Source organism: Bidens hawaiensis, unplaced genomic scaffold (genome assembly GCF_021521415.1).
Source record: "Bidens hawaiensis isolate Kalapana, Puna unplaced genomic scaffold, B.hawaiensis_p1.1 tig00023644_1, whole genome shotgun sequence".
Classification (NCBI taxonomy): domain Eukaryota; kingdom Viridiplantae; phylum Streptophyta; class Magnoliopsida; order Asterales; family Asteraceae; genus Bidens; species Bidens hawaiensis.
Genome location: NW_027493714.1, coordinates 204505 through 265452, shown reverse-complemented (window position 1 = coordinate 265452; position 60948 = coordinate 204505). Strand labels below are relative to the sequence as shown.

The 60948-nt window shown below is 35.0% G+C and overlaps 5 protein-coding genes, 1 non-coding gene and 1 pseudogene across 6 annotated transcripts; 4 read left to right on the top strand and 3 right to left on the bottom strand.

Moving 5' to 3' along the window:
- Window positions 1-4684: 4684 nt before the first annotated feature.
- Window positions 4685-6757, bottom strand: LOC143567829 (heterogeneous nuclear ribonucleoprotein Q-like). The gene is made up of 8 exons (XM_077054137.1): window positions 6492-6757; window positions 6304-6420; window positions 6046-6186; window positions 5755-5928; window positions 5463-5670; window positions 5210-5388; window positions 5034-5119; window positions 4685-4949 (listed from the first exon to the last, which is right to left on the bottom strand). The coding sequence occupies exons 1-8, from the start codon at window positions 6648-6650 to the stop codon at window positions 4778-4780; spliced, it is 1236 nt and encodes a 411-aa protein (XP_076910252.1). The 5' UTR covers window positions 6651-6757; the 3' UTR covers window positions 4685-4777.
- A 7715-nt stretch (window positions 6758-14472) lies between these two features.
- On the top strand, window positions 14473-17754 carry LOC143567838 (very-long-chain enoyl-CoA reductase-like). Its single transcript, XM_077054146.1, has 4 exons — window positions 14473-14544; window positions 14642-14681; window positions 16608-17362; window positions 17500-17754. Exons 1-4 carry the CDS (start codon window positions 14473-14475, stop codon window positions 17566-17568), a joined length of 936 nt encoding a protein of 311 aa, XP_076910261.1. The 3' UTR covers window positions 17569-17754.
- Window positions 17755-21984: 4230 nt separating this feature from the next.
- On the top strand, window positions 21985-23141 carry LOC143567833 (actin-like). Its single transcript, XM_077054142.1, has 2 exons — window positions 21985-22987; window positions 23076-23141. Exons 1-2 carry the CDS (start codon window positions 22055-22057, stop codon window positions 23139-23141), a joined length of 999 nt encoding a protein of 332 aa, XP_076910257.1. The 5' UTR covers window positions 21985-22054.
- Window positions 23142-25864: 2723 nt separating this feature from the next.
- LOC143567832 (uncharacterized) lies at window positions 25865-28887 on the bottom strand. The gene is made up of 10 exons (XM_077054140.1): window positions 28767-28887; window positions 28630-28678; window positions 27444-27550; window positions 27273-27318; window positions 27058-27192; window positions 26855-26944; window positions 26639-26758; window positions 26479-26562; window positions 26302-26366; window positions 25865-26100 (listed from the first exon to the last, which is right to left on the bottom strand). Exons 1-10 carry the CDS (start codon window positions 28883-28885, stop codon window positions 25905-25907), a joined length of 1011 nt encoding a protein of 336 aa, XP_076910255.1. The 5' UTR covers window positions 28886-28887; the 3' UTR covers window positions 25865-25904.
- A 141-nt stretch (window positions 28888-29028) lies between these two features.
- TRNAK-CUU (transfer RNA lysine (anticodon CUU)) lies at window positions 29029-29101 on the top strand. Its single transcript has one exon. It is a non-coding gene; the product is annotated as a tRNA-Lys (tRNA).
- A 13547-nt stretch (window positions 29102-42648) lies between these two features.
- On the top strand, window positions 42649-43422 carry LOC143567837 (putative receptor-like protein kinase At5g39000 pseudogene; annotated as a pseudogene).
- A 10961-nt stretch (window positions 43423-54383) lies between these two features.
- Window positions 54384-56226, bottom strand: LOC143567834 (uncharacterized). Its single transcript, XM_077054143.1, has 3 exons — window positions 55830-56226; window positions 55003-55219; window positions 54384-54889 (listed from the first exon to the last, which is right to left on the bottom strand). Exons 1-3 carry the CDS (start codon window positions 56073-56075, stop codon window positions 54417-54419), a joined length of 936 nt encoding a protein of 311 aa, XP_076910258.1. The 5' UTR covers window positions 56076-56226; the 3' UTR covers window positions 54384-54416.
- Between the last annotated feature and the right edge of the window lie 4722 nt (window positions 56227-60948).

The following is a 60948-nucleotide window of genomic DNA, read 5'->3' as shown; positions in this document are numbered from 1 at the left end:
GAAATGGGTGAAGGAGAAAAAAGAAACTTGGAGAGCAAGGAAAGGGCCAAATTGCTTAAGGGAAGGGCAGTTTAATCTTTATGGTTGCTTTAGTTTGTTTGATTAATGATTATGTTAATTATTTAGAATTTTATTTGGGGTTTATTTATTTGTCCTTCACTTGTGACCTAGTGGAAGGAAGCTTAGGTTTTGGAGACCCAAGTTCGATCCACACTTGTGACATTTTGGGTGGATATTGACAATGAATGATTTGAGTTAGGCCTTGCGAGATTGTTAGTTCAAAACTTCGAATCCCGAGCCCACCCGGGTTTTAGTCCCACTATGTGTTACGCCAGAGAGTTTTGCTCTTGTGGTGGCACAACGTCTGTCAAGTGACAACAAAAGTATGTTTTCCCAGGAGAACGCCTGATGTGTGGGTAAAATAATGTGTTTTTAGTGTTTAATTTCGTGTGTGTTAATTGTATTTTTATATCAAACACGATTACTTTGAGTGGTTTTATGTTTACAGGTGTTCGAGCTTAAAGGAGCTAATTCATAATATTTAGGATGGCAAGGAATCAAGTCACGGCTAAGGGAATGCAAACCAGGGCACGAAAAGGCGAACAAATGTCAAGAAAACGAGAAAATGAAGTTTTGGTACTGTAACCACCATATGCTACGGTAACTCCACCATAGCTTACGGTGAAGTTGGGAATCGTAAAGAAGAGATCAGAAGCCATAGCCTACGGCCAGGTGGCCAGGCCGTAGCTTACTGTTTAGCCTGGCGGGAAAATCATTTTTTTTTGTTTTTCTTTCATATTTAAGTGGGGTTAAACCCTATAACGACTGTCCTTCATACTCTAACATCCTTGGGCCATTTTGGGGCCATTCTCCACCATCCTAACACCCTTGAATCACCATAATCATCCATGCTTTCATCCTTCCACTCCATAATCAAGCTAATCAAGATGAACATGCAAGGCTAAACCATTTGTAACCATCTCTAGGAGTAGGGTTGTGATCGTGGCTAGACTTTTGATGTTTTAAACCTTGGTATTGGATTTGGATTTGGATTTGATTAACCATTCGGTTAGTTAACTTTTGATGTTTGTTTGAGCAATTAAACAGTTTTTCATAATTGAATGCTTTGAAGTTTTATCAGTTAAATGATTTGTGGTCATCAACTTTAAGGATTAGGTTCTTAGAGTCACTGACCCGTTTATCTTTAACCATTAAGCTGATTGCATTTATCAAACCTTAAAACTGGTAATCAATTAGGTTATTATTCATCCAAACCAATTGTTCGGATTCAGTTCTGACAATCAATAAGGTCAAATATCTAATCTTTTGATTATAAGCATGATCAAGCGGGTTTTCCAAACAAGTTTAATCAATTGGTCTAGTTTGCTTCACAGCCTGAAACCTGGACTTTTCTCTAATTGCTTTAAAATCAAATCAATATTTAATATGCTTAACATTGTTTGCCCACTTAGCATAATTAGTTATTTAGTATTGAACTTGATTAGCACTTTCCACTGATTCATGTGGATTCGACGCTTGCCTTTGCTAGTAAAGATATTTTATAAATGTTTTTAATTGACCTTTTGGCATCGATCAATGCCTAAACCAAACTCTAAAGCCAGCGTGAGCCCGGTTAAGAATGAGACAAAAGACTCTCCAAATTGAAGAATGTAGTGACCTAACACACAAAAAACTCGTTTTTAAAAAATATAATGGGTCAAGACTCAAGAACTCAAGATAATCAAAGGTTTCTGCCTTTGTGGATCTATTTAATAGGTCGATGTTTAGTATTTGGAAGAACTCAATTTCGGTATGTCAATAATAGGGTCAATCAATTTGCCGGTTAACTTAATGTTTTATTTTATTATTTTCTTTTCTTTTCTGTGATTAACTTATCCAACATATGCCATTAAGGCCATGTGCAGCTGATAGCTATAAAACATGGGGGAGTTTTAACATGCGGGGTTACGTCGACAAAGAGAATTTTTATTTTATGGGTGTAATGGTCTTGTAGCACACCCCCCCCCCCCCGAAGGCTTGCCAATGGTCCGGTTAATAAAATAATAATATTGTTCTAACCTTCACCGACGACAAGTTCTTGCCCCCCCCCCCCAATCACCGGGTGAGGGTGGAGGTGTTGCCGCCTAATATCACCACAAATGTAGAGATTTAACGCCCCACTACCGGTTGTCTAACTGCTATCCCTCTGGACTAGGGATATAGCGACGACAAGTTCATAGACTTTCTTCTATTTTTAGGTTAGAAAACCCTATGGCGACAAAATGTCGTTGTGAGCTTAGGTGGGAAATGGTGGAAAATAAGACGTCATTCTGAAACCCTACGACGACAACTCGTCACTAGAGGTTAATTACATTTTGTTATATTTTATTACAAAAATAGCTTAGGCGGGATTATCAGGTTAACTAGTCAAGATTTTGGGGACCTGTATTCACGACATGCCGTCGTTGTAGGCTATTTTTTTTATTTTTCATATATTATCTCTTGTATTCTTATACAAATAGTTATAGCTATATTAATAATAAAACACATACGTACATAGACGTATATGTTATAATCTAATAATAATAAATATACTTGTATAAATAATAAAACACATGCATACACATAAATATTATATCTATAATAATATATATAAACGAAAACCCAAAAATCCTATGTGTCGCGATGTGGTCGCTCCCTCCTTTTATAGAAACCACCAGATTTCTTGATTTTTAAATGGAGGCCTCTCATTGATTTAACCCAAATTTATGGGTATGAGTTTTACCAAAACCAGATAGCTCTTAAACGGGTTATAACATCTCATTAAATTAAAAATTAATCTTACCAATTATTTGATATGAAAATCCTACAAAATAGAAATATACTAAAATTTAATATCCAATTTAAAAAGAAAAAGATATTATTTATAATTAATAAACAATTTTATAGTAAAAAACATAAGCGGGTCATGGGTCACAAAATCCATATAGCTTTTAAACGGGTTATAACATATCATTTATAATGAAAGCCTTTCATCATCAAACCCTAAGTATATTATTAACTTTTTTACAATAAAGAAAATTAAAATCCAAAAAATAAATATTAAAAAACGAAAAATGTAAAACAACCATTCTCACAAGTCATCAGATTACTTTATTTGTAAATGAATGTTTCTCACGCATTTGACCCGAATTCACAGGTAAATGTCTCACCAAACCCAGATAGCTCTTAAACGGGTTATAACATCTCATTATATTAAAAAATAATCTCATCAAATATTTGATATGAAAATCCTATAAAATAGGATTATACTAAAAATTAATATCCTATTTTATTTTAAAAAAAATATATTATTTATAATTAAGAAACAATTTTATAATAAAGAAAATAAATGGGTAATGGGTATCACCAAACCCAGTTAGTTTTTAAACCGGATTATAATATATCATTTATTTGTGAAATCATTTCATCATCAAATCTCAAATATATTAATTATTAACTTTCTTACAATAAATAAAATTAAAATTCAAATATACATATATAAATATAAAATGAATAATGTAAAACAACTCTCGTAATATAATAAAATCTAGTATACATTTAAATATGCATCGTTTGGTGTCCCAAAGAATATTTTGAATGTTTTATTAGTATTTTTATATGTTTATATTCTGTCAACGGAACAAAACGTAACTAGGGGAGCAAACGAGCTCAACTGGTCGCGAGCTAGTGAGCCACTCGAGATTGACTTGTAAAAAAGCTTGGTTGAGCCGAGCTAAAACGAGCCTGAGCCTAAAAGTAAGCTCATTTAACAAACGAGCCAAAGTCAAGTTGAACTTGATCGTCGGGAGCTTAGGCAGGTGCTAGAGCAACCGGTGAGGTTGTTGCCTTGTGAGGTCACTTGTTGAAGCCGTAGAAACAACCTCCTGCACAAAAAGTGCAGGGTAAGGCTGCATACATCATGAAGCGATTCGACCCCTCCCCAAACCCCATGCAAACACGGGAACCTAGTGCAGTAGGTACACCCTATATGCCATTTATTCACTTTTTATACATCTCTCTCTCTCTCTCTGAATATACGCATCAGCCAGTGTTAACACATTCTTGTTACATATGTGTACACCATTTTGACTTGACCATTGGAAGGTAGTCCCAAGGCTACAGCCTTTGCCACGTCTACCAGGTTTCTCTTTGTTGCATATCCATCTAAAGCTCATAAAATGCTAGAACCTCTCTATACAAATCCGAAGCGCAAACCGAAGATGATCAACCCCTCAATAGGTGGCTGATCAGAAGGGTATTTGATTCATTTTGTAGAAACTTGACATAACTCTTGTCGATAATCAACCATGTTTACATCCGAGTTGTAGCTAGATCTTCACCCTCTTAACCATGACAGATTTAAGAGCCATAGCAATCCTTGAGTTCTTGGTATTTAGCGATCATGAGTCCACAACAAAATGTAAGAAGCTTTTATTGCATCAACTACCTTATAAATACATATACTTTTGATGCTTGTAACAGTTTGATTGTATCTTTCACATAACAAACGAACTTGTATCATTCAAGCCAATTATGTAAAACGGATGCCTACCTGGTTCTTCCCGACCCTCTGGCTCGCAGAAAATGTAGTGGGTAGCAGTTTCACGAGTACACAAGGAGAGATGTTAAAGCAAACTTAAATTACTCAAACCGTTCCATGTTTAAAATAAGTGATTGTCGTGTTATAGAAGTTAAAATCGAAACACCAATTAACATTTAGACTTTTACTACAAAGCTAATAAGGGTTGTAGCGGCTACGTCCCCGACCTCCACTGTCATGACCCCCACCCCCACGTCTACGGCCACCACTTGAACTGCCTCCGCCACCTCCACGACCACCACTGCCACCTCCTCTTTGCTGTTGTGGTGCTGGTGGTGGAGTGTGTGGCGGTACACCTGGCTGTTGCCTGTCACAAACAAAAACCCACATTGGCTTAAAACATAAATTATAACCATATGATAAAACTCGCTTTAAATAAATTTACACTTACAGAACATATCCAATCCTTCCATCAGGCAAAAGCATTGGCATCATAGCCATGCCAACCGCCCCGGGTGCCCTTCCATACATAAGAGGCTGTGAAACAATAGTATATTAAGCATAAAATAAACTCAAAATCATCAATTTCATAACAATAAATATAACATAATAGAATAGAAAGCGCACCTGTGAATATCCTGGAGCACCATAACCTGCACCCAAAGCACCATAGCCTGCAGCACCAACCAAACCATAACCGATGCGAGGCTGGGTTGGAAGTATAGCAGCCTTCTGTGAGCCTGAAGATCCTCCGGTTGATTTCTGGTCTGCTTGCGGTTTAGCAAGAGAACACTCCAGTTTTTGCCCTATACAAATATGTCATATTATTTATTTGAAAAGCATCATAAGCCTTGAGTAACTATTGTCAATTTATCATTACCATTAAGCTCATACTTCTCGGTGTTCTTAAGAGCCTTCAAGACACTAGATCGGTCTGCAAAATGAACAAAACCGAACCTACTCTTCTCATGACCTGCTTTTGCAGGAGGAAGAACAACTTTTGTAATCTTCCCATGGTGCTCAAATATCTTTTCTAACTGCTCCTGGGTCACATTTTTTGGCAAGTTTTTGACATACACTGCCTTAACCTGCATAACAAAGAAAATGAAATGATGATGTGCGTAAATGTTAACAGAAAGAAAAGGGGGAAATATTCATCAAGTTGTAAGCACCTGAGAAGAAGCTGATGCCTCAGTATTTTTCGGGTCAGCCCAGCTAACAGTTGGAGCATTATCATCAAGCTTAAACTCAGGCTTTGACATCTTTTGTCGTGAATATTCTGCACACGCATGATTATAATAGTCGATAAAAGCAAAACCACGGTTCCGTCTGGAGTTTTGTGGGTCCTATAATAAAATAGGCGAAAAAATATTAGATGCTCAACCATCTGCATGTCTTTTGATGCTCAATAATAGCAGATATACATATACAATGACTATAATAGAATGAATCAGTGTTTAAACCTTTAATAGCTCTACAGAATTAATGCCCGGCCCAACCCTTTTGACAACCTTCTCCATGTCTTCCAGTGTCAAGTTTTTAGGAACATTACCAATAAATAATTTATGTTTCGCTTGGGATGTTGAGCACTTAATTTTTCTACCCTGAGAAAACATAAAACAATGTGAAGTCAAAAACCTGAGAAAATTATAACTTTTAATAGGATGCAGCATCATTAAATGTAACGGTATCAATTTCAAAACTATTGCAAATTGCAGTACCTTCAACTGACTATTATTAAGCTCCTTGATGGCAGTAGAAGCCAAATCTTTAGTCCTGAAGGTCACAAAAGCATAGCCTTTATTCTCACTTGAGTCTTTGCCTCTCATTATTCGAACCTGTTATATGTTAATTAACATCAAAAATATGAATGTATATATATAAGAGAGAGAGAGAGAGAGAGAGAGACCTCTGTGACTTCTCCTACAGATTCACAGAACTCTTTCAAGTCATCTTCAGATGCATCAAGAGGTATTCCACCAAGATATACCTCTGAACCATAAGGAGGAAGCGCAAGAAGTTCTTCATGTTTTTTCTTTACATCTTCGTCGTCTTCAACATTATCCATTTCTTCATCTTTCACTCGTGTTTTATCTTCTTCTTCTTCATCATCATCATCGTCCTCTTCTTCTTCCTCCTCTTCTTCATCTTCATCTTCCTCAACTTCTTCCTCTTCTTCTTCTTCAACTTCTTCCTCTACTTCTTCATATTCAACTTCCTCCTCAACATCCCCATCAAAGTCCACCTGTTCTTCTGGTTCTATCTTGGGGGCCTTTGGAGGTTCTTCAATCTTGACAGACGTCGAATGTGCACTAGCCTTTGCCCGTGTCCTTGGCAACTGGGATTGATACACAGAAGCCAGATGCATTTACAGAAGGAAGAAGACAACAATGGGAAGATTGAAACAAATTCAAAGAAGAAAGGGAGTGACAAAGTGATAGAATGTGTGCCATTAGTTGGATAGTATGGCTCAAAGAGTTCAAAAGGCAAATTCAAGGGGAAAATCAGTAATTCAATGACTTCCCAATATTTAGATTCAAAATGATACGTGGAAAATTGTATCTAGCCTCTAGAGTTACAGTGTACCATCAACAATGCAATTAACAGCAAAGAAACGAGGTTGAAGAGCAATTACTAAGGTTGGGAAATCAAAATTAAAGAAATTATGTTCATGCATCAGTCAAGAGCAATAACAATTAAAAAAGCTGGAAACTATGTCCAGACATGGTCAAAGGGGAAGTTAAATGGGTGTCGTAGAATAATTTATAACAATATTATCAGGATCGAGATTAATTTTCCTGTTCCTTTATGCCTGCAGCAAGTTAATGCACAGGAATTGAGAATATACTCAACCAATGAGCAATTCAAAAATGCACAAAGACAGTGCTTAAGATCAACTGATTTGTGATAGAAACAGATATACACCTAAAAGTTGGCCAGTCACTATTATAGTTTTAGGGATCTGAGCATAACACGTAAAACTGTAAGAGCAAAAGCAAACCACAGAAAGTCGGAAACTACCGACCTTAAATTACACAACAATAGCATAGCCATCCCTGTGCTAATTTAATATCCTTCAGACCTTAAATAAACTTAGTTTAAAAACTAGGTAAAATTCTGGTGTTTCTATCACGAATGAGAAAGCTTCCATACTCACTTCAGATTGATAAGTTTAAGCCTACGGTTCTCTACCAAGACAAGTGGCACGTGTTTATTTGCTCACAAACTTCTGGTAAAGAGCATGGTTTTAGATTCTAGAAAAAGAAAAATTTACTGGGGCTCAATCAATGTAGTTGTTGTCAAAAACCCAATCACCCAAAAGGATAACTTAACAGTTAATAAAAGTAGCACACGTATCAAGAGGCTTCTATTAGCACACCACACACTACTTCCATCACTTAATAGATTTAGCCCGATGAAACAAAACTAAAAGGACCGTGCACCTTCTGCTCTTCACTGGTTATTAGCCTACTTACCTTGTGCATTCATAAGAGACCGTCAAAACCTCTAGACAAAGTAGTCAATCGTTTTATTATGGTTTGAGGTACGAGTCCTACTTGAGGTAACCTCTACACGAATCGTGATCATGACGGTACAAAGATGGGAATGTACCCAAAGAGAATCACTAGATCTTTTTCCCTGTTCTGCCTTACATGAAGACTCAGAAATCATGATTTCTACTTGTTATTGTAACTTCCTTCGCACACCTTACACAACACTAGCAAAGACAAATACAACAGCATATGGCACTTTCAATAAATGAGATTACAACTTCAACCGGTCCTTAGGATGCAGCATTAAACAACTTGAAGCATCTCAGACACTTATCTTTTGTTCGCGCAAGATGCATGTATATAACATTGTGTAGATATCTCTATTGCTTGTCAATATTGTTCCCGTATAACAAACTAGAGGCTAGACACCTTGTATCAATGTATCATACTCATTAACAGCCACCAAAGAAGTATATTATGTTTATGGTGTGATAATAATTTAGTAGATATCTCCGTTACTTTTCAATATGTTTGAAAACTTACTACAATTTTCAAGGATCCAATAATGTGATCACTACAACTAATTATAAATTCTACAGAGACAACTTAAAGTCTTAAACTATGTGTGAAAGAAAAAAAACCGACAATTTCAAAAGCTTTCTAACTTGCATAAAATTCAGATGACTTATGTAGTTATTCCAAATTAGCTGGTTAGGCTAGGAGTAATACTAGCAAGACAGAGAGCCCTAAAAGGTGCATTATGCTCTTAGGTGTTTAAAGCAGCCAAGCCCTTCCACAAGGGCTTTGGTTTTTGTTACTTTTTGCAGATGAGGTGGGCCCAATTAAGTAAAAAAAAGGTTTTATTTAAATATAATGTGTGTGTGGTATGTAGATGATAAGGTGAAGCTAAGAATGGTAAGGATATTTGTAGGATTGGAGATAAAATGAGGGATTTTAAGAATTCGTAAGGATATGACATGGCAGATGATGTGGCACCTAAGAGCGCTTAAGGGCACCCATAGCATTGTGGATAGTCTAAGTAGGGATGAGCAAATGGTATCCAGTACCGGTACCTAACATGTACCGAACCAGGTACTTTTGGTATCGGTACAGACATGGTAGAGCACCGATATTTTACTTCTTTTTTGCCTTCAGTACCGGCACCCATTTTTGGCGATTTTCGGAATCGGTAATTTCGGTACAAGTACCGAGCCCATCCCTAGTACTTCTAGCTGCCTTATCTTACCAGTGGATTATCCAAAACCCTAACTGTTGAGATTCACATTGACCTCACACTATGATTGCATAAATTAACAATTAACCAAAATAACTAAACTCTGCACATAATATTAACATATATGAGTATATTACACTACGAAACACCTAAATGCAAATTACATCGTTGATTTCAATTAATTTAAACAAATAGACAATAATTCATAGCTTCTATATTCTCTAAGTACACAATTAGTATCAATTTCATCACTAATCAATAGATCAAGCACACGTCATCTTCGTTTGAATAATGTATATTTTCCGTGAAGAATTAAAGGTGCAGGTTGGGGAAATAAAAACATAAAATAAAATAAAATAAAAAGCGAGTGATACCTGAGCTTGACGGCGGATGACGGATCTCTAACAACGGCGAACGGAGGAGTTTGACGGTGGTGGTGGAGGAGACGATAATAATAATATAGAGGTTAGGTTAAAGTTTAATATTATTTATTTCACGGTTGTGAAGATATTTTCTTTGTTTTAACTTTTTTTGGTTTCCTGTTAATTGTTTATTGGATTACATCGAAACAGAAGACAAGCAGGCAACAAGTTACGCCGCTACCCCATATATAAATGGAAATTCACTGGCACGTTTCCTCTCTATTTTTATATTTTTTATTATATTCCGACTTAAATAAACAAAAAGGTACTGAAATGCCATTTCAATAACGGTAATACCGGTACTTGTACCAAATTTTTAAAAAAATCAAAGTTGGAAAATTCGAGATTGGTATCGTAGGCAAAAAAATCATTACTGGTGCTGAGTTTTTAAGAAATCCGGGATAGGAAAATTCTAGGTCGGTACAGGTATGGTACCGAGATAATTCCTATAAGTAATGTTGTTATCATGTGACCTAAAGGTTATGAGTTTGGGTTATGGAAACAGCCTCGTGCATAAATGTAAGGTATGGATTAGTACGACAAGTCTGGTCACCCTGAGATCCCTAGACTCCATGTACGTGGAAGTGTTAGTACGTCAACTTTGCAATATTGTTGGTGGTGTGATAGTAATGTTTTTATATGATATCACTTAAAATGAAATAAATAAGAATCTAAGAATCATATAAGCACATGCAATAATCATTTATAGCATTAACAAAAAACTATAAGAAGGTTATTTGACCACGTATTTTCCCCTCTCTTGATATATTTTCTTTTAACATAAATTGCAATTGTATAATAAAAACGTCTTGTTTGCAGTGCGTATGTAATGTATATATATGTGGACTCTTGGGTGGGTGAAGGTGAAATTGTACTAATTTGACGTTATTTTACTAATTTTATGAAAATAGCGTTAAAAGTGACGGATGGTTAATCAGGCATCAAGTAGTGGCGTTGATAGCCTAAAGACAATAGTACATGCACCAATTGGCCAGGGACCCGATGGTTAAGTGTTATGCGTCTTATGTCTAAGGCTTGATGCAAAACCACTATCGAGCTGGGGGGGAGGGTCTCACTGGAAGCAGTCTCTCTATTCATATATGGTAGAGGTAAGACTTTCTACATTTTACCCTCCTCAGACCCTATTATAACTTTGCTATTGATGTGATTTTACTGAGTACGATATGATGATGTTTATAAGATTAAACAGGTTTTGTAATAACTGGTATTTCATATAGAAAATATCGTTTTATACTTTTTTATACATTAAACTGGGTTTAAAGTGTGATGTATCTTCTAAAAGATACGTATATCTTTTTAACATTAGTCTCTTTTATAAGACTATAGAACTGCTAGATTAGTGGTCATGAAAACATCATGATGTGTTGGTTTCATTTTGATCTCTTCATCTCATATTTTTCTTTTTCTCGTAACTCCAATGTTTTAATATAAACCATCCCATGTGATATATTGACTATAGCAAAGCCTCTTCAACACCATTGCGTTAAATGCATTATTGTTGTTATTATTATTATAATGAGGTGACGAAAATAAATGTAAAGTCAATTAGATAGCATATAAAGCGATAGCTCCAATACGTTCGGAAGAGCATGGTGTAGGGGCCTCCATAAATTCAACATTGCACTCCTATTAAAACGAAGATGGCAATATAAAGCAGATAGCTTCTACTTGTGAGACAAGGTGATTTAATCCATTTATGATAGTAACAAAGCGTGGAAGTACATCCCTAAAAATGCTTTATTACCAGCACCTAGAAAATATAGTTAGAATTGATTAAGAACTTTGATTTTAGTCTGATGATATTGAGAAGCTGAAAACCTCCCTTTTTCTGGATAAATAGTTGGATTGTGACGGACTAAATAACTTACTTCCTTCACTTTTTACTCTTGAACATCTAAGAAATTGCACGATGATGGAAAGGATACTCACGATGGGTGATTCGGTTACTCCAAGAGTCCAAGATGGAAGTGGGAAAAAGAGATGTCAAACGAACATGAGATATTGAAGGTGTGACAATGCTTGGGCAAACCTAGACTGTAGATGTCGGGGTCACATTGCCTAATGAATTTTGAAATTTTAGTAGAGTGGAGGTAACATGGTGGGGAGACGACGAGTTTTGAGCTAACATGACGAGGAGACAACGAGTTTTGAGCTAACATGACGGTGAGACGACGAGTTTTGAGTTAGCATGGCGGAGAGACGGCAAGTTTTGAGCTAACATGGAGGGTAGATGGTGAGTTAATAAACATGTCATCTCGAACTCCTAACGTACGAGTTTGTAAGGAGAGAAATAAGGAATTTGAATTTTGAAGGGATACATTTGGAATCTCTCTCTTAAAATGGAACATTTTATGAATTTTCCCAATATTAAAGGTAACCATTGTTAATTTTGTTTAGTCTAGTGGTAACTAGCAAGGCATAGGGCCGGTTTTTGGGTTCCAATAAAAGTGAAGTGGTTCATATGAGAATTGGTGTTAAACATTTCTACTATACAATAATTAGCAAAAAAGGCTTAACTAGCATTTCTAATACGTGTGCATCATGAAGAACACCAAACAAACTTCTATTTATGTAAAAAAAATAGCGTTAAAAACCCTCAAATTGAGTGGTCAAATTATTCATTGTAAGTATTCATGTTTGTACTTTACTCTTGATATCACTCTCCATATTATGAAAACATCCACTCACAAAATATATGAGAAGGGATATTAAAGCTCTTATTACGAATCTTCACCACTGTACATTTAAATGTTTATATCAAATATTTTTCTATAGAATACTAGACTCAGATCAATCATGAGAAGTTGGTCTAGTGGTAAAAGAGACATGCACCTCCCTTAGTGGAGTCACAATTTCGTGTCCACTTGAATCAGTTCAAAGAACATACGAGTGAATGGTTGAAACAAGGCTTTAATCCCTGATTCAAACCCGACAAGGGGCAAGAGTTTATGGACTCCATCCGGTTCTTGTTCATCAAGGGGCACGGCCTCACGGCGGTCAAAGAGTTAACCCTCAACATAGCCTAAAAAGATAAGTTTACACCCAAGATTGTTGCCGTTTAAAAAAAAATAAAACTTGACCTAGACCAAATCGATAATAAAACACAAAAAGCCAGTTGAATTTTGGCATAGGATATTGTTGTATGGGTACCGGTAGAGCTGAGCATGGTTCGGTTCGGTTATTAGACGAAACCCAAACCGGAACTGAAATAATCGGTTATTTGAATATGCAAACCGTTCGGTTTTCCAGTTAATTTTCGGTTTCGATTCGGTTATTTTTCAATTATGTGTTGACATGACAAAAAAATAAAAATAAAAAAATTGAAAATGCATATCTTAAACTTGTATAAGAACATGTTAGAGTACCACAATCCACATATATATTAGGCTAAGGGTAATGGGGTTTGGTTGAGCCCCAAGTGAACCAACATCTTCATGACACGTGGCGCTGACTAGGCATGCCAACCAAGCCCCCAGACCAAGCCTGTAATGGTCCAGGTGAGCCGGGGCTTGGTTGAGTTTTTTTTTCAATACTATATCCTAAATAAATATTAATAATACTAAATTAAAACATTTCATTAAAACATAAATAAAAAGGAAAACAAAATATAAAATTTATAAAAAAAAATACAATCTTGATTATCTGGATGAACAAAAGATAGCTGCTTTCTTTATCTTTTGGCATCAAGAAACCTTCAAGATGCAATAAAACCCTATAAGTCAATTAATATAAAAAACCCAACTCAAGATGATTAAACAAAATATATATTAACAAAATATAAAATATATATGAAAATACAATCTTGATTTACCTGGTTGAACAAAAGGTAGCTGCTTTCTTTGTCTTTTTGCTTCAAGAACCTGCAAGATGTAATAAAACCCTATAAAATCAATTAATATAACAAACCCATCTGCAGAACATTAAACAAAACAAGAAATATAAATAAAAATACAATCTTGATTTACCACCTAGCCCACGCGGACTGCCCCGCGCCCCCCATCCGCGCCAACATGGTAGCGGTGTTCGCGAGCCAGGTGGCCGCCCCCCCCCCTCCCCCCCATATCCGCGCCCCACTACCCTTAACCTTAACTTCAACAACAAAAATAAGTGCGTGTTACATGAACTATATGAATACAAAGTTGCTAAATAGAGTTTAAAAATTAAAAAGCATTAAAAGTTTAGTCCCGATCTTCGTTCATCATCTTATCTATTTATCTAAAAAGTTTAGTCCATTCCTCATCATCTTGATAATCTTTATCATTAATAGGTTCGATTTTTTAAAACTGGATAACCGAATTGAAACCGAAATTTCGGTTTTAAGAAATACAAAAAACTAACCTTCAGTTAATGCTTCGGTTCGGTTTTTTCAATGTGATTTTTTCGGTTAATTCGGTTTTCTACCCACCCCTGAATGTCAATGTCGGGCGTGGTTGATGAATGTGGGTAGACGCAGTTAGACTACCCTATCAGCAGCTTCTTCATTAAATCAGACTAGCTAGTGGTTGCCTCTGCTCATCTACCCAACCATACCCTCTTTATTATAATCCCATCCCATCTCATCTCATCTAAATCTTTGCCGATACAACACCATTATATTTATTTCATAACAACGCCATACATACATCTCATTCTCATAATAATAATAATAATAATAATAATAATAATAATTTCACACCTGTCGTTCATTGTTTTCTCCGTTTCCGATCCATTAAGATTAAGATGAAGGTGACGGTTACTACACGGAGCGGCAGAGAGCTGATCAACGGTGGCCTTGTGCTTCATGACGAATCTGTAAGCAACCACATCTCTCAATTTTCACTTCATTTATTTATTATGCTATTTTAGGGTTTGAGGCCGTGACTATATATATTTGGGGGTTGGTTTGTAGGCTACTGTTGCTGATCTGCAGCAAGCAATTCATCAGAGAAGTAAGTTCACTCATTATTAAATAATAATTACTAATTTCATTACTTATTGAGCCTTTAAGTTTTACCTTTTTAGACACTGCATAGCTGAACGATTCTAAATTAGTTAATAAATAATAAACGAGTCGAGTCGACTCGACTCAAGTCAGAGCTTGCTAAAATGACTAACGAGTTGGACTCTAACTTTAGAAAAGAGCTCAAAACGAGCCGAGCTCGAGCCTAGTCAACTCCGGGGTTGGCTCGGCTTGTTTACACCCCTGATACCTACTTAGTCAAAAGCCCTAGCTATATACTAAAGGTAAAAGTGGACAACAGCAAAAAAATGTTGTTCCATGACTGTGATTTATTAAAACCCTGTTTTGAACATATCTATCAGTGTTGACTGCTCTTGTCCAAAAATAAAGAGGCAAGCCTGAATCGTTGGTGGTCGCTGGCCACTAATCGCACGGTTCTTGGGAATGACCACTGTAAAACTATCTTAATTGTAAGCTATGTAATAACCATTTTAGTTGTATTAAAAATTGTAAACCTGGTAAAAAATAGCGTCCTCTACGTGACTAGTCCCGCCTGCATTTTCAATCATTCAATAATTTAATACTATTATATACCTGTATAATAGAAAACCTAATACACTTAGAAAAGCAATACCATGATCATAGATGATAGTGTACTATAACTTATTAGTGTAAAAATTCGAAGTAATGATAAATACTTAAGGTCTTTTCTTTATAATTCAAATATTTAATATATAACTAAATACAAACTTGCTATTATTTCGTTTCAAATCGAAGTCAAAAAACATTATTGCTTTATGTAAAGAATTGTAAAAGCCGGTGTTGAACGCATGCCTATTCTTATTATACATATTACAAAAGACAAGGTAGGTGTTGTCTCACAAAGTTACTACTCAAAGGTTCATCAATGTGTACAAGTGGCATTTGCATTTTGTATTATTCATTTATTCAATGTTTATGGACTCATTCGTTTGAAACAAATAAGTTGCAATAGAGTTTCTGAACCTCAATTGAAGTTACAATTTACACTCTTAAGACTTTTTGCTTTTTTTGGAGCAGGGTTACAGCGCGTGACCCACTCACAAGTGTTTTTTTTTTCCTTTTGTTTTTGGACCAACTAGGTTAAAGTATGATCGTTGCAACAACGCATTCAAAGTTTTCTTAAAACATCATATTTTAAAAGTTATAAGTGAAAAACATAACAAAAACAAACAATTGTGAGCAGGCCACGTGCTGTAACATTGTTGGTCTCAAAAAAGAAAGCAAAAAGTCTAGGGCGTAAATGGTAACTTTACTTAAAGTTCTAGAGACTCTATGGTAAGTTGTTTGCTTCAGCCGAATTAGCACATAAATGAGTTGTACAAAGTGACTCGCTCATGTGAACACATTGTTGTGACTTTATGAACAATAATTTTGTGGGAGGGCACTGGCTTTGGCTTTTGTGATGTATATAATATGTGAAGCGTAATGCAGATGAAATGATGGTTTGAAAGTAAAATCACCAGCTATTTAACTTCAATGCTAATAAGTTTGGATAGAAATGCTCACAGTTGACTTTGTTTGTGGATGATAATTGTTTTAACTTTCATACCATTTAATCATTTATCATCAAATTCAAATGGCTTGTGCTTTCACTTCCAAATCTTCATTCTAACTCCCTTATCTTACGGTTTATGTATAATGGATGGTTTTAGCTTGATTTTGTATAAATCCTACCACTAAAACAAAGTACATTAAGGCTTATCATATTGATATAAAAAAGAGGCGCATTTGCATCAGTAACTTAGTGTTTAATATATACCTAAAGTGCACCCATCAGGTGTTTGTTGGTATGTACAGATAATATGTTCTATTGAAGAACTTTTGTATAACTAAGACAGTCTTTTTTTTACTCTCATGTGTCTTCTGTAAACAGTCAAGAAATACTATCCTTCCAGACAACGTTTAACCCTACCTGTCCAACCGGGCTCAAAGGAAAAGCCCGTTGTTCTTCAATCCAAGAAAGCTCTAAAAGAGTACACAACCGGAAACTCTGACACCCTTACAGTAGTTTTTAAGGATTTAGGCCCACAAGTTTCATACCGTACACTCTTCTTTTTTGAGTATCTGGGCCCGTTAATCCTCTATCCCGTCTTCTACTACTTCAACGTGTACCAAATTTTCGGGTACAAAGACAAACGGGTTATCCATCCGGTTCAAACATACGCATTATACTACTGGTGCTTCCATTATTTCAAGCGTATCATGGAGACGTTTTTTGTGCACCGTTTCAGTCATGCAACCTCACCCCTTTCAAACGTGTTTAGAAACTGTGCTTATTATTGGACATTCGGGTGTTACATAGCTTATTATGTGAACCATCCTCACTACACACCGGCAAGTGACCTCCAGATGAAGATTGGATTCGGGTTTGGGTCGGTTATGCAAGTTGCAAACTTGTATTGCCACATCATACTCAGGAATCTTAGGAGCCCGAGTGGGAGCGGAGGGTACCAAATTCCAAAAGGGTTCTTGTTTAATATTGTGACGTGTGCGAATTACACAACCGAGATTTATCAGTGGTTGGGTTTTAACATTGCAACACAGACTGTTGCAGGTTATGTTTTTCTTGTGGTTGCTGCTTCCATCATGACAAATTGGGCCCTGGCTAAACATCGACGTCTCAGGAGGGTAATATTCTTAACCTATTTATCAATCCATGGGTCAGTTTGGGCTTGTGTTTGATCTCAAACGGTTCGAAATGTCGAATATGATCATATTATAAAATTAGGTCTGATACATTTTGTGATGTTTTTTTTTTGTTGCAGCTATTTGATGGGAAGGAAGGAAGACCAAAATACCCTCGACGATGGGTAATATTGCCCCCGTTCCTGTAAACGACTGCAAACATGGGTTGTATCCGAAGTTTATTCTAGTCAACAGATTGTTAAGAACTTGTGTTTCACTTTGATTTGTGAATCATACAAATGATTTGTATTTGTTAGTTTGAGTCTTATATCTTGTGATATCTGGATCTTTAGCAACTTTGCATAATCTTAATTTGTTTCTTGCAGTTTAATTGAGCCTTTATGTCTGCTTTTTATGTATACTTATATGTATTTTAGAATATATTTTATAAATGATTTACATATATAAACACACTGACACACAAGAATATATCATCAAGTTGGCAAGATTCTATATATACATAAACATGACAGCCATGGTGGTGTGATAGTGGGAGGATGGATATATGATGAAAGTGATTTTGGGATTAATTTAATAAATGATATGTGAACTGATCTTTCAGTGATCTACAATATTAATTGATTATTAAGGGAAAAAAGGTAGTTTTAAACTGATTTTCCAAATCAAATAATATTTGAGGAAAAAAGTGAATAAATGGAATATATGCATCTCATATTGAGCTTTAAATTTGTGGTTATTAAACTTGATAGGCCATTAGATGGTTGACAAGCAGTTTAGATTTTAAGTTATTTAATTATAAGTTCGTAATAATAAAATATTTACTAAATCAATTTACGGCAACTAATATATTTTTTAGCTTTACTTCTGACACCCATTTGAAAAGACAAAATCTTATCCAATTTCCTGATGCCACTAGGTCAAAGACCATTTGATTTTAGATTGGTGAATTGGATGAACGTTGGTTTAATTTGTATTTAATAAATATGTAGATTTTGGAAGGAGAATTCATAAATTTAGTCATCCTACGAAATTGAAGAAACACGAATTTAAACCAGAGTCTAGATGTGTATTTCCATAAAGTAATGGATACCGAAAATCCTTAATCCAAGTAGAGAACTAAATCTGTAAAACAAACATAAATTTTTTTACCGTTTGATGAAGTCTCCTATTTATAGTTGAATGTATGGAATATTTATTGGGTCACATGTCATTTTGGAATATCCACATGGTCTCATTGTGGCTAACGTAGTGGAGACAGTTTCTCTTTCATGCGAGTCCCACCGTGTAGTAAGGTTGTCTTCTTATAAAACTGTTAAAGTGGTCCCCTAGCGTACCTTTTGTACACATGGTGTTATCCTAGTGACGCTTATTTCTCCTGTACAGTTGTCTAATACTGACGGTGGTCTTCGGATGTACCTTCTATACAAATGGAGTCTTCGTATTAGCTTCTTGAGGGTTTTTGTTTCCTCTGGCATTTTCCTACCAATGACTTTGCCATTGGTGATTTGGTCTTGATCTGAATCAAGGACCATATCTCTTCATAAGCCATTATATCAACATAATAACAATAAATAACATAAACATGTTATTGTATACACATGAAACCAAATAGAAACACAAGTTACTTTATTCATAATATGAAGTTACTTCATTCATAATTTGTCAAAATTTTAATCGAAAATATAACTAATTCGTTTTTTTTTTTTGTAGTTTGCTTTTAAGATAAGCTATAATTCTATAAACTTTATTCGAAGATTGAATTTATGATTTTATTTTATAAAAAAATGTTAAAGCTGGATATTGCAGAAATTATTGATCATAACTAACATTTATAAAGCAATGTTAATTTCTCCTTTAAATGTACTTTTGCAGACACCACACATGGGAGTGAAGCCTTTGCAAGTAAGAAGGTGGCAAATCTTTATGGGTACCGATACATATGTCTGCTTTTTTCCATGATACCTCAGTTTCGGTCATGCTACCTTTTTATTTATTTGATTTTTGCAAAACAATATGTATAATTTATACACTCCAATATGTACAAATGACGTTAATAGGCTTTATAAAACATGTTGTAGCATGTTTGATCTTCTATCTTCACCGTGAACAATTTATTATTAGTGTTAAATCAGCTTGAATACTATGAAAATATTGTCATTTTATAACGAATCAAATATGTACCTATTACATAAGTAGCTGGTTGCATCACGTGTCACAATCTTATAAGTTCAAGATTCTTTTTCCTGTTTGTTTTGTTTCAATCCTTAAATATAGTAACTTATACGTAATTTCATTCACATCTTAACTCAAAATATCACTTTATTATTAATAAATATAAATATTTGTTATTTAGTATTTAGTATTTTCTTTATTCAACCATGTAATATACTAATATACGAGCTTCTAACCAAGTGTGTGTTAACATATGGTTGACTTAAGACTAAATTCTAATCATTGTATGAAGAAATAAATCCTTAATCTAGATTCACAAGAATAAATTCTATAAAAGACTTAAAAACAAACCATGAATTCTATGGATAAAATCGGTATTATACCGGTACTGAAAACATAAATACCACTTTTATCAAAAAGCAGGTACCAAATTTATCGATACAGTACCCATAATCCTTACAAAACACTTATCTCTATATGATATAAATACTGTAGATACCAACTCACGATTTCAAACAATGAAATGGAGGGGAGATGTGGGGTCCCAGACGTGTAATCCACCACTTATATATTGTAATCAAGGATCTTGAAGACCAAACCCATCCAACGGTCCACACTCATAACTCTCCTCCTATATTATTTCCTACACTTGTAAACTATTTTTCAAGCTCTGTTGCCATTACTTGTGCAAACTTGTCATCTCTCTTAACATCTTCCTGGATTTTTTTGTACAATTTCAGCAGGTATATAAATATTATATATGTTTGTTCATGCTCTTCTTTTTGAAGATTTTATTAGTAGATCCGTTCATTTCAGTTTTAAATGAAATTTAACTATTTCTATTCATATTGTTACGTATTTGTTTATGCATGTTTACAAACTATTCACGTCTCGTAAAGCATGTTCAAATTTTGTGATTAATTTGTTATCTTCTTTAGTTGATGCGTCCGTTGTTATACCATTTGATGCTTTTGGTTACGTCTAAAGAGTATGCAACCGTGGAGCTACTTAGTCAAGTCTAACAGGTCATGAATAGTAATATCATGACCAAAGATATATGAACGTAAATAGTTTTGTTATCCAAAAAGGGCTAGCAGTGCAGTCTGTTATCAGTTTGCCTTCTGTTTCAATTTCGATGTAAACACTAAACACTACTTTTTTGTAATTGGCTGAATGAGTCAATACCTTGTAACCAGATTGCATATAGCGGCTTTAAATTGCAAATTTTTGATAAATTTGTACTGGAGAATTCTTTTCCTTTACGATTTTGTTGGTGAAGTATTTTCATATGTTACTAGAAGTTAGAAGATGAAAACTCCATAGACAGTAACAGAATTTTGAGTATGTTAGGTGTGCGATGTAGACGATATGATGTGATGATCTAGGCTTTTTTGTTCATGGAAAAGACCAGTCTTCACAGAATATATTTGCCGCCCTGATCTTGACACCTTATTGCCGTCCTTGTAGTATATTACTTATTATTAAGTTATAGAATATTAGTTATCTTGTTTGCTCTTTCTGTTTGTTTCGATCTTACGCATCTTTATTTTGCTAGATACCGCGATTTCATCATCAAGTACTATATGCTTTCTTTTTTGCTTGTATGTAATATTGATCCAGTGTTAAGAGTTTCGGCCTGCAGAATTACTAAAAGTCCTAACTTTACTTACAATTTGGGTGACAAATGTGACCCATTGGGTTGTAATAAAATGTATATAATGGGTCAGAATGGGCCAAACTAAAAAAAAGAAATGATTGAACGGGTCAAATGGGTTGACATTTATCAAGATCTTTTTTTAAATGGAACGAGAAAAACGGAGGAAACTTTTTTGTTTTTTTAACTTTTTTAGTTTTTGATTTATATTTCGAGTTATGATTTTTTAATTATTTTTTTGAATTTTTAAATGAGGCGTTTTGGAAATGGGCCAAAATGGGATGAGATTTCAGAAACCCCTCATTAAAAATAAAAAAAAATAATTAAAAAACATAACTTGAAATATAAATCAAAAACTAAAAAAGTAAAAAAACAAAAAAGTTTCATCCGTTTCGTTACATAAGAAAAAAAAAGTCAAGAAATGTCAACCCATTTTGACCCGTTTCAATTCTTTTCTTTTTTTAGTTTACATTTTATTACAACTCATTCGACCCAATGGGTCACGTTTGCCTTACAATTTTAAATCAAGTCAACAAACTTATTAAATTTGATACAAAAGGACAGATTAAGAACAATATTTCACTAACCTGTATTTTATTCTGCAGGTAGCATAAAAGATGGCAGAATCAGATGAGATTCAACCGCTTGTATGCGATAATGGAACTGGAATGGTTAAGGTAACCGAATACAGTATCCGTTTATTCCTCAGCATACATTCAGATAAACAAATGATGTTCAAACTCTAAACTTTAAACCTTAACTTTTTGTTGCTGGCTGGTTTTGCTGGACACGATGCACCACGGGCCGTGTTCCCAAGTATCGTTGGTCGACCACGTCACACGGGTGTAATGGTCGGAATGGGCCAAAAGGACGCTTACGTAGGCGACGAGGCTCAGTCAAAGAGAGGCATTTTGACTTTAAAATACCCGATCGAACACGGTATTGTCAGCAACTGGGATGACATGGAAAAAATCTGGCACCACACTTTCTACAACGAGCTTCGTGTCGCCCCAGAAGAGCACCCGGTTCTGTTAACCGAAGCCCCTTTGAACCCGAAAGCCAACCGTGAAAAAATGACCCAAATCATGTTTGAAACATTCAATGCACCCGCTATGTATGTTGCTATACAAGCAGTTCTTTCGCTTTATGCTAGTGGTCGTACGACCGGTATTGTACTTGACTCAGGAGACGGTGTGAGCCACACGGTTCCTATATACGAAGGCTACGCATTGCCACACGCCATCCTAAGACTTGATCTAGCGGGACGTGATCTAACCGACTGTCTGATGAAGATTCTAACCGAACTTGGATACTCGTTCACGACAACAGCCGAACGAGAAATAGTACGAGACATGAAGGAAAAACTAGCTTACATTGCTCTAGACTACGAGCAGGAGCTCGAGACGTCACGAACGAGCTCTTCTATTGAGAAAAGCTATGAGCTGCCCGACGGGCAGGTGATCACTATCGGTGCAGAGCGCTTCCGCTGCCCAGAGGTGTTGTTCCAGCCGTCCATGATTGGAATGGAAGCGGCTGGTATTCATGAGACGACGTATAATTCGATCATGAAGTGTGATGTGGATATTAGGAAAGACTTGTATGGAAACATTGTGCTAAGCGGTGGCACGACTATGTTTCCCGGGATTGCTGATAGGATGAGTAAGGAGATTACCGCGTTGGCACCGAGTAGTATGAAGATTAAGGTTGTCGCGCCACCGGAACGAAAGTATAGTATTTGGATTGGAGGGTCTATTTTGGCATCACTCAGTACCTTTCAGCAGGTTTGTTTTTAGTTTTTAGTTTTGTTATTAACTGTTAAGTGTTAAGTATATATGTTGGTTCTGATTTTGGGTTGTTTTGAATATGCAGATGTGGATTTCGAAGGCGGAATATGACGAGTCTGGCCCGTCAATCGTGCACAGGAAGTGTTTCTAAGGCGTTTCGATGATATTCCGTTTTCGCATCATGTATGTTGTTTTGTCATTGGGTTTATTGTACTGCAATTCTTTGATTTTAGAAGTGTGATATCAAGTGTATTGTGTTGGGAGAATATGATTCTGGTTTTATTATTAGTGATAATTTTTGCCTTTTTGGTTCATTGTCTTGTTTTTGATACGAACCCGTCTTAAGCTGAAGGGTTAAGGGAGACAAAGGGGTGAGAATGTTGAAGGGTCTAAGTAACCGTAACATTTATTAATAAAATTGTGTCTATTTATAGGTTCTTGTTTTAGTTTATAGGGTATCGATGTTTATGTATTAAAATATGGTTTATTAACTTTGTATTAAAATATGGTTTATTAACTTTGTATTTGGAGAGTTATAGATATGATCTAATATATTAATTAAAGTTTAACTATTATTTAGTTTCGTTATTATACTATAATAATTAGGTTTTCTTATTATTTATCTTTTTCCTATTATTATTTTTAGTTTTCCTATAAATTATAGGGTAAATATGATTTGGATCATATACAAATGAAATTAACGTGCTAAGTAGAGTAATTATATACAAGTAGATAATTATTTATCTTTTTCCTATTATTATTTTTAGTTTTCTTACTTGTATATTTAATTACTCTACTTGATTCTTACAGTTAGCACGTTAATTTAATTTGCATGTTAACCTTCCCCATAAATTGTAATCTTCGTTTGAGAAAAGTAATAAGAAAAATAATCAGAAAATCGTTTCAAAAGTTCTTGTTTCTTCTTTCTTGTTCTTGGAGCCTAACCCACTCTACGGGTCTATCGGGAGGTTGACCATCTCGAATCAATCTTTATCAATTGTGATCTCAAATTGGCTAAACGGAGAATAGTCCATCTTGAATCGGCCCAACTATCCTTGTTATTCTTTATTTTAATCAATCGAATTTCCGGTTTCCATCGGTTTTCTTTTTACATATATAGTTAGTTGTAGGGTAAAATTGGCACATGGATTCTGATTTCTGAATGTGTTGGGTGTGTGAGGCAATTATTTGTTTGTACATTAAGCAATATTTTGTGACAGCATCTCATGAATCATGACTATGACATAGCTTTAAGATTCACCAATCAGCAAGGAAGGTGGGTTGCATGTTTGAAGATTTTGATAGAAGGTGGTCTCTGAAATGGTCCCCTTTGCTGTACATTTTGATAAAATAATTTCATCAACCCTTTTCACAAATCTATACATAAATATGTGTGTAGATACTTGATAGTATCAGTTTGTTTGGCCAGCAAAATTCAAACGTTAGTAAATAGCTTGTGGCGCTAAAGCTCACTTGAATATGGCTTGACACCAAGCTTACTCGGTTTGCAAGCGAAGCTTGCTTGAGCCAAGATTGACTAGCTTAATTTGCCCCAACTTTTAAAAAGTTCATAGCCCAAGTAAAAAATTCAGTCTTTTAAGCCTAACTCTCTGTTATTATTCAATTTAAAGTTTTAAACAAAACCAAGCTAAGCCATTTTTTTTAAAACCAAGTTGAACTCGAGCTTAAGCTCTTAGCTCATTTTAAAATCTAAGTTGAGCTCGAGCTTTGAACAGCCCTAGTCAGTGGATGAAGTTAATTGAATTTGAATAGCATGGTTAAGCTTACATTAATGATGCACAAAATGTTCGAGAAAATTGTTTTATATTTTTGTTATTATTTTTTTAATAGCTAAATGTTACACTATAGAGTATGGAGTGACTGAACCTATGACATCATATTCTACACCCTAACCACTTTACCACCCCATTAAAGTGGGAATGGCCAGTTGAAAAAATAGGTTAATCGCGATTTGTGCATGTATAACATAAAAGTTCTCTGATTATTAAAAACAAAATAGTGAACTGCGGTTTTCGTCATGTGGTTTATTCAAATTTGCGGTTTTAGTCCAATATTTTAAAATTTGCAATTTTCATCTCTGTAGCTTCATTTCACTTGCAATAAAACCCGAATTCACTAATCTCGTTAAGTCTGGTCATTAAACCCCTCGGCGTGCCTTTCACGTGAGGGGCAGTTTTGTCATTTTTTTCCCCAAAATACACCCCAGCCCCTCACGTGAGGGGGCTTGCGAATTAGGACTGGGGTTTATATGGGGAGAAAAAGGACAAAACTGCCCCTCACATGAAGGGCACGCTAATGGGTTTAACCAACGGGATTAGTGAATTCGGGTTTAATTGCAAGTGAAATGAAACCACAAGAATGAAAATCGCAAATTTGAAACTATTGGACCAAAACCGTATATTTGGACGAACCACATGGACGAAAAACGCAGTTTACTCAAAATAAAATCTCAAAATACAATAAATTAACTGTATAAATACAAGGGGACCAATTATCATTTTCTTCTTGTTTAAGGTAGAATACAATTGCCATGCCTCTCCCAAGAAAAATAATAATAAAATGTCAATTATGAGGCTTAGGTCAGGCATGCAAGAGGTTACACATAAGTCAAGAGTCTTTAAATGATCTAAAGAAAAAAATTGAGGGCTTTAAAGTCTCATTGAGTTTCAGCATAGATCGGTATAACTGTCATTCATGATGTCTCTAGCATACATAATAGTTTCAACTTACAGCTAATAACAACCGCATCGAGAAAAATAATAACTGAGATTCCTTCAAACATATTTTTAAAAAAGACCTGGTTACATGACTTGACGATTTGTATGTCTAAAAACTGGACATCAGGGTTTGTAGGATAAAACAAGGCTGCTGTCTGTCTGTTGTTTTACTTGAACTATTGTCGATCGCTGCTTATCTTCCAAATACCAACTCTATATCCCACTGACATCAGACTCATTTCCCATAGCATGTTCAGAATGCTTAATAGACTCACCTTTGACCCGGGAATTTCAGACCAGGTTACCGATATCTCTATTATAGGGATCTTAAAGTACTTGCTTAAATAAACTAATTCCACATCAAAGCACCATCTGCATTATAGTTATAATAACTTCATCAAACTTATGCTAAAATGAATAACTAATCATATTGAAAGTCGTTTAGAGTCTACTTTTAGTGCTCTCAAGTCGTTTTATTCAATTTACGACTGTTATTGTAACTATAAACTTCAAGAATTTACCTATAAATATACAGCAAGTCCGCAAGTAAAAGTATCGCGAAGAATTTCATACCTTTTCAAACGAATATTAGTAAAAAGCTTCCTTGCAGCAGCTCTAGTAAACATCTTAAATCCACACTGCCATACACGCCAAACTTCATATTAGTATATATCCATCAAATCAACTTTAACAAAACTTGACACATTAAAGGAATTATATAATTAGATAAGTTGTTTTAAGAACAAAAACCTGTGTATCACGAACTCCAGGGCCAGCAGCTAGGAGGACCACGACGTGGAAGCCTTTCATTAAAAAGTTTCTGTACCATTTCCTCTGGAGCAAATTTTGATATGTTTAAGAAAAGAAAAACAGAAATAGAAAAATATAAATTCAAACATGAGGAACTAACTGTAGCTAGAGCTTTCTTCTCCAGATGAGCACGTGAACCAAATGCCACAATCGGGATGTCTTGAATTGCTTCACTTAAATCTCCATCTGATTGATGTTTCTTTTTGGCAACTGCAAGGATCTACTAAGAAAAACATCAACTGCTATTTACATACAATATACCCGTTTTGCACACTTATATATGATCTTAATCTGACAGACTGCAACTGAGACTAACCTGATTTTCAAGTTTTTCTAGGTCATCAACTTTGGTTGCTCCATCAGCATCGAGCATCAGAAGTAATTTTCCCCTAGAATGAAGCATTCCCTGTTTTACAATGCTTTCGCAAAAGCAACAAGCTTTAATCAGTTTTCATGAATATAATTAAAACATCGCAAAGATAAAACATTAAATCATATAATTATGTAAACTAGACTCACTTTTCTTATAGCTTCTCCTTTGCCCTGATTCTTCCCTAGAAGCACAACTCTAACATTATCTACTTTATACTTCCTCACAAAGTCAAAGGCTACTCGCTTTGTTCCATCCTTACTTCCATCATCAATGATTATCACCTGCTCAAATACCAATCCTTTCAAAACTAAGGTTTTAATATAACAAACACTGATTTGATTAAAATAAATCTATAAGATACCTCATATGTAAACGACGGGTCCTTTCTCGCACGTTCTTGAAGATAACTATACATCGTAATTCAGAACCACTGATCAAGTCATGCACTCATGCATACATACTATGTTTATTCTAACACAAAGTATGATTTATTGGTAGCAAAAAGATTAATGAAATATATTTTTTTACTCACTTCATTGTCTCGTCAAGAGCAACAGGCAGTCTAAGTTCTTCATTATATGCAGGCACAATCAATGAAATATATTTTTGTGCAGGATCATATATATAAGGGCATTCAACCTGTTACAAATGCCCCATATTGAGTCAGTATCCAAAAATAACCACGATTAAATCTTCTTCTAAACACTTATGATTGAATTGTTTACAAAATTAATTTCAAAGTTACTTACATAAATCACTGTATATAATATTGCTATTAATGTTTCAATAACACATAACTGTAGGGATGAACATTTGTAACGCATACTGGTAGCGTACCGAACCAGTACCCACCGGACACATTCGCTACCCATGCTAGGTGGTTGGACGGTTTGGTTTTTGAGTTTTTGAAACCCGTTTGGTTTCAGTTTTTTCGGATTCGTTTTCTCGGTTTTTGGTATCAGTTTGGTTTTTCCGTTTTGCCATTTGAGTTAGAAAATTTTGAGCCGAAAACAAAAATTGGGCCAAATAATGAATTTGGACCTAAATCATTTTGTAAAATAATAACTAGTTTATTATAATAAGTTTGTGCTAATATATATGAGTTACATATTTATTAACCTCTTTTTGATACTTAACCCTTTGTCTTAAGTTCTATTTCTCGACGGAGGCAGGGAAGGGAACATCAAAAGTACAAAATGAAAAATCTACATATTCGGTTCGGTTTTGATTATGGGGGCGTTTGGGATTCCTTATTTTACCTCCTTATAGCTTTTCCCCATAAGTTAATAAGTTACAACTTCGTAACTTGTTAACTTATCCCCTCACAATAACACACAATACCAAACACCTTTTAACTTTTCCAAAAGTTAACAAAATCACAAGTTGCTTAAAATAAGCACTCCCAACACCCCTATATGCAAGTTCGGTTTTTACAAAAACATAGAACCAAACTGTCTGTTTTTGTTTAGGTTCTTCGGTTTCATGCACAGCCCTAACCGAAAACCGCATGGTGCTGATACCATTCTCTCATGTTTTCGGTATCAGCACAATTCAGTATCAGTATTTACAGTATTTTCCATGGCACCGGTACCGATCAGTACCAAACAGAAAAAATCGGTAAGCTATTCAGCATATGGTTTTAATCGTTCTCGGTACGGATCTCATCCCTAATTTAACAAATGCTTAACAATTAATAAGATATCAAATAACAAATAAACCTGTTTCAATGAACTTGGATCTTCAAAGATCGGGTGAGCTTCCAAATGACTGTGATAATAAAATCAACAAACAAACAATCATTAAAGCAAATAATAATAATAAAAGTAAATAATTAGGGTTTAGAAGGTAGCAGTACTTGTGATTGAATCGTCTTCTGAATGCTTCAATAATAACAGCAGCTGCTAAGCCTAATCCTGAAATGAAAGCTACGATTAATATTAATTGAAGCATCGTCGATAATCCCCATAGCTCCATTGTTCAACACATCAGATTTAAGATGTATGTATGTTCTGAGTTCAAACAAACCCTAAATGCACAGATAAGACTTTTGAGTTGAGTTTATTTAAAGTCAATGTTGGGTTTCCTACAAGGTGGTTTATAATGAAGAAGAGTACGAAGCCCGTCTAGCTCAGTTGGTAGAGCGCAAGGCTCTTAACCTTGTGGTCGTGGGTTCGAGCCCCACGGTGGGCGTTTCTTTTTACTTTCTTTTACATTTTTGTGTTGGGCTTATGATATTTGGGCTAGCTTTAGTTTTGGTTTATAAACGGACCTGCTATTTTCATTTTCAAAAATGTATCACGTATAGGCCATCCAAACCACTATTGTTTGGAAAATACTTGCTTGTTTTTTTACTCGATTGTAAACGAGCCGCTCTGCTCGGTTCAGTTTGTAAACGAGTCAAGCAACAAGCAAAGGTCTGCTCGGTTCGGTTCAGCTCGAATATTTTTAATTTATTTAATATATAATTATATATGAACAAATATATAAATATATAGACAACACACATAAAATGTAAAGTATATAATTTTTTAAATCGTTTTAAATTTTTCATATTCCGTCAATTTTATAGTTTTATTAGTTCGATTCAAGTTTTCAGAATACTAAAAGTTTGTTTACATGTTCATTATATCTTATTTCAAACTTCTTTCCTCTAAAAATTTATAACATATTATACGTTTGTCTAAAAACTAGAGCCTTCAAACTTGTTTCTTGTTTAAAATTTTAAAAAGAAAAAGAAATAAATAATACTCAAAATTGTTGGATGTTCAATCGAATAATGCTTGCTTCGATTTTGGCTCATTTCATTTTTTGTTCGGTTCGTGAAGAGCGCTACACACAACCTTTATATTTATAATTTTAGGGGGTGTTTGGGATTTTGCTTTTTTTTTTTTTTAAATCACAAATTGCATATACCCTTATATATATATATATATAATATTATAAATTGTTTATTGGATTACATCGAAACAGAAGGCAAGCGGGCAACAAGCTGCGCCGCTACCCCTTTTTGAATCGCAAAACCCAATCTTTTAAAAACTATATTTGCTGATCTTGGAGTCATAACATTACTATGCATGATCCGCTGAACACGGGTAAGTAGCTCCACAGCTTCAGGCGCGAGGAAACCAAAAGTGTCTAAAGCAAAAGGAATAAATACATGTTGGTTGTCAAGACACGCCTTTTCATGTTTTGCCACCTTACCTGAAGCAGCTTTTAATGCGGCTTGACCGACCGCGAAACCACTACTCCCTAAGCCCACCAAAGGAGAAACCCCTGTTAAATCCACACACACGTGTTTCCCTCCTATCCATCCAAACACCAAAATGTCAGCCGGTCGAAGAGATGATCTTCTCTCCGACGGGTCAGTCAGGAAATTCACAGGTGCTTCTTTCTTAACAGAAATTCCAGCTCGCCTGAATATATCAAAGAGCACATCCCTAACCAGATCGTGTCGGTACTTGAACCCCGGGAGCTCTTTACAGTGCACCGCGTGCTCCCCATATGAGTCTAAACACGCTTTACGACAAACAGGACATATCTCATCAACCGGAAATAGAGGAATCATAAGGCGATACTTAAGGATACTACGATACTTCACTGGAGACATATGCTGGCCTAACCCATCTATAGGGATAGCAAGAAGAAAATCTTGAGCATGTGGTGCTTGTAGACACTTAAAAATGGCTTTTTGTCTGCTTGTCATGTTAAAGTGTGACCTATTTATAACTTATGAACTTATTTAAAAGTAATAAAGTGTTTGGGTTTGCTTTTGATATAAGAGTGATAAGTTAATAAGTTATATTTTTGTAACTTATTAACTTATTCCAAAGTTTTAAGGAATTTTCATAAGAAATCCCAAACACTACTCCTTTAATATGTGTCATACTCAAAACATAATAAAATTGCAATCGGTTGAATTTACCTAATTCTATAACCAAAGGTTAACGGAATTAACCAACCATCGTTCACTTGTTGGCCACAGTCGTATTTTGTGCCACCGTGGTTGTAGTTTTTATGTGGCAAACTTGTCGACGTGTTGTACTAGGACCACCGTCGTTTTTCATCACAGAATTTAGTTTTTTTTTTCCTTTATCGTTGGTTTTGTTCCTCCTATGTCATGTCTTCATGATTGTTTACGCTTCAGCATGACCGTTTGATTTTCTCTTGCTTTATTCATCGATGACTATTAGATAAATCATATTAGTTGAATTTGATGTAATGGTATATATTAGTTTGGATTTGTTATATGGATAACAGTTACTTTAATTATCTTTATCATAATCAAGGGTTTATGATTTGAGTGTTTTTCTTATTATTATTGCTATTCTATTATTAAATAACTTAAAACTAGGAAGATTACCCGCGCGATGCTGCGGGGTTTTATCGCCACAGTAATTCGCAGGTATTGATAGAATAACGAATAAGAATTTATACGACTACTTTCTATTTACATGCTACAACAACTGACACATTTTGAAACCTGCGAAACCCAATTTGTGCATCAAAGTTCAATACACTTCCATTAGTCATTAGACAAACAATCCACCCATATTCAGACAACATCAATCACTTTCCGGGACCTTAAAACACACACTACTGCAACGTGTTTAACTTTTCCATGAGTCATGAGATAAAGCGGGTGCAAAATTTGCAGTTGATTTCCTCAAAAATGTTGGCCCAACATGCATGCATGATCTGTAAGTAGACATTAATTGAACATCAATTCTAAGACTGATTAAATACAAGATGGTTCCAATTTGTTATTTTGCATGCCAAAGTGAAGCAAGAAAAATTTAAAAACTAAATTAAACTTTTTGTAAAGAAAGCAACTAGCTCTATAAAGCAAGTAACTAATGAATAGAACTTTTGGGTAAATAAACTCCTACATATATTTGCATTGTAACTATTAATCACAGACATCAATTTTTTGGTTTGATGGGAATCTACCCCGGTTTAATTTTTCAATCTCACATTAATATGTCAGATGTTAAGTTGTTACCATATGATTTGTTCACAAATTCAGTTTACTATAACCTGTTCAAGAATTCCCTATGTTCGTATCTGTAATATTGCACAAATTTTGTATATGATTTATTTCCAAAACGCGCCGACTTTTGATTATCAACTTTTATTAATTAACATAAATCTTAGAACTCGAAAATTTTATGTCACGCCCAATATACGCAGAAGCATATATACGCATATCAATAGTTAGCGGTACCAATTTTGAGGGGAGCGAAGGAAGTCACCGATTCTTGATATCCATATTCGAAGGTTCAGGTGTAGAAATGTGCTCAAGATGGCGAAAACAAATGTATGAATTTATATTAATAACTGAAAATACATGCATATTATATATATATATATAGGAATCAATCGGTCCTTTCCCAGTTGAAGAAGCGATGTGATGGTTGGACGGAAACCGCCAACCGTGAGGGGACTGCAGACGTGGCACGTGACGTTGGTGCCGGCGGTTCTAATTGTTGTCCGCCAGATTTGATGTTCTTCCACTGAATGTCGGCAACGGCAGCGACGATGGAAACTAAAGTTGACTAAACTGATTGATTAATCTTGACTTGAAGAACAACTCCAACCGATTCATAATGTGGATCACACGAACGACTGTTGTTGCAGGGTTTGAAACATTGATGGTAACGACATCGGCGGTTAATGATGACGGGGTTTCGTGATATCTAGGACTCCGATGTACAAATCTTCAAAATGGCCACTGGGCGGTTCTACAAATCAATATTTGGTTATTGAGCATGATGCTTCGTCTCTACAGGTGATAGTTCGATTTACCGACCGATTGTTCTGCAAATCTCAAGGACACTGTTATGAGGAGACGCCAATATATATATATATATATGGATGTAGCGTCTGTTCGAGATGCAACGGTTTTATGACGGTTATTTGATTTGCTTACTTCGACGGTATCCAAGACGGTTAAAATGCACTAAATTGAATATTAATTTTTTAATATTTAATAGACTCCAAATAAAAGGAAAAAAAGGTAACGATTAATCAAAAAAGGTACGATTAATCAAATCTTTTAAAAGAATAAATGGTGTCTTGTAATTGCAATATACATTGAGAGACTTGTATGTTTAAAATAATATTTAAAAAAAAAAGAAAGTGGTGGTTGTATTTGTTGGAGAGTTGGATTCATTAGTTTAATATTATAATATTAAAAAATATATAGGAAAAAAGATAGGGGTATACAATACTTTGTTTTAAAAAATAATATAAATTAGAAAAAAAAAATGAAAGGATAAAACGACGGGGGAAAGATTAGCATGAGAAGAAAAATTACAAAAGTTAACTTGTTTTTTTCCTCCCAATTCTAAATGTAATATAGAGAGAATGTTTAAACTTTACAACCAACAACTCCATAATACAACTTAAAATTGTAACATGTATCAATTAAAGTTCAAAATGGAGGGGAAACTTTAAAGAAAAATGAGTAAGGAACTAAGGACCGAGACGTATGTTTGGTGAAAACAGATGTTGCATTCAAGATTTAAGTGAAAACCAAGACATGGACAAAAAAAAAGACAAATTATTAGACATAAATAATTAACTTTTGTGTATTGGCTGATAATAATCTCAACTTTAAAAATCACTACCAACGGTCCAACATTTCAACACATTTTTGTCTCAATGGTCCTCCGTTAAAAAACACTTAACGTTGTTAAGTTTTTTTGAGTTTCAAACCGATGTTTTAGGGCTTTTGATCGAAAGAATAATACGAGTCGACTAATGTAAAATTTATCTCGAAATGGTGATCCAAATGACAAAACATTGTCTCAAATCGGGTGTGTGAATTTCCAATAAACAAAAATCAAGTCATTTAAATCACCGTTTAGAGATAATTTACATCAGTCGACTCGTATCATTCTTTCGTTCAAAAGCCCTAAAATATCGGTTTGAAACTCGAAAAACGGAGGACCATTGAGACAAAAATAGCTGAAAGGTTGAACCGTTGGTAATGAATTTTAAAGTTGGAATTATTATCTGTCAATACATAAAAAGGTGAGATTGTTTATTTTTAACATAAAAAAAAGAAAAAAAAAAGCTAGAAAACAAAAATCAAAGTTACTACTCTGAATTGACTACTGTTAACATGTTTTAAAAATAAATAGCGTATAGTCAAATTAAGCATATATGTATTTCTTAAATAACTAAAAACTTTGTTTTTTCTTTGTTGGAAGAATTGTGTGTGGAAATAAAATATCTACAAAACTTTATATATTTGAATAAATAAATGAGAGGGGAGCACGGGTCATAGCAAGAGCTGTGTCCTGCCTAGGGATTCTGCCGACGTTTTTAATATGCACAACTAGAAATCATCACTCTCATTACCCATGCACAGTTTCCCACCGATTATTGATAAATAAATATCCAAATTCATACAACCTACACAAATTTAATAATGGTTTACACACACATATATATATATATATATAGGGTAAGGTTAAAATGAAAACCTATTTGAGTTGTGAAAACCCACGAAAACCCTATGTAACATCGTTTTTTTTTACATGTAATATATGTTGTAACATTTAATACAAAACATCGAAACATCAAAAAAAAATGTTTTGCTATTTTTTAACATGTTTTTACTAAATTTTATATATGTTTTCAAAAGAGATAAAAAGTTATATTTATATTTACATTTTTTATTCACTTTAATTGTGGACCACAAGATTTAAACATTAATTAAAAACATGTGGTTGAGAATGAGTTTCTAGAGTTTTCACAACTGAAGTGGGTTTTTATTTTATACTTAGCCTATATATATATATATATATATATATATATATATATATATATTGTGTTAGTATGGACTTATGGTATAAAGTAAGATGTTTGTTTTTTCAGAGATAAAATAGTTGTAGTTTGCGGACCACATCTGTATATATTTGTAGAATAATATGTGAACCAAATCTCTGCAGTCTGCAAGAAGAAGACTGTTTGTTTTTTAACGTCTGCAGACTGCTAAAATAAACTGTTGGTGGTGTATGAACTATGGTAGTGGGTGGTGCTGTTGCTAGATGGTGATAGTGGTGGTGGCGGACAGTGGGGGTGGATGGTGGCGGTAGAGGTGGTTGTGGCGGACGGTGGGTGGTGGCGGACGGTGGGGACAATGCTAGTGGCAGACGGTGGGTGGGTGGCGGGGTGAACGGTGGTGGTGGTAAGTGGTGGTGGATGGTGGTGGGGGACAGTGAGTGTTGGTAGGGTGTGGTGTTTTAACCCTCTACAGCCCTTAGAAGATCTCAGAAGCGGACGGTAGAAGGGTGGGTGGTGGGGGTGAACGGTGGGGGACAAACAGTCTGCAAATGACAATGTTTACGCATTGTCTGCGCGACGCTGACAAAGTTGCCTGTACAGACCTTTTCAGAAAAACAAACACAACCTTAGTATGGACATGTAAAGTAAATTTCGCCTTAAAACATTGAAAGCAAAGAGAGATGTTGACACATGAATATGAGCAGGTTTAAAAGGCGAGGGATATTCGCGTTTATTTATGTACATGGATTTATATATTATACACACAAAACTTGTTAATGTGTAATCAGCCTTATATATAAATTACTAGCATAACATCAGAGGAAAGAAAAACGTCATTGATATAGATATTAGATTACACGTATAAGTAAGATGATACATTTTATATTAAAATAATATAATGAAATATCAAAAAATGTAACAAACAGTGTTGACTGCATAATACATGCATCAGTCGATATATGTTCATGTTATCTCATTACATACCCAATTAATTTTACAATTATTTATTTGAAAGCTAAGCATATAAGATGCCTAGAATAATCTTTACTTCTTTATTGTTAGTCATTACGCGTTAATTAAAGCTATGTACATGATTTGTATCTTTTGCTTTTCTAATAAAGAGGCAATAATATGTTAAGTCCCGGATCGATAATCAACACGAATTAACGAATAACTCTCGTTTATATTAATAAGAAAATATGACTTAAAAAACTGATTACAACTCTCAAACCCTAACTCGGTTTGACACTTGATGAACCCTAACTCGGTTGCATCTAGATGAACCCTAACTCGGTTACATCTCGTGTGTCTCTATAGATGAACCCTAACTCGGTTGCATCTCACACGTCACACTCTATAATGTCTAACCACGACTTGTTTATAAAAACTAACCTAACTTGCTAGCTAAGATCGTTACCGTATATAATAAAACCCTAATTCCATAGGCCCAATAGGTCCAACCTGAACACCTACACGTGACGGGCCTATTAAGTTGGAAATTACTTCCAACAATATGAGCAGGGACTGAACTACTGAAGCAACAGCGTAACGATTTTGTTGATCCTCTAGTCATCAGAATTTATCGGATTTTTGTTATAAAATCTATGGCTAGCTATTTTTAAAGAAAATCATACGTTTAACTTTTAGTTGTAGTCGATAACACACCCGACCAAGAAGTTATGGTTCCACTTGCACTATATCTGATTTTATACATCAAGATTTTACAAACTAATATTTGCACATAAATGCATTGACTAGTGACTACAAAATCAAATCACTAAAATTAACTACCAACAAAATAATAAGATTTAGTGCCTCGTGCGTGTAGCCTTGCTATTAGTGCGGGTAGCCTTCCCTGATGGCTTGTATCCGCAGCTGCGGGAACAGGCGGGGTACTTCACCATTGGGAGGCTTTTCCTGCGGGAACAGCTGGCGTATTGCGCGTAAGGTCTTCATCTCTGAGCATGGTGGGTCCTGCGGAACCAGTTGGTCCTTGCGCAGACGTCCTTCTTCAAGGTGAGTCTTGCGGGTCCAACTGGGCTCTGCCGGGACCTACCTCTTCAGTTACACACCCTTTTCTAAACTTAAACCGTGCCAATTCGCACCCGGTTAGTCCTCTAATAAGCCTCTTGTTCACTTCCCCTAAGGGTAACTCGACCGGCAACATCCGGTCCACGTCCACCTTCATGTTTTCTGATTCGAACACGAACATGACCACTTTTGATTTTTTGGTACCTAGGCCTAGAGTGAGTGTGTGCCATGCATGGTGGGCTAGTATGGTGAAGTTGGTGGGGATGAATGCGGTGGTGGATGGTGGTGGTGGTAGGGAGAGTATACGGAGGATTTCGAGTGGCCGGGCTCGGCGGATGGTGAAGGATTTGGTTAGGAGTTGACCGCCAAACCGGAGGCCTTTGACTTCTGATGAGGGTTTGAAAGAGTAGTTTGAGGATTGTTGGTGAGTTGTGTGTTTATGTTTTTGCTTCTTGTTCTTGTTCTTCTTCTTGTTTTGTTTTCTTTTTCATCCATGGTGGTGGTGGGAGAGAGAGATATGAAGGTTGGTTGAATGGTTTATTTTTTCTTTTGGTGGAAGTGTTGATTTGTGATAAGTGATAAAGAGACCAATGTAAAGCTTTTTTGTGACTTTCAAGTAAAAGGGTGCACTTTTATACATTAATTCCATTTTTAATGGCTTCTTGAATTTCCAATCACTTTTTGTTTGTGTAGATATAGAAATGAGAAACATTATGTATCTTAAATTTGTAAAGATTTGGTTTATTAGAGAAACATGATTCATGAAAGTAATGTATGAACTATTTCATGTTTATACCAATATAGAAGTATGTGTTAAGTATTATATAATTATTTATCATAGTGACAATAACTTCGAACTATGTAGATAGACGATGGATCATCACATAGATCGTTAAGTTTCAGCTGTCTACCATAAAAGTTACATTTACGTGTATTTGTTTTATTTTTCTTTTTACCTTGTTTATGTTTCATGGATTTTTATTATTTCTATGTTTTATACTCTTTAAATATTCATAATACCATAGCACCTTTAAGGCTCCAATGATATATTTTGTTCGCTTGTCACATTCGAACGTTTAAGCAGACGTGTTGCATGACCTATCCAAATTCAAATGTTTGTAAGAACAATTGAAATTTTAAACTCAACCGGATGGATGATGGGTCTCTTTCACGCTTGATCGATTATTTTAAGATGTCTTTATGTATTAGTTTAAGTACCTTCTCATTTGGAAATGGTGTAGTGTACGTAGTATTACAAAGAAGTATACATACGTGAAAAATATGAGTGAAAATCTAATGTAAGAACTTATGTGACATGTTTAGATGTGTTTGAAAAGTAAATGTATTGGGGATGTTTTTTTTAGTATTCTCTAAAAGAAATAAGTAAATAAATAATATCTAGGTATGGAAATGTGAAAATAGTTATCCTATGAAGTAGATAGGACTAAAAATGTAAGTGTTATGGATAGTTTATATGGATAAGGTAGATAGGAAGTTGCTTGCTAATTTGCTTGATGCACCACCTAAGGATAAAGTCTCAACTGTCTAGTGACTAGTAGGCCTTACCCACTAACATTCCAAATATGATATGATACATTAATTATAAGGTGTATTAATTAAATGATACAAAATAAATGGACTATTGTGTCATTAATAAAATTTCGTCCATAACTGTTTTTTGTCACTAAATCATGATCCTCTTAGTTACATATTAATTACCAAAATGACCATGCTTGTAAAAAAAAAAAGATAAATGCTATTTCATTGTCTCAATTTCTAAAAGTATCCTCAAATTCCAACTTCTTACCACCAACTTATAAAACAAGTCGGAAAAGTTTGATCGTGAATTTGATTTTGTGGAGTAATATGACTATGTTTTGAAATCTACCTATACTACTGAAGGAACATTATTTTTCCATATGTTATTCTATTAGACTATCCAAGGCTGTCAAGTATATAAGTTTTTATTTTTATAATTTTCCTTCATTCTATTAGACCCTCCAAAGCTGTCATATGTCATTCTATTAGACCCTTCTTACTTTTAAAATGCTTGTGGCTTACCAACTCAACTAGGATAAATTGATGTTAGTCTTCTCTTTTGCTTAATTGGTATGGATTCACAACCTTTCTATTTTGATTTCTTTTAAAATACAAATACAAACTATTCTTACTAAGCTATATATTTTAAAAAATTATTTATTCTTATGAGTCCATAAGATATGTTATTATGTATATTATTAAATTTAACTTTTTTGTTTTGTTTTTTTAACCACCCGTGTATCACACGGGCTCTATCCTAGTTTTAAAATAATATTCGACTACAATTAAAAAAAAAAACTAAATTTCTAGAAGCAGAATAAAATCAAAAGAAAATATAGTGATATTAATTGAGCTAAAGGGTAATAAAATAAAGTAACAAAAATGCAAGAATTTGAATAAGTGCCTAACATGCATCTGCCTTTTGGGAGTATGAATAGTAGCGATCACCGGTGCCACATATAGGCCAAGACAATATCTTATTTCTCTGATATTATATTAACTAGTAGACCCCCGACGTGTTGCAACATATCTGTCCAATGTATGCGTTTATTTTATCGTGTGTTCAAGATGTACGTAAAGGAAATTCGGTCGGTATTGATTCGAGATAAAACATAACCCCAATCAACCCGTTATAGATAATACATAACCTGAGTTTGACCCGTTAAAAGATAAGATATGGCCCGGGTTCATCCCATTAGAGATAGAACATAACACATCTGTCCCGTTAAAGATACAAAAGAACATGAAAAGGTAGGGCCTAAATCAGACAGACAAAATCAAGACGCTAAAAATGAAACACTCACACATAGTATAATTAATAGCATGGACAAAAATAGGTATAAACAACATGGACTAAAACTGCACAAACATAAATTCACTCACAGTGTAACCTTAGGTTTCTTTTAATAGAGAGGTTAATACGTAATAGTTTTTCTTTAAAAGCCATTTAGATCACTGACGGACTACTGGCTTACCAGATCATTATCATTACCCGAGTATAGAACTGTGTGGTGCTAGGTTCGCCCCTGAATGGATGCTCGTACATCTCATGACTTTTTGGTTATAAAAAGTGATTTTTTTAAATTGGTTACAAAAAATTGATGAAAGTGATTTTTTTTTATAGAATTTTAGATGCAATGTTGATGTAGCTCAACATGCCCTTGAACTTTTATTTAAGCCTCTGATATAGATGCTCAAACATTACATATGGGACACTAAAATGGTGGAAAACATTAGTCTTGTGAATAAAGCTGCCCCCTTTATGCTGGTACCCTTCATACACTTTTAATCATTTCACAGGAAGAAAGAGACCTCCCATGTTCTTGAGTGGACCGCACCCCTTAACAATGTGGGCCCGTATATTATGTCTTTACAACGAGTTTGCTTTTTCCTTTGAAACAAATGAAAATGAGACTAAACCAAACTTTGTAATTAAACAACTGTTTGGTTTATTCAACAATCAATATAAGTTGTATTGGATAGAGTTTGGTTACCTATGATGTAAAGGGATTGATTTGACTGTTGATCTGTATCAGTATTAACATCAAGCTTTTTGGTAATAAAAATGTCAGTTTTGGTAGTAGCCAATCGGTTACAGGAAGGATAAGAGGGGGGGGGGGGGGGGGGGGGGGTTCAGACTGAATCATATCTTTAACTAAATTCCTGTAAAACAGATCACCATGAGTCTTGTTACGGGAAGGAAAAGAGGGGGGGGGGGGGGTCTTCCCGTAACCACCATCCAGCGTGAGAATAAGTACTGAATAGTAAGGAGAGAAAGTGCAAAGTGATTGATATATTATGTGAAGAGTGAATGAATACCTCATGATGGTGATGAAAGTATTTATAACCGGGGGATGAGGAAAGGTGATTGGTAGAGTGCCCACTATCCAGAAGATTCTTTTCTACCTAAATGGACACGCGTCATGCCTTGATAGGACGTGATAGTCTGGCCATGCGCATGTTTGTTACTAGGTGTCCAGCTGTCCTTCTCTCATTGGATGTGGTCCTTGTCAGGGAATTTTTAAGCAATTTTCTAAAATTATATTGTTACAACTGTTTTCCCTCGCCAAATAAGAACTCTTTATTGTTTCTTCCTCATGCGGGCCTTTTTGTGGTCCACGGATCCTGCGGGTATTATTAATGACCTGCGGGTGATATTGATGATCCACGAATATCTTCCTTGGGCTTACGGGTCGTTTTACTATCCTACCTCTATAGTTTTGTCCACAAATACAAGTATAACACAATCTCTTTTTACTCCAATTATGGTTGATAAAAATAATAACTCACGGTTGTTGCATGAGGAAAATCTATGTAAATGGACAACCCGTTGTTTCATATACATAACAGTACTTAGGGGGTGTTTGGATGAGCTTTTAAAAGTGCTTTAATTTTAATTTAGTCTTAAGGTAAATCCAAGTGCGCGGTTAAGTTTTTAAGCATAGTGGTAGAAAGAAAAAGAAAAAAAGCAATGAGAAGACAAGAAAGCCCAAAACAGGCCCGGTTAAACTTATACTGATCAAACCAGTCAATCTGGTCCATTAGATAATTTTCATGAACAAAACAAGCCCAACTGAAATGTGGCTGCTGTTAGAGGTGTACAAAACCGGTTTTAAACCCAAGCCGAACCGGTTTGGTCAATGGCTGGTCAAAACCGGTTTGAGTTTATAAACCGGTTTAGAAGCAAGATAGGCCAGTCTGGTCACGTCGGTTCGGTCCGGTTTATAAACCAGTTTTAACCGGTTTTAAACCGCTTTTGCTCAAACCGATTCGGTTTTAAAACCGATTTGGTAGATCTTAAGAGGAACCGGTCCTGAAACCGTCGGTTTGGGAGCCGGTTTGGGTGAAACAGGTTTTAACCCAAACCGGTTTTTTTGTACACCTCTAGTTGCTGTTATTCATATCATCTGTACGACTACCACAAATTAGTCAGCCATTTTCTCTCGACGCTTTCACTATAGTAATGGAAAATTCATCATCCGTTGTTTTGCAAGGAAAAACTAATTTTTTCACACAAATTTTATTTTAACAACTTTAGCCATTAAATCTAAACTAACTAAAATGTGCACATCTAAGCATCTTTTACGGCTCCTTTATAATAGGATATGGTTCAATTATCTGATATCAATAGTCCCACTCATATTGATAACATAACTAGACAAACAAACACGTTCAATAAAATCCCACTCATATGATAGGGTTTGGGGATCAATTCAGAATAGAGAGACTATTTCCAGTCTGATTTTCATATTTCTTTTGAATAACATTAATGGTTCAGTGTTGTTTGGTCAGTATCAAGTATGCTCGTCATGTTACCATTACGTTACCATCAATCGATACAACATACAATACAAAAAAAGTATCATATTTAGAAGACAAATGGTAAAAACATTCTTTACATGACGTATCAATCAAATATATATATACAGTACAGCAATTTCACGTTGTGATTAGGATGACATTCTGAGTGATAATGTGTAATGACAATAACACCCTCAAATTTTTTATACATGCCTATCATTTCTATTATTAACATTTAAAGGAACACATTATTACAAAACTAAAACCTTAGTACCTTGATATATAACTTTAAAACCTGAATACTCGATCTTATTACTTTAGAAAAACACGAGGGACAAACTGCGTAACCGTGCCATAATATTACTTTACTTTTACCAACTTTTAAAAAAAAACAATTAATCTGACATTGAAACGGGCATCCGACTTTCGGCGAGTGGACTACCATGTTCTCACTTCACTTTACATGCTCTTCTAGATTTAATATTAATGAAGTAGCTAGCATTATTAGTAAGAAAAGTAACGTGTAAGTGTGTAACAGATTTTGTGATTTCATTTCATGGTACAAAATTCACATGATGTCTCTTCTTCAAGAACTAAACTACTTGAGAATCACATTTGATGACATCAAATCAGCCACCAACAACTTTGCGGACCATAATTTCCTCGGCCAAGGTGGATTTGGGCCGGTCTACAAAGGTCAACTCGCCTCCTCCGTCCGCTCAAGTGAGCCAGGTACAGCTGTCGCCGTAAAGCGGTTAGATGTAAGGGGCGGGCAAGGACAACATGAGTTCCTAATGGAGATTGTCATGCTTGCTAGCTACAAACATCCCAACCTTGTTTCCCTAGTTGGATTTTCGGACGAAGGTAATGAGAAAGTTCTTGTTTACAAACACGAGGTTAATGGAAGCCTCGACAACCATCTCTCCTCTACAAACCTTTCATGGGAGCAACGTCTACAAATTTGTCTTGGTGCCGCACGAGGACTTGAGTATCTTCATGATGGTGTGAGAAGGGGGCACAGGGTGCTACATCGTGATGTAAAAAGCTCTAATATACTGCTAGATGTCAATTGGGAAGCCAAAATTTCGGATTTTGAATTGTCTAAAATAGGTCCAACTAATCAGCAATTCACTTTTCTTGTCACTAATGCGTGTGGCACATTCGGCTATGTTGATCCATTATATGTAAATACGGGAATCCTTACAAAATAATCCGACGTGTATTCTTTTGGAGTTGTATTATTTGAAGTCTTGTGTGGGAGACTTGCGATGATCAGGACATATGAAGATGAGCGTAGATTCCTATCTCGTCTGGTGAAGCTTCATAAGAGAAGGGGACCTTACGCATGATCATAATCCCTAGTTTACTAGATCAAATGAGTCCGAGCTCCTTAGAAGAGTTCTCCAATATTGCTTTTCAATGCTTGAATGAAGATCGCAGACAACGGCCAAGGATGGAATTGGTTGTCAAAGGCTTAGAAACTGCTTTAAACCATCAGCTTGTAAGTTATCTCAATATACTTGAATTAGATTGCAATCTTGTTGTGGTCGTATTAGAATTTGAACTCAGTCACAAACTTTGTGTCATTGGATACAGGCTGCACGAACAACCGTTTCAAAACCACAATTTGTAAGTATCGTTTTTTGAAACTTAATTGTGTTTTTTGTGAAACCAAAACTGTGAACTGTTTAGCTTAATGATAGGGTCGAAGAACCAAGTTATGGGGAGCCGCTAAGGGTGGATCGTCATTTTTGTTCCGACTTCAGAGCGATCAAAAGCTGAGGAAGATAACAATATATTACAGCTACTGGCTTTGGATTATTTCAATCGGTTTCACAACGGAAGATTCCAATGGTTTGTTGCATTCTTCTGAACAATACGGCGGGCGCGCTACGGATGAAGAACAGGATCATATAATTGTGGTGATCAACTCTTATCCCTCCTTACAATTGCAAGTTATATAATCTAGTTAACTTGGACTTAATATAGAAATATTAGAGTTATTTTGACATCACAGTAATTTGGTTAGTTTATAATGTTAGCAATTTCCTTATAAGGCACGCTACGGATGAAGAACAGGATCATATAATTGTGGTGATCAACTCTTATCCCTCCTTACAATTGCAAGTTATATAATCTAGTTAACTTGGACTTAATATAGAAATATTAGAGTTATTTTGACATCACAGTAATTTGGTTAGTTTATAATGTTAGCAATTTCCTTATAAGGCACATCACGTGTAGCTAGAGGTGTACAAAAAAACCGGTTTGGAACCGGTTTTAGGCAAACCGAACCGAACCGGTTTGGGTTTAAAACCGGTTTCACCCAAACCGTTTCACAACCCGACCCAAACCGCCAGTTTCAGGACCGCTTCCCCTTAAGATCTACCAAACCGGTTTGAGAAAAACCGGTTTAAAACCGGCTAAAACCAGTTTATAAACCGACCTGAACCGACGTGACCAGGTCGGCCTATCTTGTGTCTAAACTGGTTTATAAACCGAACGGTTTGAGTCAAACAGGTTTTGACCAGCCGTTTTGTACCGGTTTTGTACACCTCTACCGAACCGGTTTGAGTCAAACAGGTTCGGTTTGGGTTTAAAACCGGTTTTGTACACCTCTACCGGTGTAGCGCTGTGTCATTGGGCTCGACCTGTTTGGGTCATTGGAATTCATTAATGTTGTAATGCATTTATGTGGTTTTGCAATTAGGGTTCTTTTTATATATGTTATACATGTTGGCCAAATTAGGTTACCCTTATAAATACATAGCCATGATTAGGGTTACAAAATGACGGATTATTGTAATCGAGTTTTGAGTTAGTTTCTTGATTATAAAATTACGATTGTTCAACCTAAAATGTGCGTTCACTTGTGTTTTGATTATCAATGTCTTTGGGTTAAAGGCCTCTTGTCCTTTCTTCTATGGTTAGTGATTTGTTGAAGCTAATTTAAAGATCCTGAATAAGATTATTGCTATATAAGTACGTGGCATATGAATAATACGTGTCATTGAAGAAGCGTGTATCGACTTACTTGTATACGATCAACGTTCCTCGAGTACGAGTGTTTTATATCACCGATGGTTTTCCGAGATACGAGTTCTTCCACCTACAAAACGAACAGCATCGTGAGCTTACCCCTCAGAAAGGGACAAAGGGGTCCTCTTTGGGGTAACCCTCCGGTGTGAGAATCAGATATTGTAGGAGAAGATAATAAGGATGTGAAAATGAGTAAATGACTTAGAATATATTTTCTTGTCTGCCCCCAACTGTGGAGGCGGCCTAGTATTTATAGTGCTAGGGTTTCCAATGATTTGGCTCAGACCCAATTAGGGCCTTTTTAGCCTCCCCCTATTGCTTCGCGCCGCGTGTATTTAGGACACCTGGTGCTCTTTCATTGATTATTCTCTGACTAAGGTATTTCACCTGACCCATGTGCCATCACGTGGTAGCACATGGGCTTTGCTGAGTTGTCCACCTTTCATTGGCAGCTGTCAACCTCAGCACATTCTTTATTCCTTAAAAGATACCTTCTGGAAAGTTGCCTGATGAGCACAGTCACGGTTGTCCTTATCCTGATTTAGATTAGATTATTGTCTCATTTATGCGCCTATCCCCAAAGAATGCGGACTCGAAATCTTAATCTCATCAAACCCCTCTTTAACAAGTGCGGAGAGAAGCACTTTCATCGCAGGTACCAGGTTGTCCATTAGGGTCTGTGGGCCCCAGTGGAGAACCTCGGTACCCACACATATGTAGTGGATTTTAGTTGTGGGGTAGTATGGTTTAATATTGGTACTGACCCACCTACGCGCGGTACGTGGGTCAGTCAAAGACGGGATGTCCCCGTTCGGTAAGGTTACCGAAACGAGGATACCCGGCAAAGGCTTTAATGATGTCGGTGTTGACATCGAATATTCGGATGCGGTCAATGATTGTTCGGGTTTTTAAGAAGTGCGCGACTTTGGATGGTGGTGGGAGGTTGTCACCGAGGGTACCGTAGTTTACGCCTATGGCGTTTGTTGCGGGTACGACGAGGAGGAGGAGAGATGGGGGTTTGAAAGTAGCCATGATTTGAGTTGTAGTGAGTTCAAAGTTTGGGTGTCAAAAGCTTTGAATTAAAGTAGCTTTGAATTCTCTCGATCTAAGATATGATGTAGCTCTAACGGTTAGTTTTGTTTTTATAAAATGATAAAAGTTTTGAGATAATGTTTAATTCATATTTAATTCACATTATTTATGTATATATTATAGCTTGAAAAATTAATAATGAAATTAATAGTGAAAATTCCGAAATCTCGCTCTTTTAAGAGAGATTTTCACATTTTATTCGACATTTCATGTGTGTCTTCTTATCGTTGGTGACGTGTCCTTTAGGTAGAACGATGAATTTTTTTTCAATTAGAAGACAACATCTATTATAAAAGAAGCCGGCCCGACTTGATGTGGTAATTTGCTAATTATTTGGTCGGATTGTATAGACTTTTGTTCTCATTTTCTGAACACGTGAAATTTTGAAATATTTGGTCGGGCCGCCTTGTTTTGGTGACGTGCCTTCTTGTTGAATGGAAAAAAGTCGTGTTGACTAAAAGACACGTAGCCGGAGACGAGATTGTAGGGGACCATTCTAGAAATCGCCATCATAGGGACAAAACTCAAATCTCTCTTAAAATAAACATTTAGGGAATTTTCTTTTTATTTTAAAGATTTTGTTTCTCAATTTTATAGATATTTCAAAGTTAAAAGATTAACTTAATAAGATTATAAGTTGTTCGAAAATGAGAGTAGGGAAAAAAATAGATATGTTAATAATATGTAACTAAATCTTTGTCTAGACTCTAGAGTGCTACCAAACCCATTCCTAAAACTTTCACTTTAAAACCTTATAATTCACACATAAGTTAACTTACATTTTAGTTATACCTTAATTGATTCTTTTATTGTAGCCTTTTTATTATTGTTTCACTAGATTTTGTATTAATTTAAAGTTCAAATTTAGGGCTATTAAAATTTAGATATGACGCCATTTTATATGTATTTTAGTAGTTATATCTTTGGAGTTAACATTCCTAAGAAAGTTTAAGGCTCCAAATTCTAATGTGTTAATCTTAGATTGCTTAAAGTATACGAGGTGTTATGAAATCGGCAATAAGAAGAGTGGCGGGTTAAGAGTCGTTGCAAGTTTGTGACAATGTTTTTAACCCAAAAGTTGTGTGGGATCGAATTACTTTGCGTGAATTCTTTATGCACTTGTTGCGGCGAAAAAGACACGAAGTTCAGTGTTACACGCGTGCACTGGAATATACAACGAACAGAAATTTCAATTCCAATGTACACAGTTGATGTAGGAGTGCACTATAAGCTCAACGTAACATAAAACATGGCTAGCATGATCCAATAAAAGCTCAGTGTATACAAAGGTGCCTTTAGGGGTGCAAACTAGCCGAGCTACTCGTGGGCTACTCAAGATCGGCTCTTTAAAAAGCTTGATCGAGCCGAGCATAATCGAGCCTGATCCCGAGCTCGAGCCTAAAAGCAAGCTCGTTTAATAAACGTGCCCGAACCCAAGCTTCAATTAACGAGCTCGAGCTGGCTCGCGAGCCTAAACGTGCCTATCATTTATATAAATTTTAAATATATATTTAATAATTATTAATTATTATATATAATGTTATAAAAAATAAATAAAAATAACTAAATAATATATATTATTTTATACATAAAATTATGATAGAAAAAATATATAAAAATACTTATAATTAAATAAAAAACAATTAACAAATAGTAAACGAGCCGAGCTCGAGCTTGAAAATAGCTCGAGCTTTGAAAATAGCGCTCGAAACAAGCTGAGCTCGAGCTCGAGCTCTGCATAAATTAAACGAGCCGAGCTCGAGCCTAATCGAGCTCGGGCTCGGCTCGTTTGCACCCGTAGGTGCCTTCAAGGGAAATAAATATGTTAAAAAGTGAGTTTACGTGCCTCAATGGAGTATAGAGATCTAAAGTGAAATTATGAGTTTCAAGAGAAAAGTGATTATTAAGGTGAGATTTGTGAATCTCAAGGGGACGATTTTTATGCTTTTTTATTATGACTTAGTGTAAAATCAATGAATCGATATATGTCTTTTTTATCAATGTTAATAATGGGAAAAATAATGTGTACAATAAGATGAAATACAACCAAAAAGACAAATGATTTCTTTCTGAAAGTATTGTGCAATCTATTTAGATTGATGATCATTTATCTTACTATTATATTAAAGCAAAACATTATAAACATATATCATCTTTTTAAAGTGTTCAAAAAGAATGACACATAAGCTATATCCAAATTAAACCCTAATTAAATCTATTAAATTAATTTGCTACATTTATTATTACTTTTAAAATTCCTATATTACATTTTCATTAACTATCATTTAGTGTGATTTCCAGAAATAAAAAACGTTTAAGTTTATTTATTTATTACGCCTTCTAAAACTAATTTTTAAACATTTTATTTCAAAATATTGTTATTATAAAGATCTTTTTGATTTGCACAAAACAACTAACATATGCATAAACTATTAAAGGTTTCTTTTCGAGCGTGTGTACATCTAAATACTCAGAATTTGCCTTATGTGAAAATTTAGTTAAATTGGCTTAACTCTTGATTTGTTTTACCATTTAAAAACATTAAAGTTATCTGTTAGTATAATTCAATAATTAATATGGGAAAACCACATATGTTGTGTACAACGAGATATTTGAAGGTTTGTGAACAATTTTTGTATTTAATCTTTTTTCAAATTTATATATAATGTAATATTTAATTTCATATATCAGAAATTGTTATACAGTCCTAAATTATATCATGTATATAAACATTTTTTTTATTGATGTTATATTTTTTATTCAGCCTGTATATTACACGGATTATTAACCTAGTATGCCAATATAGTTATTCAATACCGGGGTAATGGACTTCCTTTGAAATATAACATATATTAATAACATTGATAACTATTTGTTTGAAATATAACATATATTAATAACATTGATAACTATTTGGACACATTTTTACCTGGTATAAAATATCATGTTTGACAGTATAATATACTAGTTTATTATATGAGATTGAATCACATTAATTCATCATAATAAATTTAAACATTTTTTATAACTTTTTAGTTGTGGTAATTAGAGTTGCACAAAAACCCGAATCCGGAACCGAACCCGAAAAATATACACGGAACCGGTTTTTTTTATACCCGGGTTTTTAATACCCGAAACCGTATCCGACCGTACCCGTAGGGTACGGATAGGGTATGCATTTTAGTACCAAAACCCGTACCTGGAACCGGACCCGATTTATACCCGGTAATACCCGAAAACCGGAACCGGGTTTTTCCAATACCCGAAACCGGATTTTTCCAATACCCGAAACCGGATTTTTCAAATATCCGATCTATACCCGAAATTACCAGAAAAATACCCGAAAATACCCCTAAAAATTGTAGCCCCTTAAAAAATCCAATCTATATCCGAAAAAAACCCCAAAAAAACCCAATAATAGGGTTTTTTCAATACCCGGATATAGGGTTTTCAAATACCCGGTTCCATACCCGACCCGAACCCGATGCATAGGGTATGGTTTTTAATGACAATACCCAGACCCGAATTAGGGATGACAATGAAACCCGAACCCGATGGGAAAACCCGAAACCCGACATATATGGGATGGGTAATACCCGACCCATTAGGGTTTGGGACGGGTTTGGGAATAGTTTTAAAATTTTTCACGGGTTTGGGATTTCTAATATACCCGATTACCCGATAACATAGACCCATTTACCCGACTATATGTCCGATATAGCTTATTATATTACATATGTACTATATTCCAAATATATTATTTGTCGAAACTTGTTTATGTTAATTAATTGAGATATTTTACCTTTATGGTAACCATCTTTGTAATCAATTGGTTATATTTTGTCAAAACCCAGTAGAAACCTGACATGTTTTGAGCCGGGTATACCCGACAGATATTTTATGAAAACCCGATAGGAAACCCGATGGGAAAACCAGAAACCCAGCGGGTTTGGGACGAACTTTTATAACCGGGTACGGGTTTGGGGATACCTAAACCCGACCCAAACCCGACCCACTGCCATCCCTAACCCGAACCTGACCCGAGTATTACCAATACCCGATTTTCCAATACCCAGTCATACCCGAACGCGATTCCATACCCGAACCTGGGTATTTGAAAACCCCGATTTGTGCACCTATCACTACTATATATAATACAGGAGTTAGGGACCTTTTAAATTATAAGAGATAGCTAACTTATTGCTATATGTATAGCCCTTATAGCATCTATTTTAGAATTTCAAAAGACAAAATAGTTACTAAGACATTAAATCTCACGTTGGTTTTAATTTTCTTCAAATAAAGTTATAATATTAGTCCTTCATCTTTATTAAACTTTTGTTATATTAAGAAATAGTTATAATTTTCCTTCCTCATCTTTAGCATCTATTTGACAACTTTATTTATTTTTTTTATTTTTACTATATCTTTAAATATATTTTGTTTTTAAAAAATGGAACTTACAGTTGCGATTAACTTAATTTTCCGACGTTTCGATATAAAATTTTTTCAATGTCGATATACGGATTAAAATGTACAAATCATTGATGCACCAATGTACAAGTCCATTGAGCTATAATATTGTACGTTCAAATGCCAAAGATTTGGCAGTTATATTATAACCGGCTTTTATGATGATACACTCCCTTGCAACTCCCACCCTGCAACCGTATAAAATCTCCTACTCAGTTTCTTATTGAAGGGGTCAGCTGGCAAAGTAGGCGTGTGCGTCAATGATGATCGATTTTGTCTATAGGAAGGAAGGAACTCGGTAAGCTTCCTATCGTCTTTCATTTATTTTTATCAACTCTTGAATTCAATTTCTGATTCAAGAAATCCATCACAAAAAATATACACAGATTGACATAACAAAATTATTGCTTGATTCTATAGATTTTTTCATGCACTCATTAAGATTTTAGAGGATGAAAATGTTCCTGCATCCTAATTCGTCATTACTTCATTTCTCTCAAATTCCCATTTTCTGTTTAAATTCGGGCTGTTAGAAAAGGACAGTTATGAGATTTTCTTTTTGGTTTTTGATTTTCCCCACTTTATTGGAGCACGAATTTTAAACTTTGCTAACCGAGATTTATTGGGTTCTTAGTGATTGAGATTTAGGCTATTGTGTAAAACGGAGGACTTAGTCTAGGTCGAATCGATTACTAGAGGGATTACATTGAGTGTTTGGAGACTTAGGTTTTTTGTTGAGTTTTGTGTTTGAGGATACTAAGGTTGTTGGCAGCAGTCTTCATTGCAGATCGGTAGCCAGTTATAATTAACAAATATCTGATCTTTTTTTGTCAATGATCTGAGCTAATTTAAGGTTGGAAGACCATTCGGACTAGCATAGGTTAAGAAAATTTTGTGTTTGTGTGCATTTTATGTTTGGTTTTACAACGTTAGCGGAATTTAAGTTCAATTCATGGGTGGTTTTGCAGTTTGAAACTTAGGTTTCGTGGAAGAAGAATACTTAATCTTGAAATGAGTACACGGGCAATATCAAGAATTTTGGTTTTTTAGATAACACCAAGGTGGCTTTAGAACTTTATATCTATTATTTCATGTTTGTGATTGCAAATTCATTTTTTGGTTAATTTTTAGTTACCTGATGTTTAATACGAGATATTCCAGAGAAATGGGGGCAAGATTGGGTGGCCATTAGATACTGATAGTATGCATCATTATAGGAATTAGCTAAGTGCATATTTGCTACTTTGTATGTGTCTAATAATGCTTCTGTTCATTTGTTAAGTTATATGCTTATCCATATGTTTGCCTTTAACATTAATTCCTTAATGTAGAAGGTCGAGTAAACATTCTGGGAGGACATATAACAGCTCCATTAACAACTACATGGACCGCCCATCCATCACAGCCCTGATACTCGATGTGGCCCGTGGATGTCCTTCTGCTGGAGTTGAAGTTCTTTTAGATATGTACAACAACAAACAACCCGGCCTGGTGTTTCGTGACTCGGATAAAGACAAGTGGATTTCACAAGGTTTGTCAATTACAGATAAAGATGGAAGAAGTGGTCAAGTAATGAAAATGGTCGATAAACTAATTATTTTACTTTGTTATTTGATTTTCTAGATGAAGCAGCCGTAAACGGATGAGCATTGATATTTTTACCGGCACAGATGTGGGGTAGATAGGGTAAGACTTTTTACATATATATTCTTTCATTCTTGAATCTTGATTGATTTAAGTTCATTGAATGAAGTTGAATTTTGTAGGATTCATAAATTCAGATTTGTAGAATTCATTAATCATGCTTTCTTTGCTATTTAACAGTTTCATTGTTTTATTTCATTCTATGGGAATTCCTATCAATTTTACCCCCTAATTTGTTTGGCTTGACCAAAAAGTCAAAATGTAAGCAATGCAGGTGAAGTTTGAATTTCATGGTCAAATAAGTATCTTTAAAATATTTCTTTGACGCTGATTGTAAATGACTAATTTTTGGCATATGCGAAGTTATATAATCTCATTTATGTGTAGATCACACCTTCCTTCCATGTTGTCTTTGGCTACATGTCGAGTTGAATGCTATAATGATGATTTGTTGTTGCGATAGATAGGAAATTACATGTTCTGACGCCTAAACAGAAGGACCTTATTTAGTATGATTGGATAGTGATTATGAACAAATTGTGTTTCTTTTTTTTGGGTTCCACTTATGCCATGCATACCATGCACGAAACAAAATAACTTTCAAGCGTAATAAGTAGGGATTAAACTGAAAATTGAGTCTGTCCGAAATCGAGAAACCCAACCAAGTTCTTATTCGGTTCAGTTTTAATGGTTGACCATTAAGTTATACAAACAACCCCACGAGTTTCTAAGATGGAAAACCAAGTTTTTAATATACGCATACACATGGTGTTTTTCACTCTACATATACGAAAGAACCGAACTAATACCGTAAAGAACGGGACAATACCGACCAACAGAAAACAAGTTCAACGGTTGTAATATATCATCGCCGCCGCATCGTGCGGGCTTTCTACTAGTAGTGGTAGTATATAAACGAAATGAAGTTTAGTGTTCTGGGCCATTGCAAACCAGGCCCAGCCATTAGGAAGCCCAGCCCATTCATTTTGTCAACTTTTACACACTAGAATTCCTAAATTCCATACTGAACCCGCCAATTAGGGTGCTAAATAGTCATGTTCACAGGTGGTTGATGAGTCCAACTTAACACTAGCCTGAAAGTTTGACATCTAACCAATAAATCATGTCAGATATGTGACCCCGAAAACGACATGAATATACACTAGATGACATGAACACGTCCTGTTAAACACGATTATTTTTTCCCACAACTATAAAGTTGGAATTTTATGACAATTTCTCTTTTAAACTTTATTGGCGTAAAATATTCCACTAATTTAATTTGTAAAAAATGGGTTAAATAGACCAACCCGGCACCTGCAAACCCGAGAGTTTGACACTAACACGACACGTTTAGTGACGTAAAACCCCTCCCCCCGCTTTTTTGCGCAATGGTGTAAATTTATACGTTTACGACCGGAAATTTTTTATACGTAGTGTGTAAATTTACCCGTTTTCGACTTAAAATTTGAGCCCAACCCCCCGCGTTTATGTTTTTTATACATTTTGAGACCCCCCCGCCCCACGCGACGAACCCGTCCAAGCTTCGCCCCTGCTACTAGTCTACCACCAATATCCCACAAAGCAATTGGTTCAAAAGGTTATAACAAATACCAGTGAAAACAAGATTAGAAGATGAAGCACAGGCTGTCATTGCTTCCAACCAATTATAAGAATCACAACCATTCAATAATTATTAATTAAGATTCAGAAATCAGAATCACAGCATAACCAAATCTTATATCCAACTTTAGTGCTTTTACCATCTATAAATCAAATAACATAGCATTAATTGTCCAAACAACCTCTTCTAACAACTCAACAAATTTAAATGTAAGACAATAAAAGAAACAACAAACCAAAACTTGTTTAGATCCACATCACAAAACACGGAGGATCACATCATCACCAAAAGATGAAAAACAAAATCCACCAAAACCTATAACAACATAAATAAACAAATCAAGACACCAAATATCTTCAGGTGCAAATAAATTTCCAAGTATACCATCCCATCAGGACATCCGAAAAAAGCGTCAGTCTCGATGGGTTTAACTTATTATCACTAGTTACCGTGTAATATTATTTACATCTCTCATGGTGTTCTCATCCTCCATCTATCGACCTTTACCCGACCCGTGGGCATCTTCCTATCCGTTTCCAACTCAAACTGGATCAAAGACTTGAGCCGGTTCAAGTGCCCGTTGCAAAGCTTGCGTTGACCAAAAAACGGGTCTGTTTGTCGGTCAACGGGCTCTAGTTCAGGGCTGACTTGTCTTTGATAAGACGAGTGCCATTTGGATTGTAAATAAGCAAACGATCTCCAGGGCGGAAGTGGCATGGAGTTTTGTTTAAGTGATGATTTGGCAGCTTCCACCATTACTTGAAGAAACTGTTTTAACTTTGTTAACGATCCCACATAAACAACGGGAAGCGAGTTTAATAAGCGAGTGTACGAAGGAACGGCCCGAGCTATCTCAAAGTGACTTCTAAAGTCGATATCAATAATTAGACGGTCAGAGTTTCCAGAATCGGAATAATTTATAATGTCAATGTATTCATGATCTCCTGCGTCATCATGCAATAACTTTATTAACTTATAAACTTATAATATGTGAATTAAGAAATTTAGGTTAAAAGATTATTATTATTATTATTATTATTATTATTATTATTATTACCTCCGGGAACTTTTCCGGTACCCTGCCATCTTGACGTGCATACAGCGGCATCATAACCAGAAAGCCTTAAAAGTTTGACCAGAGAGAACCTTATGCAACTAGTGTTACATGAACCACATCTCATAAACTCAAGGTCCATGGTATTAATTGATAAAATTAAAGAATTAACCACTGACAGCATGTCAATCCCATGTTGATCCAGCAAAACCTTGTAGTACTGCATAATTGCAAATTAATATTAACAATCAAATTAAAGCATCTTTCTTTTAAAAGCTAATAATCTACTCCTAAATCCATATAGCCCGCCTATTGCAGGATTTAACCCTTAACCTCTAAAGGGAGAGAATGCCTAGTAAACCACCTAATACCATTTGGCCAAATGCGGTTTGGTAACACATCTAAATATCTAATCTAAATATAATTAGATAAAACTAAAAAGTGCATTTATTAAAGACTACTCCTAATATTAATGTAACCAAATATCATGATATTCATGTGATCCACCTACTTTACCTAAACATAACAAAATTCAAAGAAACTCAAAAGACATAAATTCATCAAATTTTGATAAAAAGAAAATTACTATTTTAGGGTGAATCATGATAAAAATCCAAAATATACTACTCAAAAATTTGACATTTTTAGGGTGGACACAAAAACATATGGACCCAAAAAACATTTTGAAAAAAAATTATACATCATAAAAGCACAAGAAAGCATTAATTATTAAACAATTAAAAACATCAATAATTGCCAATGTGGATCCTGGTTCAAACCCGAGCAACAAATAAATTTAAAATTATTGGTGTAAAGGAAAGTAGATGTACCGAAATCTTATCAGCCAAATGAGCGAGCTCGCAAAAACCCGAATCGCTATCGCTACTACACCTCGAATCTCCGCCACAACTACTTTCATTCTCCAAGAAATCGCTAACCATCGCGGCCAAATCATGTTCGCTTTCGTGGCTAAACGCGCCACCCAACATCTGCCCACCACCACCACCACCACCGGAGGCACTACCGCCCATCATCAACCACGGGTCCACTGGCGCCGGACAAACTCTGCAATCCATCCTCCACCCCCAAATTAACAAACCCCACAATTCAAAATCCAAAATTGAACACCCAAAAACACTAATTGACGGAAACCCAATTGAATTAAGCTAAAAGATCAAAACTTTAACGATCGAATTGCATGAAAACCCATGAAAAGACGTGATTGGCGATCAATCTTGGTCTAATTTTGACACTGGTTTTGTAATTTAATTAATTGATGATGTGGGTAATGAAATTGTATAAAAATTAACAAAACCCAGAATTCAAAATCCAAAATTGAACACCCAAAACCCTTAATTGACGGAAACCCAGTTGAATTACACGATCGAATTGCATGAAAAGATGTGATTGGCGATGAATCTTGGGCTAATTTTGACTCTGGTTTTGTAATTTGGTTAATTGATGATGAAATGGAATAAAAGAACTATGTGGGTATTGAAATTGGAATAGAATTAGAGGATTTAAAGCGATCCAAAGAGGGTGAAAGAATAAAATTGAGAGAATTTGGCAGAGGTACAATCAACCCGCAGAGGATGAAGACCAACCAAAGAGACGGCCAATTGATATAAAGACGATTTTCCGTAAAAAATGGATTATTATTATTATTATTATTATTATTATTATTATTATTACTACAAGTACTACTATTATTATATAGCATACGTTTGGAATATTTTGTAGAGGTGTGTACAAGTCGGTTCAATTTAATTTTGAGTTCAACCAAACCAAAAACCAAAATATTGGTTTTACAGTTTTTGAAAATTGTTCGGTTTTTGTTTCGGGTGTGGTTTGGTTTGGTTTTTTTCATTTAAGCTTGAAAATTTTTAAACTGAAAAAAGAATTGAACAAAAATAATGAATTTAAGTACGAATTGTTGTTAATAAACAATTACCTAATAGTTATAAATTTTGAAATAGAAATGAGGGTCAATAGTCAATAACATGAATACGGATTTTAATCTCAACCAACATTGATTCTTTTCTTTTTGATATAATTCTTGATACGTTGTTACATACTTTTAACCATTTATTTATGCTAAATAATTTTTTTTTAACATCTTATGATATCTTCCTACTTTATATTTATAGACTTTCAAATTAATAAGATATACATCTAAGGTGGTATTTTTTTTTTACTTAAAACATCTGCAGGAGGCTTATATCTGCGGGCGCGCAGATATAAGCTTCAGAAGACTGTTTGTGTTTTTTTTAAATAAGATCTGCAAACTGCTTTTATGGTCTTAAAAAAAAGCTATTTTTTAACTTCTTCACACTTTTTAACATCCTACCAACACCCAATGTCCAACACCACCACTCATCATGCGGCGCCGCCACCACCATCGTCCACCACCACCCACCGTCCGCCACCACCACCGTCCATCACCGCCACCACCTACCGTCCACTTCCACCACCACAAGCATCGTCCACTACCACCACCCATCGTCCGCCACCACCCACCACCACCACCTACTATCCGCCACCAACACCATCCACCACCAACCACCACCGTCCATCACCACCACCACCATCACCCACCACCACCACCATCCATCACCACTACCACCCACTCGCCGGCCACAACTGTCGTCCACTACCACCAACCAACGTCCGCCACCACCACCACCTACCATCTGCCACCAACACCGTCGACCACCCACCACCATCACCTTCCATCACCACCACCACCATCCACCGCCAACTATTTTACTAGTCTACAGACGTTAAATGACTTCTATCTACCGTGATATGTATGATAGGTAACTAATTTTCAGCTTATGCAGACGATACCCTGTTTATAAAACAAACAGTATTATATTTTCAGATTGCAAACCTTCAGACCAAATCTTCAGTTGCAGACATGAAATCAGATGAAATCAGATTGCAGACAGTTTTTGTATTAAAAAACAAACAGCACCTAAATAAACGGATAACTCTAAACATTCAAACTATTAATTGTATACTAATTTATTAAACTATTTTGCTTAGCTCCTTCAACTTATCTTTTAAGTCATTTCAAAATTAGCTTTCAACAATATTTAGGTTAAACTATATAATAAGCTATTATAAATCACTTAAATTTTAAAATTAAGATCTAGATTTTCAGTTCAATTTTTCGGTTTTAGTTACACACAAAACCTAACCGAATGTTCGGTTTTCATGAAAACATAAAGCCAAATTGTCAGTTTTTTTCTTTCAGTTTAGTTATTTATACTTGGTATTTTTGGTTTTAAATCGGTTTTTCGATTTCACGCGCACGTAATATTTAGTAACAAATTCTAATAACATTTTTGACTTATTGAAATGTAAAATAAAGACGGGAAGGCAACCCGGAGACGACGTGATTCACAGGGTCACCGCTCCTTGAATGGATACTTTGTAAATCATGTGATCTTTTTACGTGTAATAATAAATTATATACGATCATAATTGTAAAGCTGTTTAAATAACACATCATCTATTTTTATATTTATGAAATTTAACACGAAACATATTGTGTCAAATTACATTATTTAAACCGATAAGATTATTTAATGCGCATACTGTTGTATACATAAAATATTATCCACAAAAGTTGCATAGTGTATAATTAAACTTTAAATAGTATATAAATATAGTTTTAGGATCACATACATGTTACTTTTAACATAAAATTAGTGATAACCAATTTTTATTATTATTAGAATTGTTTTTATAATTGTTTGTGGTTATTTTTTGTTCATATTTGCTGATTTTCGATAAGAGACGTTATAAGTATCTGTTGATATACATTTTGTTGTTTTTATTAGGTTTTTTCTTATATTATTATAAGTATTTGCTGTTATTATTTTGTTGTTGCTTTTGATTATTTTGTTGTTATTATTAAGTTTTTTTCTTTCTTATTATAAAGCACTACTTATGAGATTGGTATTATAGTTTATATTGTTTTCTACGTTCTCATTTTTGATAAATTGGTATTGTTTCCTACGTTTTTATGTTAAGATTATTTGACATAAACCTTTCCCAATAAATATATATATTGACGCTATAATAATCGTATGAATAAAATAAATTGTTGTATCTCTTAAACTATAAATTTTCTCCTCTCATCAAAAACTTGGGTTTGAGATTTATAGAAAAAACTTGGTTGTAAAAATGGGTTTAGGTGTCAATTAATTATTAGTCAGTACTTCATTACTAGTTTTTTTTTTTTTCTAAACTGTAAATTTTATAAACCAAAAAACCCCCTAATGACTAGTAGCCAATTAATTTCTATTTGTATAGATTGAAAAATTGATATATAAAATTTTGATATGCATACGCATATTGGAAAAATCACAAATAAATCGAATAAATCTCTGTAATTCTCGATTAATCTTCAGTCTCTTCCCGATCACACGATTAACTAGCACATAAAGAGTTGTATAACACTGAAAAAGAGCAATGTAGTTTTCTTTAATATTTTTATTTGTAATTAATTTTTCTTCTATAGAAAAAGAAATTGCCAGGAGCTTCTTCAATCTTCATGAATCATGCCTCACTCAAATCATTGTTTGAAACCTTAGCTGGAACTTCCTCTTATCTACGACAATGTTCACATTCCAAGATTTAATATTCGCAATTTCCATTTTATTTATTTTTAATATTATATCTTGAGATCCTCCAAATAACTTCCCTAAAGCTTGGTTCTTTACTTCTTTTGGTTCCTTTCTAATGGTAGGCTATTGATGTGGCCTTCTTTTGTAGTTTGTACCATTGTATATATTCTTGGGACACACCAACTTATATATATATATATATATATATATAGGTTTTTATTAATCCCAACTATTACATTTTAGTTACTATCGATCCCAACTAATGAACTTGCTACTGATAGTCCCAACTTTAACGTATTTGTTTCTAATGGTCCGCGACTAACAAAATTCTAACACCGTTAGTTTCAGGTCGTCGGAAAACGTTTTTGCCTGAAAAAAAGTCAAATTTGTTGCCAGAAAAACATCACTTGAACATCGCAAGTTCACAACCACCACCAATTTACTCACCATCAACCAACTACCACCACTTGAGCATCATCAACCGATTCCGACGATGGTTCTAGTGTTTCCGGCGACCTCAATAATTGGGGCTTTTACTATAAAAAGGTTCCTAAATGTCCGATACAAAGTTACCAAGATGTCTGGGACGAGAATATTGAGTTTTCAGGAAAAAAATTGAGTTTCTGGCCAAAAGCGTTTTTCCGGCGACCAAAAACTAACGACGTTAGGTTCTGTTAGTCGCGGACCGTTAGAAACAAATATGTTAAAAGTTGGGACCGTTAACAGCCAATTCGTTAGTTGGGACTGGTAATGACCAAAAAAACGATAGTTAAGATTAGCAAACATCAATATACCTTTTTTTTTATTCACATTAAGAAGACTCTCTATTCATATATTTCTCCTTGAAGCTCAATTTCAGCTCGTTTGTCGTCTATGGTAAGATAGTTATCATCAAATCGGTATCTTTTTTGTATTTTGTATTTTGGCTTCACTTCTAAATTGATTTATGTTTTATCCTTCATAACATTTTTATCCTAAAACTAAAACCATTGGAGAAGCTTTTTAAAAGATAAAAATGCCAAGTGAAGCCGCTACTCCGGTAAAGTTTACAAAATAGAGTAAACTCTATGCAAAAAATTTTAATGGTTAAAACTGACGTAAAAATTAAATTAATAAATTATTATTTAAACAATAGTTATTTGTGATACTAAATAATTTACAGGATCTTGAAATAATGACTAAAATGTCTTTTTTATATACTTTATAGACCACATCATCATGACAAAATATCAAGAATATAGTTAGATATCCAAATCAATCATTTGTGCAACATATTATTTTTTCTAAGCAAAGTTTTTGCAACTTGTTGATTCAT

Coding starts and splice junctions, on each gene's coding strand:
- LOC143567829 (XM_077054137.1), bottom strand. CDS start 6,650: ATGGATAATGTTGAAGACGACGAAGATGTAAAGAAAAAACATGAAGAA. Junction 5,389..5,462: donor CGAGAAGTATGAGCTTAATG/GTAATGATAAAT, acceptor ATATTTGTATAG/GGCAAAAACTGGAGTGTTCT. Junction 4,950..5,033: donor GGAAGGATTGGATATGTTCT/GTAAGTGTAAAT, acceptor TGTTTGTGACAG/GCAACAGCCAGGTGTACCGC.
- LOC143567838 (XM_077054146.1), top strand. CDS start 14,473: ATGAAGGTGACGGTTACTACACGGAGCGGCAGAGAGCTGATCAACGGT. Junction 14,545..14,641: donor TTGTGCTTCATGACGAATCT/GTAAGCAACCAC, acceptor GTTGGTTTGTAG/GCTACTGTTGCTGATCTGCA. Junction 17,363..17,499: donor AACATCGACGTCTCAGGAGG/GTAATATTCTTA, acceptor TTTTTGTTGCAG/CTATTTGATGGGAAGGAAGG.
- LOC143567833 (XM_077054142.1), top strand. CDS start 22,055: ATGGTCGGAATGGGCCAAAAGGACGCTTACGTAGGCGACGAGGCTCAG. Junction 22,988..23,075: donor CACTCAGTACCTTTCAGCAG/GTTTGTTTTTAG, acceptor TTGAATATGCAG/ATGTGGATTTCGAAGGCGGA.
- LOC143567832 (XM_077054140.1), bottom strand. CDS start 28,885: ATGGAGCTATGGGGATTATCGACGATGCTTCAATTAATATTAATCGTA. Junction 27,193..27,272: donor ACCCGTCGTTTACATATGAG/GTATCTTATAGA, acceptor GTATTTGAGCAG/GTGATAATCATTGATGATGG. Junction 26,101..26,301: donor ACTAATATTCGTTTGAAAAG/GTATGAAATTCT, acceptor ACTATAATGCAG/ATGGTGCTTTGATGTGGAAT.
- LOC143567834 (XM_077054143.1), bottom strand. CDS start 56,075: ATGGATTGCAGAGTTTGTCCGGCGCCAGTGGACCCGTGGTTGATGATG. Junction 55,220..55,829: donor ATTTGGCTGATAAGATTTCG/GTACATCTACTT, acceptor GCAATTATGCAG/TACTACAAGGTTTTGCTGGA. Junction 54,890..55,002: donor TACCGGAAAAGTTCCCGGAG/GTAATAATAATA, acceptor ATGATGACGCAG/GAGATCATGAATACATTGAC.